Below are 71,173 nucleotides of genomic sequence, written 5' to 3' on the forward strand. Positions count from 1 at the left end.
TTTCCTCTCCTTTCTGTCTTTGTCTTTGTTTGAAAATAGCTAAAATACTGTATAATTACAAAATAAAATTCTCCTGCCATGAATGACAGTTAGTGTCCTTCAGAGGGTTTGAGTCTGATGTTTGTTCAGCTCCCCTGGGATATTCTGAGTTCTTTCAACTCAAGCATCTTCAGTGGGAGCTGGGGATGTGCAGTATGTCCTAGAGCTAAAGCTGATGTGACATTAATGAGATGCTGTCATTTAATAATTGTGCTTTGTTGTCATCGCTTGTTGATTGCTGCCTTTGTGGGAAAATGTATTTTTTTCTTCCTAGGTTTTAGGCTCATTCCTAACTGAAATGTTTCTCCCAGTTAATTTCACCAGGCTCTTGAGAAAATTCCCTGGCCATGAGTTGTAGTTCCATGGATGTAATAAAGGTCAAAAAGCTTCTGTATAATTTAAGCAACTCAAAATAGAGAGCACAGTTCATATTGCACTGTAAGTGGAAAGTCGAAGTTAGGTATATTCATTTACTTATGACGTCTGGATGGCAGTACCGTAAGACTTTCCAGTTGTTGTTGACTGTAGGATATAAAAGTGACTTAGAACTGAAAGCCTTAATTCTTCCTCCCAATTATTGCCTGTCTTGAGAAAACGACTACCAGTGCTAATGAGTACATTTCCAGTTTCATACTACTAAAATCCATTCATGCGTGTGATTTGAGAGCAGCGAACACCTAAGGGGGAAATTTTGCTGTTATCATTGACAACCACTGTTGTCTAGAAGACGAATTGATGAGATCTGAGGAACAGCCCATACCTAGAGGTGTCAAACGGAGAACGCCGTTCTTAGCTGAACAGTGTGTATGAACAGTGACATGAATAATAATGACAACCTTTAGTCAGTTCCTAAACTATAGAGATGTAAATGCATGATCCTTGAGGTCTCAGGCAAGGTTCGTGCTCCAGATGATGACTCTTACTAGGACATTGGGGGAATCAGATGATTTGGAAAGTGACTGAGTTTGCTCTAGTGGCTTAACACAGTACCAGCTGACAAAACACCCAGAGAATAAACAGCAAAACTGTGAATCATTCATTTTGGGGGAGGAGGGAAGAGCCAATGGCATGGCACAGAGGGGGAGGTGTGTCACCTATGCTGCCTGCTTGACAGGCCTGTTTGCAAAAGCCAGAGGACAGGTTGTCCTCTTCGAGATCACCCCAGAGTGGTGGTATATCTCAATTGCTTAGCATCTTGCTTGCCTGCACCCTTCGTTCCCTGTTCCTTGTAGCTCTCCAGTTTGCCTTGCCTTTCCTCCTCGTATTTCCTTGGCAGCTATGACCAGCCTGAAGGAAATCTGTCGTGGCCTTCCTCTATACCCTTTGCCTGAAAACAGAGGTCGGAGGAAAGGAATACCCCATGCACCCGTGAGAACTCCTAATCTCACTGCTGAGGAGAAAAAGGTAACCTGGAGTTTTGCAGGGCCTCACTTCTTTTCAGATAATTGCAGCTCAGGGCAGCAGACCCGATTGCCTCAGACGCTTTTCTGAGTGTGTGCCTGACTTTGTGGCAAATGTATTTCCTTGGTGTTATAATTTCAATGGGTAATAGGACAAAGTACTGGAAACTCTTCTGCTTACTTGCTTTCTTCCTCCCCCAGAGATAAGCAGATTGATATGAGGCAGATTTGCTGCACAACAGCTTCTGTGACTTTAACTGGCTAAACAAGAGGCATGGGACTTCAATACTGTCAATCCAGCAGTGTTCTTTGGAGATGAAGTTATGAATGCTGTTGCAAAAACACTGCATATGTACGGGAGTGAAAGCTAACCCTCAAATACAATAAACATCAAATATGGTGAATCAACATCATGATACAAGCTACACGTCTGTATATTTGCATAAAAGATCCAAGGATGATTTATTTTAACCTGTAGTCTGAGCGTCCTGGAATTTAGGCGAGTTTGTAGGGAGTTGAGTTAATTATTTGTCTTTAGTTGTGTAATTCTTTTCCTGTCTCTTTTTGTTTGAATAGTACACGCTAAAGTAATCATTGCATTATTTCACGTTAGAGATTAAAAAAAAAAAATCAGCAGCAGCAAACAATGGTCGGTGGGTGGAGATCCTTAGGAATTTGTACAGGAGAGGATAAGGTGAGTTCCTTAGTTTGAAAGTCTGTGCTTCATCACATGTAACATCACTTATAATGTGACATTCTGGTCAGAGGACAGAAGTTCTTTCCCCTCTAACAAATTGCACGCAACATCCTTGCCTTCGTGGGAGTTCCTCACTGGCATCGGCAGCCAAATTCCTTCAATGTCCACTTCCACAAGCAGAGGAGAGCTTAGTTGAAGGGTAGAAGGAGGAACAGCTGTGAGATATCCAAAGAGGATATACTTAAATGTCAGGAGCATTCATGACTGAGACATCCTGTCTGTGCCTGGGACAGTTCAGACACATGGAAGTGTGGCTACTAAGCGTGCAGAAGCAGGATGTGGTGATGGCTGTGAAGATAAAGAAGTGGGAAGTGAGCTTCACTGCATGGCAGAACACTGTCAGTCATCTCCATTTTATTCCTTGCCTTCGCTAAATCACTTTTTCCCAGGAGAAGACTGCTGTAGCGTGAAGCAGTCCATGTTGCAGGAGAGGAGATGGGTTCTCTCAAAAGGATGCCAAACCTTACTCTCTAGCTGGGAGAGAATGGTAATGTCGAAGTCCTTACTCCCTATATAGAGACTGGGATAGTTTCCTGCCTCCTTTAAGTGTTGCAGGGAGATGGCAGTAGATTGATTTTCTGGTCCCAGTCTGCTGTCTAATATTCTACCCTCATATCTCCTTCTTATCTATGACATGTGGTAAGAAGTCATGCTCATTGGGTTTTTATTAGACTGTTGAAATTTTAAAAGCTTCCTTTCTGATTTATTTTACTCTTAATCTCCACCTTAGAGTCTTTATAGTCTCAGCTGGTATTTATTTCATATCTGAACGGTCAAATCTCTTTTTTTTTTAGAGGTGTTCCATGCGTAGAAAAGCATGTAGACAGATAACTATCGGAAAGTCTTCAAGGTGGTTTTTAAGTCTTGAGACAGGATTCCAGATTTCGTTGCTGGTGTGTAACGCTGAACATATTGCGAGGCTTGCCTTTATGTATGACACTGTTAATTATCTAATTGAAGTGCTCAGGGGAAGCTTTGGCAGAAGTGAAGTTAATAATGCTCTGCTAATTTCCTCAGGATTTGTCCGTGTCTTCATGTGCTTTCATGCCAGTTTTAGCCTTTTCTACAATAATGAACTTTAGCACTATCAACGTTTTATTTTCTTGGGCTTCCTTTTGTGGTTACAACAGAAATCCTGTAAGTGAGATCTATAAAGTTCTATGTGCTTTGAGGCTTGCTGAAGAGGTATATATTTCTTCCTATCATACTAACTTTAATCTTCTTGGATAAATCAAGCCATTTCTCAGAACTGATTCTGTTTATATGTTTCCTGAATTCTCTTCCTTTGGTGTTCTTTCCCTGAGGCCTGAAACAGCTACATCCTCTCTCCTTCCACAGCTCAGGAAATTCTAGCTTTCTGTTTCTCAGCATCTGTATCCTTATGTAACTATGCTACAAAGAAATTACCCCTAAAATCTTTTGCATGGTGTGTCCTTTGTAGAAATAGAATGTTGCATGCTCAGTACTCATTGACATTCCAGAAAAGCTGATGCAACTTGGGAAGAATGTGCACTTCCCACATGTTGCTCAGAATCAGGAAAAAAAATGGTATGTCTTCATCCATGCGGCAGTTCCCTTATTTATCTTAGAGCAAAGTCATGTTACAGTCTTCCTGCTACCCCAGCATGACCACCTGTTACCTGGTTACGGTATGGTTTGTGTTTCTGTAATAGGGCCCTGAGGGCACTAATGGGTCTTAATGACCCTGATGAGCCTCACCTGAGATCTCCACCCACACCTTTTGCCCATAGCCTTTTGGGCTTCATTTAAGCTCAGGACCGAGCTTTCAATCTTATTTATGTTGGAGATGCCTCTGTCTCCAGTTCTGTCATAGCACATCCCTGTGCTGAGCTATGGACCTCATTGATCTGGTCTCCAATCTGTGAGTGGATTTGCCACTATGAGCCTTTCTGGTGATTTCTGGGTCCAGTCTCTCTGTGGTAACCATCACCCGACCTGATCCTGACTTGCACTCCTGTCTTGGCTCCAGACTTGCACTTTGCTATGATCTTGCCTGATGATATGGACTCCTGATGGAACCTGGCTGCCATCCATGGCTGCCCTGCTCACCTTCCTCAGGTACTGTGAGGCTGGACCCTGGCTGGTGAGGTGCTTGTCCTGCTGGCTGTGTTACTCTGATTGACTCCTGATCCCTCAGAGAGCAGCTGGGCCTTGCTGCTTCATGATCATACTAGTACAAAGAGCTGAAAACCAGAGCCTGTGAAGTTGTGTAGCACCTGAAGCTCTTGTTGAACTTTCTGAAGAAGCAGCAGGACATTTGATCTTAATGGTTGTTTTACACATCCAGAAATGAGGCCCCTTTTAAAAGCTTATACGTGGACTGGAAAGGCCAACCTGTTGGCTGCTGTTTTGGACTATCTAGATGATAGAAGTTGATTAAACTTTCACAGCCCATGGAGCATTTATAGAAATGGCCATTCAGAAATGCCATATTTACTTCCCAGTTGAGCTGTTCTAAACTAGGACCGATCAGGAAGAATAATGCATGAAACAACAATCTTGCTTTTACAGTTGCTGTTTACAGAATAGCGCCACTAAAGATTCTGGGCCCGGATATCATCAGGCAGAAGATGACAGGTGAGCAACATCTGCCCTTTCCCATTTCCACTGGGAAAGGGCAGAACTAAGAATTACATTGTTTTAGAGTTAAGCTAGTCGCTTCCCCAGGGAGACTGCAAATTTTGGTGTTTGAGTGTCTCAAGATTCTTAAATTGGTAGTCCTGATGACCTTGTTAGAAGAGGGAAATGAATGCCATTCCTTCTGAAGAGGCACTGGCTCTTCAACAAACACTAATTAACAAAGAGGCTGGTATACTTGATTTCTCAAGAGAATCCCACAACAAAGGTATTTACGTTGGAGCAGGATTTCATGGCTTCTTTTGACTATGTTTTGTAGATATTGAGAGGTCTGAATCTTGATTAAAAAGCAGCAGGATCTTGTTTTGCTGTACAAATGCCACTGAATACAAAAAGACACCTTACTAGTGACTAGAGCTTAAACACAAGAATCAAATGTTACCTCCACCTGGCAGATCTAAGAGGAAGACTTTGCATCTGATGCTTGCATTGCACAGAGCTGAACTGAATCAGTAACTCAGCAAATTCATAGTGGGTTTTCCAAAACAATGTATCGGGTTCAGGAGTATAAGTGCAATTGATTTTGTTATTTTAAGACACCAGTGAACTCTGGACCTGATTTTTCAGACATGGTGAGCACATGCAGCTTAAGCTTCTGTCAGTGGAAGTTGTAAACAGAAAGAACATCTAAATATCAAATGCACAATGTTTAATATTTAGAATGTGAAATGTCTGTTATAGGTAGAAATCAATCCTACTTAAAGGTCAGAATAATGTTTTATATGGTGCTTTAATGAAACATAAGGAATAATGTCCTTGTATCGCCTTTCCACAAAAGCATGATGATCTGCCTATTTGAATTTGCTCCTTGAGTGCCTTTCTCAGGTTATTCAGTTTATAGCTCGTTTATAGCTCAATAATGAATATGCAAAATTCTCCCTGATGCACATGGCAATTGCCCTTTCATAAAGCAGTCAGGCTCCATCTAAGCAATTTTAAGAGCCCTAGCTCTCTTATTGAGAGACTGCTTCAGAATCTCTTATATTTAAATTTTTCTAATTTCAAGACTACTTTTTAAGGCTAATTCACAGCTATTTATTCCTCTTCTAGCATTTCTCTGAAATTCCTTCTGCTTTGACGTTTATCCTGCAGTGAGACAGCAATCAAACGTCACCTTTGTTCAGTGAAGCTAAACAAGCCACAGTCTTAGTCCTCTCTTATAAGATCATTTCTCTATTGTCTATGCAACTGAGGCATCCTTTCCACCCTTCATGTAACATCCAAGTTCATGTTTCATTAATGTTTGCATCATCAACATTCAGGCTGCTGCTAATGTGTAACATGAATAGGATAGAGGCTCAGACTAAGGGAATTGAATTGAAAATCCCAACAGATTGTGCTTGCTTGTATTTTTAGGGCAAAGAAAAATATTTTCCCATCAGTTGCATTATAATACAAATAATATATTGATTAAAGACTGGGTGGTTCTTGCCAGACTGGAAGCAAAATGTTCATCCTGATAGTTCTCTGTAATTCTCATAGGCAGCCAAAATGCCAAATGTGGCAATGTTTTCCTCTTTATTTTGTTGTTGCAAGCAGTGCAGTTGATTTTATTCTTACTTGGGAAATTTCTTAGATCTAGAACACACTGTGATGGCTGCTTGCCTCTCAAATTGACTTTGAAAATCCCCTTATATTGTCATAGTGTGGATATAGCTGGGATTTTTGTGTTTATTAATAACATGCGCTTGAAAAATGACTGCTTATCTCTCTGGAGAAGAATAAGGTGGTACTTGAAGATAGAATTTGCATTTGCTCATCTGTTAAATAGGTTTTCCCCCTCATCATTCTCTGTGTGGAATGGCAAATCTAATTTGTAAGGGTTTACTGGTCTGATCCTCAGCTGGTGTAAATCAGTACAGCTTCACTGATCTGAAAAGGTCTGACCTGTCTGCCTGTTCAGTATCAACCATGCCAACAAGAACCTCTCAGTATGAGGCACTTTTAGATTTAGAGATATTCTTTCAGTCTGCTTCAAGGTACGTGAAACCAGCATGCTGGGATGCAGGGGCTGGAGAGCTCTAGCTGTCAGAGCCAGACCATAGTCATGCCCAATCAGTAACCCTTATTACTGAGCTAAGGGCTGTGTAGAGCTTTTCAGGACTTCTTACCAGGATGAATGGTGATGATACCTAGATCGGATGGTTCTAGGTTCTAGATATGTATTTCCTGTATTATAGCTTGCTCCTTCACTTCCTCCAGAAAATACTTGCTTCCATAACTCTTTGAACTGTCAATAGCAGGAGTCACAAACACGTGGTATCCTTGCTGTGCTCAGCCCTCTCTGAAACTGGGCTTTCCTGGTTGTTTTGTAGACTGTTACCAGATTTCAAAGCAAACTTGATCCCTTTCTATCCTTTCCACAGCCATTAAAAATCAGCCTAAAGATGTGAAATTCTGTATGATTTGTGAATCTCTTCAACTAAAAGTAATTTGGATTGCGTCGCCATTTGTCAGGGAACTTACAGGATCTTTTAGCATCTTTGCATGATATTGGGTTTTTAAATATTACAAAATCATTATTCTCATTATGGTTTTAATCAAATGGAACGTGCAATGCAGAGACACGACATGTTACTAAAGATAGTGATTTATTTGTGGTGTCTTCCATCCAAAAGGACATGCTGTGCTTTGCAAACCATAAGTAATGTCTTTGAAGGCAATAGGGAGTATAAGCCACGTAGTATCATCTTCACAATTTAATTCAGTGCCTAGTAATCACTTCAGCTACTTTGGAAGTGATACATGTAGCATCAATAAAAATAATGTCAACCACCACCCTCTGCAATACATTAGGACGCTAAATGTGGTGAATCTTTAAAACTTAGCCCAAGAACATCTTCATCTGGGAGTATGTCACATAACCCAGGGCTAAGATCCCTTTCTTGAATGGAACATACAGTATGGTCCTCAATGTCTCTAGGAGTTCAGGGTCTCAGTCTAAGGTTTTCGGAACAATTTTTTCCTTGGTATTTCAGTGCCCCCTAGCATTGTGAGAGGGAATTTGTCCATGTCTGATATCAATAGGATTGAGCACTACTTAATAAATCTCCAAGGTCTCTCCATGCAAATTTTGGGGGATAGGAAGGGGAGGGTTACATGTGCACAGCAGTTGAATTTACAAGGAAAGATGGGAATGGAAACACTTCAATAGGAAAGCAGGAATGGAGCTCCCCTGGTGTGAGCTTGGCCTTTTAAATTATGTCATCCTTGTGATAGCTTAGGCAGGCTTCCAGCTGAGTCTGATTAAAGTTCAGGGCCACCCGCTTACCTCCTTTTCTCTTTTGCCTCAATTTTTGTGTCTCTCGTTGTTTTTGTTTTTGTTTTCTTTTGGCAGCTGGCTTTGCGCAATGCCTTGCGTTATTTCCCACCTGAAATACAAAAGAAGCTGGTGCTGGAATTTGCCGAAGAACTCAGGCTGTATGGCCATATCTATATGTACAGATTCTTTCCAGATATTGAGATGAGGTAAGGACTGGATGGTTCACATTGCATAGGGCTGCCATTTGCTTGCCAGCCTTCACCTGTGAAACTGATCTTTAAATAATGGCATTGCTGTGACCTGATTTACCTCTCATAGAAGTCATGTCAAAACATATTAGTGAACTGCATTATCTCAACAAATTGCATGTTCAGTGTATCATTAGATAGCAATGGTTTCATTTCCAATAAGAGATACTGCATGTTTTGAGATGCTGTCCTGTAAAGCTACGTAACAGTGATCCTTCATCCTCCAGCGTTCACCCTGTTCTCTGTCCTCATGAGAGTCCTGTGGGACTAGTAGGGAGGCAGTGTGCACCTTCTGAATAGGCTGTGGCATGGCCAGGACAATCTCGCTGCTGGAAAGCTCAGCACCGCTCAACATGGAAAGGATTATGTAAGGTTATGTTCTTGGTAATGCCAGCTTTACCATACACATAGATCCCAAATGCTCTGCCCCATGGCAAGTCTTAGTTTGTAGAGACCAGTCATTATTCAGAGACCTCAGATTGCAACCTGGACAGAAAACTTGCAATAGCCCTGAGCAGTTGCAAGTCTCAACTGAATCAAGAGCTAAGATCAGATGAGTGAATTGCTTGGGAGCTGCTGTGAGTGGCTGATTGTTTCCCAGACTCAGAGAAGGTTTTCCGGGCTTAAAAGAAAGACAGTACATTTTCCCCATCATTGGAACCGGTATCTGACCTTGTTTTTTAATATGCTGTACCTGTTGCCTGCTAATCTTGAAGCATCACTTCATTTTATGGCTGATGGGACTAATGTTTGTGAAGCAGAACAGTTTTAGAGAGGGCTGCCAGGGGCTAGCTGCCTTTTATTTTAAGACCGATTGATTCTATTTTGTATCCAGCAGGGGTCTGGTTAATGTCTATACAGAAATCTGAATAAAGCAAGCAATTAGAAAGCACTCTGCTTTCCACAGACATCCATGTTTCTGTGCTGTCCCTATTAGTCTGAGGTCAGCTCTTGCAGAATTCAGCAAAGGGGAGGACAACTGAAAGACTGTTTGAAAGATCTTGCAGAGCTGGACTTCAGAGGACCCTAGTCCTGAACTACAGATGAGGACACCTTCCACTCAAGCTTGGATGAAACAGTCCACCAGCTTGTTTCCGTCACTGGCATCAGTGACTCTTTGATAGCTTCAATTTTTTTTTTCTTTGTGACCATTTCACTGATCACTCTTTCTAATAGATTCTTACAGTCTCACATTAAGACAATGCCTTTTGCTCCCTGTAGTCTGGTAGTATTTGATTTTTGTCCTGTTATGTTCTGGGGAGCACAGTCCAACTTGGTTCTGTTCCATTTAACACCCATGTTCCCATGCTCAGCTGTTATTTGAACTTTGGGTTTCTTATGTTCTGAGTAATATTATGTGGAAATATCTCCTCTTGATGAATTGATATAATTCCACAGAAATACTGTTATTTTATCACATCAAGCTTAGAAAAGGAGAAAACACTAATCAAGTATTGTGGAAAAACTCACATGCTTTCCCTTCTGGTTTGGCAATGACTACAAGGCATTTGTTTTAGAATCCTGATGTAAAAAGCTAGGATAAAGTGCATATGATCATGGGAGGAGCCCATTTGCTAAATCTGTAGAATATACATTCCAGATCTTGGCTCATGAGCTGGTCAGCAGATATCCAATTTATTTTGTAACTGGCACTCTTTAGCCTAACATTTTCAGTATAACTGTTTTCCTTCTACAAAGCAAGTATCCAGCCGCTGAAGATCTATGGTCTGATAAAAGGAAGATCATTTAGAAACCGTAACAAATGATGCTATCTACCTTCAGGACTGCCAAGCATACGTAATGATGTTGTTGCTTACAGAAAGAGAAAGAGCAAAACTCTTGATCAATGGTTATACTTCCTTTTGGTATCACACCTTAGAGGCCTCCGCACAATTGTACCAAGATCATGCAAACACAGCAAAGGAACTGTCCCTGCTCTGAAGAGCTGCAGCATACATCTAGGACTAGAAGTTTTAGAGCAGTTTGGTATGACAGACAGTGGAGGAGAAGATAGTGAGATGACTGTAGCAGTTGACCTCGAAGCACATTAGTGCTAGGAAAGCTGACTTACTTTTGTGAGGTTTTCCAATACCTCACCTCTCAACTTTCTGGATGAAATACATCTTATTTAGTAAAAAGGCCCATATTTCTCCTAACTAGTTCAGTTTTTGAGAGCTTCTTTGGGACTGAAAGTCAAGCTGCGTGTTTTTTCTTAGATTGGATCTTAAATAACAAGGGCCGATGAGCCTGAAGGTGACTTCTACTGATGCTGTTTTCCTTGGCATTGCAGGACTTCGCTGCTTGGCCTGGCAACTGGGTTACAGGGGCCAGTTTCAGCATCCCAAAAATAATCTAGTTAAAAAGCAATGAGAACTCTTGGCCACTGTATTTATAACCAACCCTGATTAATTGATTCAGCAAATGATAAACTGAATACAAATTCTTTCTTTGTTTAGTTCTGATAACAGCTAAAACCTGATTTACCAGTTAAGGTACATACGTCATTTCAGATCTGTACTTTCTCCTTTTGTTTTTTCCTTCCCTTCTGAAAAAAGCCTGGAACTCAAACAAATGTGTTGGCATGTGGGGATATTTCTGTGGGGTGTGTTGTTGTGGTTGCCCTTGTAAGTCAGAGTATCTCTCCTAAATTTTTGTGACTACCATTTCAGAGCGTACCCCATAGGAGAATACCCTTGCAAGACCAAATCAGCTGCTGCCATTATGTTGATGATCATGAATAATCTGGATCCCTCAGTGGCTCAGGTAAGGTACAGTGAAAATAAGGAAGCTGGATTCATGGGGTGGCAGCAAATCTGCAAGTTACTTCCCATATGTGCTCTCACGTAAAATCTGAAGAATTTAGGCATATAGGTGGACTTAACCCCTGTGAGCTCTGCTTTTAGTACATTGCTTCTACAATGTATGTTGAAAAATTAGTGCTGATGCTTCCTGTATCTTTGAAAGCTCATTCCTCAAGGACAGATTTACAGAGGATTATAGGACCAAAGTCCCTCCTTACAAGCACTACCCAGTGTAATGCATCTTTTTGCAAATGGCAGGGGAGAGGCCATGCAACTATGTCCTGCTGGTTGTACACTCTTCCAGCTGTAAATGCCAGTGGCAACCAAACTGTAAGCTCACTTGGTCCCTCTTTAAGGGAGTTTACTGGGATGTCTGCCTAATGCAGAAACTGCAATCAGGGAATCACTTTGTAGCATTGTGCATCCAAAATACCGTTGTAACAATAACAAACACCTCATTTTGAAAAATATTTTATTTTTTTTCTTAAATTGTTGCTTTTATGATGGTATTGTCTGATTTGAAGAATCTAGAAAGTGTTGATGCAATAAGCTCTAGAAAAGAGTTATTACTGACATTAAAAAAAAATAACTCGGAGATACAGTGAAACATTTCAGAAAAGTGCTTGCTTTATTATTGTTAAATTGCCTTTTTCAGTTTCCCCAGGAGCTTGTCACTTATGGAGGAAATGGGCAGGTCTTCAGCAACTGGGCACAGGTAGGACATTGCTGCTTTTGCAACTTGTTTCACAAAACCAGTTTCACCCTCCCCCACACACATTCTGCTTAGGCAGTTTGTGATAATTCTTGGCAGTCGTTGTCTTGAAATACTCCAAAACATCCTGTCTGGATAGAGGAATGCTCAGTTATGAGCTACATAGACAGGGAGAGCTTTATTTAGGAAGGAGAGCACAGACAGGCCAATAGAAATACTAAACATAATGTATGGTGATGTAAAGACTGGTTCTTTGTCTTTCTCCGAAGCCTTTGTATGTGCTTGTGTATTTTGCATTTTAGAGTTCAAAATTAATTCTAGGAAACAAAAAAAGTATATTTTGCTTGCTTGTTTCTGGTACTTTTGCAACACTTTTCACAACAAGTAGTGGAATTAAAAAGGAAAACGCTTTGATTAAAGAAAGTACAATCCTGAGTCTTTTTCCAAGCAATTCAGATTAGCTGTAAATATTTACATGCTAGCTGGCCAGATTATAATGCACTTTACTGTCAGGCCTAGCAACATTATACCTAATCTTCTGAGAATAATGCCACGTGGGTAAAAGCCTGTCTAAATTGGAGCTGAGATGTTTAAGGTGTGGTTGTATAATCTCTGTTCTCCTTTTCTATCAAAAAATGACAATAAATATACTTGCTTTAATCCAAGTACTGCAAAATGCATGTGGGAAACATTTTCAGGAGATCTTTGATATCAGCAACATATTTAGACTTGAGTTTTTTATGAGCTAAACTTATTCTCTCAAGAAAAACATATGCCCTGAATCTGAATGCTCTACAGATGTGTGGTGGCAGGAGAAAGGCTTAATGAATAACCCTCCTGAGTGTCTGTGGATAGGCACAAATGTGGTTCTTGTGAATGCCAAAACCACATCATCCCTGCAGCCTCTGGTGTGCCCCAAGGCCAGAGACTGAGGGCAGGTGAAGATGGGGCATTGAGTTTTGCAGTGCAGAACAGATAAGGCACAGGTGAAAAGCTACATCACCCTGAAGAGCAGCATCACTCCTGGAGGCTGGGAAGATCTTGATTTCTGATTCTGTAGTTTACATAAGCAAAAGCTGACTTAAGGAGACAACTTTTGTCATAAAGAATCATGTATGCACCTTGTTTTGGCTTTACCTGAATCTGGCCTCTTGCTTATTAAAACATCCAGGCAAAACTAACATGTAGATGAAGTTCTTATTTAGGGGAGAGGAATGGGTTCTTTGCTGTAGTGTGGAACCAAGAGACATGGGGTTTTTTTTGCAGTTTGTGATTTTTTTGTTTGTGACTGAGAGAAAACTCATGCTTCAGTTTCCTAATCTGGTAAATGGGAATTAAACAGAAGTTTTAGGCAGCTTTTGAGGCAAAACTGTTTTGACTTTAAAAAGAAAGATACCATGACAGTGCACACCATTTCTTTATTCTGTGTATTAATTAGTAAATGCCAGTTAACTACCTGAATTTTGCAGCATTTCTGATACAAGCAGTGTCAGCAGTTTATATAGTAGCCTTTGTTGGACTGACATCCCTTAAGCAGATGCTGGGCTGCAAGGTGAAGCAGAAGCACTGCCAAAGTCAGAAATATTCTGTTTTCTCTTATTCTCATCCAAGCCAGAGCTCTGACCTGTAGTTGTTTCACAGAAGAACAAACAAAACCTTTTTGGTTTTGCTTACTTAGAGTAGGAATCACATGAATGATTCAGTTATGACAGAACATTTTGTTCTGTTTGTGGCTTGAAAACAACATGCTTTTTGGAAATCTGTCATTGCAAAGTTCCTAGTGAAAGTTTCAGTTCAGTTTATATCATCCATGCAGGCCTGTGCTTTCTTCTGAATAATTTTAACAGAAAGAACCATGTCCAGAGCTAACTTTACAAACCTCCAGACAACAGAACTGTTCTTTAATCTAGGAAAGGCTTTTGCCTCTGTCTTACTAGCTGTGCCTTTCAATGCAAAAAAAATCTAACTATCTTACAGCTTCTAGTTTTATTAAAGTTTTTCCCAGCCTGCTAAAGAGTTGAGAGTTCAGCTAGCTACCTTTTCTGTCCCAGGACCAGAATTTGGCTATTCAGCATTGTTCATGAAACAAAAATAAAACATAAGAAGCAAGACAGTCACTCTAGTAACACTTTCCTGCTTGACTTAACTCACAACTTGGAAATTAGCTGGGTTAGAAGAGACTGGCTTCAAATCTGTACTGTTTTTTATTCAGATCGAAGACATGGGTTAAGTGCCCATGACAACTGATGTTGCTGTCTCTGATCAGCAGTTCCATTTTTGCCAAAACTTTGTCTCCCTACTTTTTGAATTCCAATATTGAATGGGAAAGCTCCTCTCGGGCCTAGTTGTCACGTGCTAAAAGTCCCGTGGAATATAATGGGCTTTGTGATAGACAATGATGGATGTGAGTCAAATCTATAGGTAGCTTAGATGGTCAAACCCTGCTTTTCGGCATCCATCAAGAGTAACTATTGAATTATGCAGATGAAGTTGAGATGCATTTATTTGTGTATTCCTGAGTACCTCATGCATTTTCTTCACTGTCCATAAGGAAGACTGAATTTTTCTGAGAAGAACAATTATTTCATTTTTAAGTCATATCCATTGTCACATCCATTTGTTGAAAAGATGACATGCACCAGGAGATGCTGAATTACCAGTTTCAGATTAGGATCAACAATATGTATGGATATTTTAATCACTTTTATAGGGAAAATTTTGCAGTTTGGCTTTGGAAAGATTGCCAGAAAAGTGCCAGATCCAAACGGTTAACCTCAAGATAAAATTAGAAAAACTTTAAAAATGAAGGATTTCTGGGGTTTGTACTGGAGAAATTATCCTGGAACTTATTCAGACTTTTGCTAGTTGGTGATTTATGTTTCCTGCTGAGTGATGTCTCTTAATGGACTTTATTAAAAGCAAGAATGTGTTGAGAGCTCTGGCTGTTATTCCAGATGCGAATACACCTCACTATCTCTATAGCTGCCTTCATACTTAAAGCTTAGCAGCTTTGCAAAGGAACATAAATATAAGATGGAATCAGGTTCCTTCTTCCCTCACTTTCCTTGCTTTTCCTTTCAGTTCTGGTTGGTAATGCGCTATTTGTCAGAGATGACTGAAGAGCAAACACTAGTAATGTACAGTGGACATCCTCTGGGACTTTTTCCCAGCCATCGATATGCTCCTCGATTGATCATTACTAATGGCATGGTAGGTACTAGCATCTTGTTTTCTCTTTTTTTCTGCTCTTCTGTTTAGTTTCCAAGTAATTGCTGGATTAAAATATTATTTATACTGCCTGAACTTACAACAGCACACAGGAGAATCTGGGGTCCAAATTCTGCAGTATTTATTTCAGTACAGTCACTCTCACATCAAGTGTGCTGATGTGCCGTGATGGAGGGAATGAGCTTCTCCTCATTAGATAACTTCCATTCTGACAGCCTGCACTGTACGTGTTCTTGACGTAAACAGTTCAGCTCAGCTCAGTTTGGAAGATTTAAAAGCCCTCAATAGGGAAACAAATAACTTTTAATCAGATGCTCAGATATATGGACTGTGCTTTGCTTGGAAGGCAAGCTGAACAAGTGAACATACTGGTTCATTGCCATTCTTTTGAGATGTTTCAATTTCTGTCTCTCTGCAGGGTAGTTTTGTGGCTAGAGAACTGCTTTCCTTAAAACTTGCATGACAGTCACACTGCCAGAAAGACCAGGCATTTTTATCTAGTATTAGAATGCATGGAATAAAATACCTGAATTACTCCTCCTGTTTTTCACTGTTTTTCTGTGTGTATGACCAGAGTTAGAGAAATGTAGGCTGTTAAAAAGATCTGCTTAAATGTCTGATTTGCTTATCTGGGTTTTCTTTTGATTGTTTTCTTAGGTTATTCCCAACTATTCCACCAGAGATGAATATGAGAAAATGTTTGCTTTGGGAGTAACAATGTAAGAAGATACTTCACTATTAAAATATATAAAATACTAACTAAAATGCGATTTAGACATCGAGCAGTGGCTGGTTAAAATTTCTAATGCAGATGATTTTCAACTACGCTGCAAAGTATTAGTGCATGCTTAAGTGGAATTACTTAGGAGTTTGAGTTATGTTCAGTCACATATATAAGGATGTAATTGAGGTCTGCTAGGAATTAGTATTAGGTTTATGTGTGAGACTTGGCTGAATTGCAGCCTGAAGCCTTAATCATAACCTACTTATAGCACTGGCTAGTTCAACTTTGCAGTGGTTGTTTTGCAATCTACAGAAAACACAATCCTTTGCACTAAGAGAAAGCTTTGAAGTAGAAAATGATTATTTTTTATATTTTTTTAATTATTATTTACCTGTGTTTTTTTACTGCTCATCTAGTTGATGAGCACAGGATTTTCTGTGTACCATGGAAAGAATAAATTAAAAATGTCTGGAGAGTTGGATGTGTTCAGATAAGGAAACTGGAAGAAATGAAAGGGCCTGAATAGAGAATGTCCATTGGGAATTTCCTGGAGATTTCATAGGAATGTGGACAACTGATTTGGGCTAACAACTTAAAAAGTGACTATGTGACTTAGAAATGTGAGTGCCACTGAAAACCAATGGCATAAACATGCCAACAATGTGAAAAGGGGTGTCCTAGTTACTATGCTAAATGCCAAAGCAAGTTTACACTCTGTTTTTTGATCCATGCATTTTTTTAACTCAATTTAATGATGTACATGATCCTTCAAAAACATGTTGCTGCGTTGCTAATGAAGAAACTCAATTGAGTTGTGAATTTGATAATAGCAGATTTTTAACAACAAATCAAAGCACTGAGTTATACTGGAAGCATGTAAACAGGTATAGAATTAATTCCAGCCTGTTTAACATGGTATCATTGTGTTCCTTGCTGTTCCTAGGTATGGTCAGATGACTGCAGGGAGCTACTGCTACATTGGGCCTCAGGGAATAGTCCATGGAACTGTGGTAAGAAACTGGGGAAAGCTCTACTTGTCAGTACCTATTGGAGGAGGGTATCTATCTCTTGCAGTGGCTGGTGACTGAAGTGGAATGGATTGCTATGAGAGAATGTTCTGGCTACCAAAGCAATTCTGACTGTCCACTCCTTAAATTAATGTCCTTCCACTCAGATAGTCCATAGCATCTTATTTAGAACACAGACGTGAAAGAATCTGCAATCAGGGTGTCAATCTGAGCTCATGTCCAGCTACCATAAGTGAAGCGTGAATCAATCAAATGTGTTAGATAAAAATAGTTTATTTGCTTGTTTTCTGAGCTGTTTTCCTTAGCTGTCTTTTGCAGCTATCTTGAATAAGTCTCTATATCCCAAAAGCAGCATGTTGGGAACCACTGGTTATTGTATTTCATGGTGAGAGAAATAAACATTAAGAGGATAAATGATTTCATAACATCACTTTAACATGTTTCCTTTTTATAAGAATGGTTTCATGGTCTCAATGATGTCCAAGTTTCAAACTCTGTTGCAAAAGGGACCGAAGATCTTTAAATTTCAGGGACTCTAGGAAAAATAGCTCCTGATAATTGCTATATTGTGTTGTGTGCAGCTTACAGTGCTCAATGCAGGCCGTCGCTACTTGAAGGCAGAAGACTTGTCAGGAAAGGTGTTTGTTACTTCTGGTCTTGGAGGGATGAGTGGGGCTCAAGCAAAGGCTGCAGTTATTGCTGGGTGTGTGGGGATCATTGCAGAGGTGAGAGCAATGCTTCTTTTATTTTGTCATCTGTCCTTCATGTGCGGAATCTCCAGATCTCCCTCATTTTCCTGATCTGACATGTTCCTCAAGTTACCGACAAGCCAAACACAGAGAGAGATACTCTTTTCTAAGATCTGTCTATCCCTTTCATTGCTGAGCATTTTTCACTTTTATTCACTCTCTATTCATTCACTGGATCAGACTGTAGGGATGTGGACTGTAACTTCTTAGGATTGCTTCACAAATAATGCAGAATGATGCTGTCAGATGAGCCATTCTCAGTGATTGAGCTACCCTCATTTCATGTGTGAAAGAGTAACTTCCACAGGCAACTCCCATGGGAACTACACCCTCTTATGCCAAAAAAGTCTGTGTTAAAAAGGTGTTAGTTACATTAATCTTTAATGGCTCTGGCACCCTTATCAGGTGCAATGGAAAGTACCTGTTAAAAACGTTGGTACGATTCACTCATCAAGGTTGGGACTAGCTAAGTTGCTTGGTGTTGTGATTCTTTGAAGTCAATGGGGTTTGTAAAACTGGGAATTTTAAAGTTGACTTCAGTATGAAGATGGTGAGGCTAATTACAAGCACTTAGTGAAATCCCGGTTTCTAGACAATGAAGGTCAGTTCTGCTTAAGGGAGAACGCTGATGAGGTAGAAGTTCTGTAGTACCATTTTCCCTGTTCTCTGAAGCTCACATATTCTTTGTAGAGTCTTTCATCCTGATGTAATGTTTGTCTGTTCCAAATATGTTAAAATAGCCCAGCTATTTCCTCCCATAAACAGAGGATCTAATAATGATCTGTGATTCAAAGACTGCTAAGGTCCAAGCAATTGGAATAGTGTATGATAGGATCCACTGGATCCACAGATATCCTTAAGTATCATATATAATGCAGAAAAGCAACATCATGATCTTGGTAAGTATATATGCCTGTAAGCTTTGAGTGAAATACATTTTCACACAAAAAGTAATATTGGGTTCTCCTAATTAGGGTTCTCCTAATACCAGCTATTATGCTTATCATAGGGTTCTGTTCTAACAAATCAGATGGAAGGATGGACTACAAAAACACTGCAACAATTTTTCAACAGAAAATGTTGTTCTGCAATTCTGTGAAAATGGTAGTGAATATCTTTTAATTATATTGACTACTGAGAAGCAATAAACACTTCCATGCATTTCTTTTCTCATGACTACCTTGAATTAAATACACTGGGGAAGCATTCTTGATGGAGCAGATATAGGACTCGCCAAAATGCATTGAGCTCTCTTGACTCTCTGTAGGTGATGAGCTCTTATTACTGCTCCAGAGGAAGAAAGATTTTGAGAACCAAACTCCAGTGGGAGTTTAGCTTTCTCAGCCAAAGTAATTTATAGAGAGAATTAGCTGACAGACCTCTGCTGTAGGCATGTCATTTGCGGTAATGAAAAGGGTCAGAATATTGCGATCTGACCCATGGTAATTATAATTAAACTTCAAAACATAATAGGTCAGACTGCCTATGTGGCATGCAGTAAATCTGATCTGCTCTGGGTAGCTTGGGTCTTATTCATGGAAGGTCAGGTTTTCATCTGTTTTGCAATGATGGTCCAAAAATTCTTTTGTTAGCACATGAGTTTTGCATGTATTTGACATCTTACCAGGTACTCCCTGCAGAGGAAATAAATTTATTCAATTTATTATTGAGTAAATGATTATTGAATAAATTATCTTTATTCAGACTTCCACTCTGTCATCATGATCTTTCAAATGCCAGAATACAAAGGAAAGATTCCAGTGAAAGCTATTCACAGCAGTCCTTTGTCCTTTTCATCTCTACAGCTGCAGATGATTTTGTTCAGGAGACTGAATATCGCCTGGTTTTTATCTCCTGTGAGATGATCCTTGTCGGAAATGAGTCTCAGGAGCACATGTGGATAGCTATATATATGTACATATTATTTATTTAAGGAACTATTTATGCAAATGACATTGAATTGTGCAAGAGATGTCATGTTGTCAGCCAGGGCTTCCGAAGCTCAGACAGAAGGGATTAATGGTGCAAGTCTTTTACCTCTTCTGTTTGACACGAAGCAGATTGTAATTTTATGAAATAATTGTGTGGAGGGCCAGACTATCTCCTCTGAGCTGCACTAAGCTCTCTAGGGTTACACTGGAGGTGACATTAGTTCATCATGTTTGTACAATTTTATAAACTATTGAGATGCTGATCAAAAAATAAGCGTAGTTTTGAAAGTGTGGTTCAAAGGATGCTAGTTTTCTTGAGTAAGCTAGCAAGTCTGTGAGACACTAAGACTGTCAGAGAGGTCTGAAATAAAACGTGCAGGATGTGGTAACAGATATAGATAGATCTGATCTGTGTTATGCTGAGCTTTAAATGAACCCAATTCCTGTAATTCATACGGACCATTTAATATCTTTCCTCCTGTGCTGATTTAAATAACTCCTAAAGAAGCTGTCCCCCATGGCACCTGACTTTATTGAATAATTTCATTGGCAGTGACACTGATATTATCATAATCTGAGGGTTTGGAAGGATAGTCTTTATTACTGATGTAGGAAATGATGGAAGGTTTCTCATTCTAAGAATAATGAGGAAAGAAAAGGTTTCCTGGTGTTCAAGCAACTCCTGAATGTGGATCTTATTTAATTCACAATAAATACTTTGTTAATGAGAAATAATAGAATGAAAATGATGAAAGCAGGTTATAGAAAATGACATCATGAAATACTAGAAGATACTCAGGTTGTGTTTTTATGCATATGCACCACTGTGGGTGTTTAAATCTGTTGCTACCACAGGAAATTGGCTTGATTTCATTTTGCCACTTGCTTTATGCCACTGATAGCTCGTTAAAAAAAGTCTTAATGATGTGCAAGTTTGTGCATTGAACCATTAATATGGAATCTGTGCCAAAGCCTCCACAGTTTATCTATCCATTTATATTTTTATCCATCTGTCTCTTGTGCATATACACACTGACACACACAGAAGCTGAGCCCAGAAGAGAGTACAGATTTGGGACTGAGTTTGTTTGGAGCTTCAAAGTTCAGACAAGAGGGAAGTAAAGACATAGTTTTGTTTTGATCCATTCCATTTTTCAGAGGCATTAGCCAGCTGCGACAAGAAAATGCTTTCCTCTTTTCTTTTCCATATTTGGTTGAGATTTTCAACCAGCAGTTGAAGAACAAAAGTGAGAGTCAATTTTATTCAGCAAACCATTGCTTCATCCTAGGCAGTCTGGCAAAAATGTCTATCTCTGAGCTGATCAAAGAAAATATTTCCTTAATTAAATAGAAATTCTATTTTCATAGAAAATAGCTGGATTTGAATAATAAATTGGAAAAATTTTGTTTCATTTTATTCAATATAATCAAGAAAAGAAACAATAAGAATAGTTAAAATTGGTGGGAAACTATTACCTCTTGTACAATTTTAATGATTTTTGATTTGTAAAGTATTTTGTGAACTGTGTATCAAAAAGCTTTTTTTCTTGCTTTGAGCCTGGAGTAAAGAAATCAGATGTAAAATAAGTACTTTAACAATCCCTCCATATTCCTAAGGCAAAGGCCAGGCTATTTCTTTTTGTTTGCTACTCTCTATTGCAGGCTAACTGAAAAACTAAAGATAAAAGTGACTGAATAGGGGAAACAGGAGTTTTAAGATCTCTGCTATTCCTCTTAGGTTGACGAAGCAGCACTTCTGAAACGTCACAATCAGGGATGGCTGATGGAAATTTGTAACAACCTGGACCATTGCATTGCTCGCCTTAGGTATGACTTGTAACGTAATAAAACGTGTTTCTCTGCTTCCTAGTCCTCGCTTTACCTCTTTCTGCATTGTGCCATTTTAATGTAAATATAGAAGGGGTTGAGGGTCACCTCTTCTTACTCCAGGTGTGCTTTTGAATGTGAATCCATCCTTCCAAACAGCAGCAGTTGTCATTAGTGACTACAAATGCTTGCTGCAAGGCACTACCAGTGCTTCATATAGTTTATGTATGTTAAATGTGTCTTCATTCAGTTTCTCATGAATATGCATAGAGCAATTTCAAATAATGTTGCACTTGAAGCATCACTCAAGCTTTCTGAAATCAGTGATTAACAATTACATAAAGGTTGAAAGATCTGTTGCCTAGATGAGTGTTGGAAACCACATATAGACTTTTTTGCTGGGTTTGATTCTCTGTGGTTTGTATATTGCAAAATGGAATTACATGAGGTGCATTTTCTTCAACTAATCTATTTAATCTATTCTAGAGATGCAAGAAAGAATAAAATTGCCCTTAGTTTGGGTTACCATGGGAATGTGGTAGACCTATGGTAAGTAGTATATATGGATAATGGATATATTCATGCTCTTGCTTGTTAGTCAACATGGAATCAGCTCCCAAACTTGGAAGAGAAGAGGTATTAAACCTAGTGCTGAGTTTATTACTCTAGATGCTCATGAAAAGCTCTATTATCAAAAGAAGGGTCTTCATCCTTGTGTTCCAGTTCCCAGTTGTTTTCATGCATATTCTCCTTTCCTTATGGAACAATGAATTTCTAAGGGAAAGAAATCCCTAGGATTCTTCGTTGGATGAAGAAAGAATCTATCCCTTTCTTTATAACCTTTTGCTAATTGGATAGCAAGAAAATGTCTTTGACTTCAGTGAAGAGTAAAAGTACTGATTGAATAAAAATAATCAGATGATGGATAGAAATTCTGGCACTCTTGAGGCTTTATCCAATGGTAAATCTTGCTGTTACACCATATACCAAGAGTTGAGACTGAGCAGTAAGACTGCTATGTCATGCTCGCATTTGACTCATCTATCATTCCTGCACAGGTAAACGTGAAGTATAAAAGTTGCACCTAAATCTTCATCACCATAATTTCCTACCTCCTGACTGCTAAAAAAACCCTTACCTCTTGGGATGGAAGAAGTTCACCCGAAAGAGGACTTAGAATATGAAACGACAGCTTCTGTTCAAACACTTCATTTATTGTCTTCCCCAGGGAGAGGCTAGCATATGAGCTGGACACAACAGGGGAGCTGCTAGTTGATCTAGGGTCTGACCAAACTTCATGTCATAACCCATTCAGTGGGGGATACTATCCGGTCCAGCTTGGCTTTGAGGAAGCAAAGCAGCTCCTTTCCACCAATCCGGGGAAGTTCCGGACCCTGGTACAAGAGAGGTAAATGTTTTGGCGATACATGTTTTTAACCTTTAGGTTTAGTTGCTCTGCAAGTGATCAGATCTTTGTCTTTCTCACAAGAAGTTTCTGTTCTTTGGTATTTCGGTAGAAATCTGAGATAGTGCCACAGTACTCATAACTCCCAGCTTTCTGCTTATACAGCTATCAAGCTATCACTCAGAATCTGGCAGATATCACTTACCTACTGTTCTAGGAGTAGTCTCTAGTGTATAAGATCAGAGGTATGAACACTAATGCTTTATTTCATTTCCATAAATTTGTAAATTGCATTAGGTTTTAAAAATCTCAGACAATAAGTACAATTCTACGTAGTATATCAATTGGTTTTGATTCCCTGAATATAGCACAAAAACCTGATGGGTAAGCCAGAAGGTCCATCTCGCCTGCCATGCTTCCAGCTGTGGCTAGAAATGTTTTTTTAGGAAAGGATATAAGAAGGAGACAAACTTCCCCAATCACGCCTCCAGCTTCCTGCAACTGTAACTAAGTTCTGTTTAGTATTTTGATTTTGAGGAGCTACTCCTGATTTCCAAGTTTGCACATGAAATTGGAATTGGACATTATAAAAGGAGCAATTTGGCATAATTTATATATAAATAGAGAACTGTGGAACAGAGGCAGCAAGCTGTACTGTTGATCTCAACTGGTGCTTTCGAGACTTTATGGCTCCTACTCTGGTTTTGTTCAACTTGAACATTCCTGCTGGAACTTTTTTCCAGTAGAAGGTAGAATATGTGCGTGTAATCTATTTGACTTTGGATGAGGGACCTACAAAGACCTTTCCAGTTTCCTAATTTTGTATCATGCTGCTCTAAGACAAAGGTAACAGGTAAATTTCTGAGAGGGACTCATTTCTAACAAGCTAGGTATGACCTAAACAAATCCAATTCCATTTGTTAGGCATTGATTTAATTCACTAGAGTTCCAAGAGGTTATACCTATGAATGTACAACTCCATATGGAACTATGCATTGTGATTGGAACTGGATAATATTAAGTGGAAATGGTATCACAAAGAGCAGTCCTGGAGTATGGCCCACTATTGGAAACAGGGAAAGTTGGGCTGTTTTGGCCAAGGGAGGGATCAAAACAGTGATGTTTAGCCATTTTCAGTTTTAGTGTCTCTACTCACTTTCTCCGTGAACTTCTTAAGCTCTTTTGCAGTTTTGTGTAGACTGTTTTTTGTGATTACTTTCCATCTAATTAATGAAGTTCCCCTAATGACTGTAAATCACTTTGAGATTTGGGAATAATAGATGCTACAAAGATTGAAAGCATCTCAGCTGATATCTTATGGATTTATGTCTGAATTTCTCTGACGTCTTTCAGTTCCATCTGTCACCCCAAATCCCATGACTTTAGTGAGTTCATTATATTCTTCTTTTTGATATTTTATTAATCTCAAAAATAATAATTTCCTTCTTTATTTCAGTCTGAAAAGACATGTGGCTGCTATTAACAGACTAGCTGATAAGGGCATGTTTTTTTGGGATTATGGCAATGCTTTTCTCTTGGAAGCTCAAAGAGCTGGTGAGTAGATCTTGGAGTTCTTAAGTGGAAGCAAAGACAATCCTGCATGCATCTTCCCAGCTTTGTATTTTGGTAGGATAGGGCTGACCACTGTGTTATGCCACTCTTTAGTGTCTCTCTCTCTCTTTCTCTCATTCTCTGAGACCCCTCACCTTCTCCGTGGCTGAGGTTAAGCCTCTGTGGGAAGCCAGGTGTAATTTGGTTTTACATTTTATAGTTTTTCTTCAATTCACTGACTGTTAAAATCCTTTTATAGGTGCTGATGTTGAGAAGAGAGGAGCCAATAAAACCGAATTTCGATATCCTTCCTACGTTCAGCACATCATGGGGTGCGTTGGGGAGAGCTTGGAATAAAGCACTCAAGTACTTTGTGACTCTGTTAGGGAAAGAGTGCTACAGAGATTCCACTTAGTACACTGCAAGATTTGCACTATAAATGATGAAAAGGAGTCAACCGTAGCAGTAGGAAAACTGATTTCATAGGTATTACGCCAGAGTTAGTACAATTTTTCTCCCCTCTGGAGTAATGCCCAGTGTGGCTTAGGAAGATCTCCTGTTGGCTGTAAGCATCATGTTCCTGTTTTCTGTTGGCTACCCTAGAGTTACTCCTTGCATTTTCCTTGTATAGGGGAAAAGAACAGCCAGACCTGGAGGGATATGTTGTATGTGATCAACATAAGTAGACTCTGAGAGCAGACGTTTTGCTAATATTTTGCCCTGAAAGGCATGGCAAGTCTTGATAGTTTGGTGTAAAGCTTTAACCTTTTTAGAATTAAAAGGTCTTATGAAAGCAGACACCAGATATGTGAATAATAAGCTAAAACATTGCCAAATCAAACCTCTTTCCTCCTTTACATGAATAGCTGCGTTCTCTTCTGTTGCACCAATTTTCCTAAAGCAGTTCTACTCAAGAATAGCCAAGCCACAGCCTCAAACTGTAACTATATGCAACTTCACTTCTAGGTGCTAAAAGTGAAGAGCTTGTCTCTTTGGAGCAGTAGAGCTCAATTCCAAATCATCAAAGCTGATGCCTACACTGAAGTTAAAAGCAAATCTAAAATAGGGCACTCTTCTGCCCGTGTTGCCAATTGTACCTCTTACCCAAGCTGTGCATACTACTTGTAGAAAAAGCTGAGCTCAGGAGATCTGTTCAGGGACTGGGTTTATAACTCCTTTTGCCTCTGACTTATGCTTAATTTGCCTATATCATGTGAATAAGAGCTTGAACATCGAGTAAGGTACCAACCAGATTCGATCTCCTCTTCTGAAGCATGTCTTGCTATTTGTACTATGTGTAAACAATGTGGACAGCAAATGAGTCTGGACTCAGGCACTTGTTCATAACCTACATTTGTCTGATAGTGTAGATGTACTCAGAGCTAGCCTAGGTAGGCTAGCACGAAAGGACCAGGCAGCAGGGAGAATATATTTGATGAAACAAAAGAAAAATGGCAATTTGTCTGATGACGCACTTGTTTGATTGAACTGCCCAACATTCCTATCAAAATTCTGGCCTGATTGCATTTTTGTACACCAGTTGATGGCTGCATGAAACAGCACTGTTTAATTTCTCAATTAATGGTCACTGATGCTTCTGTTTAGATTAGTTCATTAAAAATGTTTCAAATTCTTCTGTCTCCAGCTAATGAAAGAAAAGCACTGCTAGCAGCCAGGATAAATAAGGAAAGAATTTCAACCATCTCTTAATGAAACATGTTCTCTTTTCAGGGACATTTTTTCCCTGGGATTTGGGCCATTCCGCTGGGTGTGTACCTCAGGTGACCCACAGGATCTTGCTACCACTGACTCAATTGCCATGGCTGTGCTGGAAGACACTATACGTCAGGGAGGTAATCCCATGCTCCAATCACTTGGTGCTTTTGGGGAGAGAAGGAGAGCTATCTGTGATAACTTTTGGCTGAAACTGTAGAAAGCACTCTTTTGCCTGTTGTACAGGGGCAGGAAATCTCACTGTTCTCCAAACTCCAAAAGGAGCGTAACCACTAGGTAGAATATAAAAACACAATCTAGAGAGGTTACTGATCCCAAAGTTATTGTTGCAATTTTGGCTAGGAGCATTTTCATTTGTTGTAGATTTTCATGCACTTTGTTACCTTGAACCTTTAAGGCAAACAGTATCTTTCCTCATTAGGTCTCCAAGAATTTTTTAAAAGAGTTAATAAATTAAGAGTATAAATTGCTTTGGCCCTGTCTCACAGGTAGATGAGGCATGGGAATCTAAGGGGGGGGGCGGTTTAAGAGGCCAGCAAGCAGATCAGTGGCAGGAAACCCAGGTTTCATGGGTGTGGTGCTCCATCCAGTGTCATTTATTTGTGATTACAATTCTGAAGTCTTTCTTTTTTTGTAATTTGCTAGTAAATTTGCAGCTGTTTCTACCCACTGGTGGAACGAATCTGGAATATTTGCAAGGTTCTATTTGCTACTCTACCCTGAAAGTCGGCTATTAACTGTCATCCCCTGCTTAAGAATGGGAACTGAGGCAAAGCTAATCTTTTGTTAGCAAACATGAATCTTAATCTCCCGGACTGCAGTGGAAGGCCCTACTACTTTCCCTTTGTTTGTTGCTTTTACAGTAGCTGGACAGCAGACTCAAAGACTTAAGTGTCATTGTTCCCTAGCACTGAAGTCCCTCAGCTCTTCTGTTTCCACAGAGTGGAGCTTTGTGCTTCCCAGAATCAAGGAAGGCATCAGAAGGAAATCAACCACAAATCCAAATAATTTTTTAAGGGAAGGAGAGCATAATACTTTAATCTGGTAATACTGAAGTATTTGTTTCTTCTTTCATGAAAGACATCATTGAAATACGAATAGGAGCGTGAAAATTTTGAATGCTCTCCTGTTTGTTCTGGAACAGTTAGCATTGCAAGGATCTAGAGTGGTATTTCTGAAAAGGACGTACCACATTCAGATATGTCTGTCATTTAAAACAAAACTACTGTTTTCTTCCTATAATGTAAGGCTGGTGTCCAGTCTCCTCTTCCTCTCAAGAGGTGAACTGTTGATGGAGTGGGTCTGACCCTGCAAGGTCCTTAGTTCTGTCTATTCTCCCCTAAACTTTCCTTATGAGTCATCTTAAAGAAATAGCACTGCAGCATGAGGTGTTTTTTTGTGCAATGACCCAGAAGTGCCTGCCCTCTTCTATGGGTATTGAAACTTTCACGTTTTTAAACCTGGTCCCTCAGCTTAATTGAAGGAGGGTGAAACCCAATACTGTAGCACTGGATCTATCTTAATTTGCAGCGTTTTTTTCTGCCATGTACTGCAATCTCCAGTCATCTCGCAGGATTGAACTAAGGCAGGGCCTTTGGATGGTTGGCATTGCAAGACTAGGAAATGAATCAGTTACTGTGTGTACAATAGTATGTGGGTGTTTATATAGATGGTAGTGTAAATCTGGGAAAGAAGTCTCTTCCACAGACAAAAAGCATTGAACTCTTGCATGTATATTCTTAATTTAAATGAAAAATTACATTTAAAAAATCCCAACAGGTGAAAACAGACTTAAGGGAAAGGCTATTATTGGATTTGCTGTTGAATTTGGCAGGACAATGGGAATAGGATTTCAAAGAGAAATGAAAGCAGAATTTGCACTGAAAATAAACAGCCATTTGTGGATTCATGTTCCTGAGTATTCCACTTGCAGTCCACCTCCTATGGGACCTGGACTTGGACCAAATTCTAGGCTCTGGATATCTTCACACACATATATATCTAAAATCTGAACATACCTTTGAATTTTATAAAAGAATCTGTTATGAAGGCTGAGTGAAAACTCTGCGGAGCTGAATCCCATTGCATTCCAAGTCTAAACTTTTGACCTGACCTTGAGTCGAGTGCTAACCATTCTTTTGTGGAGATGAATTTTTGTGCTTAAACTTCACAGACTGTGAAAAAGTCCTATGTAGTTTTATTATCTACTTTCACTCCTAAGGTGTGTGAGCTTTTAATTTAGCCTTTGCACAAGAGTTGCAGCACTGATGATTGGAGTGTAACGTGGATTTATGACCTCTGTGGTAGTTTGAAGGCTGAGCTGATGCATAACAACAACACAAATCTCCCAAGAGCAAAGGCAGCCAATCTCTGTCACGATGAGGACTATCCTCTGAGTACACAATGCTTTCTACTATCTTCTAAACTCTAAATAAGTACAAAGGCCCATGAAATACCAGAAGCAGCACAGTACCTTGCCTGACTTCAAAACGTATTCCTGTTGGAATGGGGAGGTGGAGGCAGCAGTTTAGCAGACGAGATGCATGGAGCTGCTCTAAAGTTAAGGTCTTTCGAGAAAGAGCTGTCAGATTTATTTTTTTTTTAAATTGCAAAAAGTAAGACTAAGCAAAGGGAGAATTCTTCACTTCCCCAGGGATAACTGATGAAATCCAGCTTTGGACGCACCACAGTTTAGGACAGAGAATATGATTGTTTGTTGGAGCTGGCTGGGAGGGACAGATGTGCTGTGTTGAGATATGTCCTTGTAGCCAATATTCTCATCTGGCTTGTCTTTTGAATATGGTCTATATAATTAACAGACAGTAAGATCTTTTCTGTAAGGCTGTGCACTGTGGAATATAAAATATGGTAAGTACTCTCTGGGATAGCTTATAAAAGTGGTAGAAAGAAACACGTTCTCTAATTGGTTATCTAGAGTAACTCCTGTAAACTCTCATTAAATGTCTATAATAACCTAATGAATACTGCCCATTACTTTTTGGAAGATGCTTCCTTAAAGCTTATGAATGGCACTACAATCTTACTAGGACAGCACTAGCAGATGTTTCATCTTTCACTCCCTGTGAAGCTAAGAGGTGGCACATTAATCCTTGTTGCAGTGTTTAGAAGCGATTACTTGGACCCAGCTCCTAAAGCACTGACAAGTCTTCTTAGGATCATTAAAACTCTCTGTATGGAAGGCCTGCCTCTGCAGGAATAAGCATATTTTACATTTCCCTTTAACAATGTGTTTAACCCAGATTAAATATGAGTATCTTGCCTTTTCCTCTTTCCTTTTTCTCATTTTACGATGTATATTGCTGACATATTGCCTAGTAGAAAGACAGTCTAAACATTCTTCTCAGTTACCAGGGACAATTTCAAGTTAGCAGTGTGCAGTTTCTCCAGTTTGACTGACTTTCAAACATAAGTTGTATGTACATAATAATTTGACTTGAGAATGGGTGAGAGCTGCAAAGCAATGGGGAACATGCTATCTTGGCATCTGCAGAAATGATTGTAACTTGAAGCTCCAATGCATGAGCAAGTCATGTGGCTTAGCATGTTGCCACATGGCAGCTGAGCCCTGGTAGCTGACCCCGTCTCTCGGCACAAGGTAGGGTGGCATAGCTTAGCCGGTAGAGGAAGAGCCCCCAGGCAGCAACTTCAGCTGCTGTAACCTCATCTGAGCTCACACTCAGCCTGTGTGGAAAGGCGTAACCGTAAAAGCCCCCAAATTTAAGGCAGCAGGACAACATTTCCGTCCCATTCCATATCCCCTCTCTGCCTCTCCCATTTGTTAATCACTTGCTATAGATGATGCCATGCCTTTGGAGGCAGCTGATTGCACTGAGCTCAACATGTATCTGACTTGATACATTCCATGTTTCACTGTCCTTCACTTCAGATGTTTTTATTCTTCCTCCTCCTCTTTGGTTTGGCTGATTGAGATGGAATGGCACAGATAGAAATGAGAGGAGAAGCTGGAGAATATAAAACCATTATATATCATTCTTTTCCTATATAACAATGTATCTATTGAAATGAGGCGTAGGGTGGATTTACACATGAAGTAGCTACTCCTTAAGAACTGTTTCTATGCAGTTTGTGCTCCATAGTAACGCCAGGCAACATACATCAGTTTGTAGGATGAGACCTCAGTTTTATCCTGGGATAAAAACATTCATGTGGACCATTTAGTACAGAGCAACTTCTGCACTGTAAATCTATACCCCAGCACTGGCGTAATTTATCCTCATGTATTGCCAGCTGCTTCTGAGAATTTCTGCTGCCTGATTCAAAGGAGTTATTTACTACCTGGTGCAAGAATGGGCTGTAGTACACAATGTCATGGAGTTTGCTAAAGCTACTAATTTAGCAAAGGCTCGGGAAGAGATTGGGCATTTAGTAGGCAGCAAGCCAGGTGACCAAAAATGAATAGTACATGTAACACATATTTCAAGGTTTAGTTTAGTTTACTGAAGATCTGAATGAGAATTACCCTTCCAGCTGTCTCCTGGATGATATCTCATACCTCCCTCTAAATATATGATACTGGTTCCTGCATCAGCTGGAGGATTCTGTATAGCATTTCCTATATGCGTGCTTGTATCTGAGAGCAGAATCTGACTTCCTAGTGCTGTCAGATGAATTAAATTAAATTTGAGCATATCACATTCGTTTTCAAGACCTCTTTTCTTTCTTGCTTTCTCTTGCAAGTGAGCACATCTGTGAAGCAGCAGTACCATGACAACATCCGTTGGATTCAGGAAGCTGGCAGGCACAGCTTGGTAAGTGCACAATCTCCTTCAGCATGTGTGACTGCTCCTGGTCCACAACGTGGTTTTTGAATGCTGGAGTGACAAGCAGGAATGGGTGTGAATGAAAACACTGGCTGTAACGCCGGGGGCTGAGAACTTAAATATCTCTCAACAGCAGGATTTCGGGGTGAGCTGAAGCAGTTCTTTCCCTTCACTTCCTCATCTGGAAATGTTCAAATAATCCAGCAATATGTAGGCTTATATCTGGAGTGAAACAAGTCAGTGATTCACCCTCCACCTTATTTGTAACTACTGTTCTTTCAGAGTGCTATTCAAAACATCCTTCTTGGCATTGCTTTGGCCCAGCTTCTTCATGCCTGCAGTTCCCAGGACCCTTTTCAAAACAGGTGATGAAACCAAAGATCTGCCATCCTTTTGCACTGTGTGAAGTAGGATGCCAGTGAAGCATCCTTTGTTTTTCTTTTAGGGCAGGCTTTCACTGTGAAGCTAACTGGTAACACTGTAGGGCTACATGTGCTCTCCTCATTTGGAAGCCAGATTGATCTATGGGGTAAAAGCTGGAGAGAAGCATAGCTCTGCAGGACAGATGTTCTTTGCCATTCTTTGTCTCCATATTTCTCTTCCCTTCCAGCCCACCATCGCAAGTTCCAAATCTCTGTTTCTCGACTGTTGATAAGGGATTTGTTGATAGGAGGATTATAGCCTAGCAATCAGGTTGATTTTAAAAGTGGGATTTATTGGACAGTAGCAGCTGAATACAGAAATACATCTCACTGATTGTGTGAGTGGAGATAAAACTCGATTCAAATAGGCACTTTAATTTCTTTTTTTCTGGAAGCTGGATGTTGATGAAGAAATAATCTGCACTTTTTCCTACAGAAGGGGTCAATCCTGTGACTTCATTTGTCTGGGGCCTGAAGATAAGCCAGTTGCACAGAGAACCTTATCGCTCTGGCATTTTATTTTCCAGGTTGTTGGCTCTCAAGCTAGAATCTTATATTCTGATCAGAGGGGTCGTGTGTCTATAGCCGTGGCTATTAATCGAGCGATTTCTGAAGGAAGGATTAAGGTTTGTCTTTTTTGTCTTTATACAGTCCGGTAATTGTGTTTAGTATCTGAGACTGGGGTGGCAGGTGGGAAAGGAGAAAGCTTCAACCAGTGAGAGCAGAGGTGCCTGCTGTTTACATCAGACTAGTATTCTGTTAGCATGTTATTAGAGCTCAGTCCTCCTCTCTGCCTGTCACCAGTATTGCACTCTGTAATAAAAGAGAGACAAATTCAGAAACTCTATGAAATATGCTACCTTTTATTTCCTGTTGGGAATCTGCCTTATTTTCTACTTGGGCATCTACAAGCATAACATATCCTGCTGTGATTTGCCAAAAACACAAGGCAGAGACTGTAACTCCTTAGTAGTGCCCCAAACATTAAATGTGACGAGACTGTGTCACTGCCCAGTGCTTCTTACCCTCTGTCCCTCACTTTCGGCCATGTTATGGCTACAGCCAGCTCTGCAGTCAATTTTCATTTGCATTGCATACGTGAATGAAGGAAATTGTTAGGGTCGGTGATGCCACTCTGGAGCATAATGACTAGTATCTTACTCATCTGAGTAAAATCCCACTGACCGTATGTGGTGATGGTAAAAGTACATACCATGGGCAAGATCGTATAGGGATTTCCTAAGTTCTTCATGAGTACTGTAGGTAGGTGGGCAACGTGACATCCTGAGGGATCAAAATGCTGAAGGCACCGCTCAGTAATTATACCCATTACTTGCCGCAGGTACTGCAGCTTCAGACCAAGGCATGTTCACTCATTCATCTCCATCTCTTTTATAGCTGAATTACAATTAGCCTTTTACAGGAGCAAACTCAAGTAAAAGTTAGAATGGATTCTAGCTAGGAAAGGTATGGGTTTTGTTACTTGGAAGATATTTGTTAAATTATTTCAAATGCTGTTACCCTTCTCAGGATTCAAAATGCACATCACTGCAAGTTAGTCTTAAAAAAATAAACCTGACTAGACAGAGCACTCTCTTGGAGCTATGACTGACAAGGTCACACTCCCAAGCCCTTCAGATTTTGTTGCACCCTTTTTTGTTTTCGTAAATCTCCATTCCCCTCTCGCAAGCTGGGAGCTCATAGAATCATAAAATGGTTTGGGTTGGAAGGGACCTCAAAGATCATCTAGTTCCAACCCCCCTGCCATGGGCAGGAACACCTTCCACTAGATCAGGTTGCTCAAAGCCTCATCCAGCCTGTCCTTGAACACTTCCAGGGACGGGGCATCCACAACAACTCCGGTCAACCTGTTCCAGTGTTTTACCACCCTCATTGTAAAAAATTTCTTCCTTCTATCTAATCTAAATCTCCCCTCTTTCAGTTTAAAGCGATTGCCCCTTGTCCTATCACTACACGTTCTTGTAAAAAGTCCCTCTGCAGCTTTCTTGTAGGCCTCCTTCCATTTTCAATTATTTTCTAATTCACTGCCAGCATAAAACAGACAACTAATTCCAGACCACACCATGCCAAGAGTGAATGACACTTTTATGAACCCTGTGCATGGCAAATGATAATGAAGACCTGCAAGCTAATCTACGTTTATACTGTCGGTTAAATTCCAGATCAAGAATGGACTTGTTTGAGCTGTAAGAAATCACTGATTTTCATTGCTAACTTATTTTTAGTCTTGAAGTCTCCCAAAAGAATGAAAAAGTGTAAAATTTCTTACTGTTAGTTTTCATTTTCAACAGGAAACAAGAACTATTTTTAATTAATATTTTTGCATACTGAAATCTCTTTGAAATTTCAGCAGAGAAATGCTCAGATGAAATAACCATACTGCTTCCTCTATTCTCCCTGCCTTCCCTTGAGGATGCCATTGGCATAAAAACAAGCTTTTGTACTTAGTTATGAAAGGGTGATGGCTTTCGTGAACAAATGTCTTATAATAAATAATAGCAGGCAGATAATGTGTTTCAGGGGTTTAGGAGAGGGGACAAAGCTGGGGTTTGAAATGATTGATGTGAATTGAGCAAATTATGTTCCTCAGCATTGACAGTCCATGAAGGATTCCATTTTCTTGTCCTTGGCTTTTTGCAGGCTCCAGTAGTCCTCAGCAGAGATCACCATGATGTGAGTGGGACCGACAGTCCTTACAGAGAAACATCAAACATTTACGATGGATCAGCCTTTTGTGCAGGTCAGCAGAGCAGCTGAAGCTTGTCTATCTGGGCAAACAAGGAAATTGCTTTAAAGGACAAATTGCTTTTTTTAGGCAACATTTTAAAAATGTTTTTGTTTAAGCCTTAAATCCCAATTAATCAGACTTCCTGAAAAGCTTTGAGGGTTTTAATAGTGATACAGACATGAATGTGGAGCTAGTTAAATAGAAGACGTCCAGGACAACAATGAAAATTCAGTGAAGATGTACCAGATTTACCTGAATGTAAGCAGAGAGCAGTCTGTCTCAAGACTGTATCTTCTGTTTGATTTTAATTTTGCACCTCACTGTTTCAAAGAGGTGATCTGAGCAGAATTATAGCTGTATTTCCTTGGGATCCACAAAATCAAAATCAGGTCTATCTATAACAGTATTTTGCTTAAAGCAAAAAGATTCACAGCTGCATTCATTTCATTGCCTGAGGACTCAAGGAAGCAGTCTAGAGTTTCTGAAAGAAACTTTTCTGGTCATAAGGGAACATACTTCGATAGTAAAAGCATAAGAATGGAAGTCAGGCGTTCTGGATTAGACTCCAAGCCTTGTTGCTCACTTACAGTGTGACTGTGGGCAAATCATGTAGGCTTGCTATACAAAAGGAGCCTTTAATTCTGCACACCTGACCTGAGCTAACAAAACTCTGCTTTTAAGTTTGTGAAATGGTGCTTTAGAGGAATAAACCCAAGAAATATCAGATTGGAGACCTAAAAAAACACATGAAGCACTAAGCAATTTTTAACCTAATCCATCCTCAATTTTCCATCCATAAAGTGGAAATTAAGATAATAGCTTTAGCCCAGTAGTGTTTCCACATGTCATGAACTGACAATCACAAAGTGGCTTGAGATTGGAGGATACAAGCTGCTGTAGAAGGAGAAATTATGATAGAGGTAGCTAAGCATATTGAATTACTTCCATTATGGGAATTCATAATAGAACCAAATTAAGGCTCAATTTTAAGGAGAAGAGTTCCCTGCTATCTTAACTGGATTTCCTAATGAAATGAGGCTTTTTAGCTGTGTCTATCAGTCCCACTTCAACACTTTTTGAGTATGTTGGCCAGTTCTAATAGGCCAGATGCATAGATGCTTCAAATAATGTTTGGTTCTGACAGCTGTGAGAAAATGGTGCAGCTGCACAGAGAAGAGCAATCCAAAGTAATGTCTCCACCAAAGGGCTTAGCAATGTAAGTAAACCTCAGGCAATGCCCCTAGAAGAGAGCATAAGGCTTGCTAAAACCCCATTGCTCATCATGCTTTGTGGGTTTTTCTGCATTTTGTGACTTTCATGAACCATTTGCCTTCTCTAAGGGCTTATGTAAAGCCTATTGACTGCTGATTTCACATCGTAGGTCTTCCTCTCCCTTCTTTCCTGTTGTTTCAACACCACATTTGAGCTGGTTCAGGTGAAATTAGTTCCTCTTTAGCACACAGGATTCCAGAGAGTTTGCCTTTCTCATTTTGTTTTACAGTAAATATCTCAGTCTGATCCTTGGGAAACATGTGTCATCACTGCTTTGCAAAGTGTATTTCAGCACAGATGTTTGCACAGTTAATGACCTTTACTGAAGCCAAGGAGCAGCACGTTATTACATCGTTAGTCCACTTGCCATGCTCCTTGCCCAACCTCCACTCTTATGCTAGTGGCTGAGGAAAGAAATCTGTACATTTTTAGAATATGGGATTTTGATCTCTCCCTTTCTCTCTTGACAGCACTGTAATTATGATAATTGGGTTATTAAAGTGACATAATGCCAGATAAAAGATGCCACAATGGGGCTTTTGACAGGGTTTAACATAGATTAGTGCTCAAGTAAACTCATTTTTCCATCAAACACATAACGACTGTGGGACTTAAAATGTAGCTAGTGGGGATATTGCTGTTTGTCTCTTATTTTTGGCTAGTAAAAATACAGCAAATGATCTATTAAATCTGTCCTGAATTAAATCTGGACAAATGTTTTCAGTAAGTTTTACCCTGTTATCTTCTGCATGCACCTACTTCCGCCTCTCTGGTGTGCTTTAGCACAAATTGTAGTGAACATATAAAATTCTAGTGAACATTTCAGTGGAAATCATGCATTTTACATTAATCAAATTACATTTGTGTACTACGTTATTTTTTCTTCCCTTTTTTTAAAACAAAAGAAACCTCCTGTGTGATTCCAGCAGTTCGTGTTCAGGGTAAAATTCCCCCATGTCCAGAGAAATGGGGCCAATATAACTTTCGTCCCACCTTTGTTCCCAAAATGCCACTCCTTAGCTTTAGACTGACTTTCTGCACAGGGCTAAATTAACTCTGCAGTCTGATCAGAAAATACTTCAGGCTTCTGAGAACTTGTAAGGTATGTAGTTTTCCAGGTGTCCCCCATATTTTGAAACCCTCCACATGGATATGTCTAGCCTGTTTTTCCATGACTGAGGCATCCTGAAGGGAGAGGATTGCATTTCTCTCAATGCTGAGGTATCTCCCAGTTGAGGATGGGTAGGTTCTTCAACTGCTTGAATTGGATCACAAACGCAGAACGTGTCAGGGTCCTCACAAACTACGGTGTGAAATTGGCATTTGCTTTCTCCAGTGTAGGGGCAAAGAGAGGGAGGAAAATCTCTTGCCTGTTCCTCCCAAGGATGAGATGCTCAGTGTATATCTGAGAGAGAAGCTGTGAGTAAACGTTGCCTGCAACACTGCCTTCACAAAGCCAAAATCAAGGTATAAGTGGAAGGAGTGAACAGCACAACAAAAAAACGAATGCAGCATGTCAGAGTTATAACACCTTTCCTCTCCTCCTAGACATGGCGGTACAAAATTTTGTAGGAGATGCGTTCAGAGGAGCAACCTGGGTCGCATTGCACAACGGTGGTGGAGTTGGTTGGTAAGAACTTACTTATGTTTCTAAAGCTGGACTCTGAATCCTGTTACCACTGCTGTGTGTGCACGTGGGGAGGAGAGACAGGAGGGGAACTGCAGAAAAGATGTGTCTTACTGGAGTAGCACAGTGTCATGATCATGGGAAGGATGGGCTTGAAGGCAAGGATGTGTTATAAGGTAAAGTGTGGTGTTGTATGAGGCTTTTTAAAATAATGCCCGTATGTCTAGAAAAAGTGTTTTGGACATTGGCCACAGCACAGTTTGGAGAACTTAATTTGCCAAACAAGGACAGTCTGCCGTGGTCTTTTTGAACAGATCCCACTTCCAAAGTTGTCTTCACACATGCACAGCCAGAGTGTTAGTGGATGGATTATGTTTAGGTTTCCCCTTAAGCTGTATTTAAATCTGTGACCTTAGGACCCCAATATAAATGCCCATGTGCTAAAGTGCAAGGAGGGGTTATTGATACAAAACAGCTCAGGTGCCAGCAAACCCCCCCCCCCCCAAGTCGTCTTTCTCCCCATGCTCGTGTCTGGTAGCAGAAAAGACCACAGCCAAGGACTTGATTAAACACCTCCTTCTTCACAATAAGTTGCAGAACTAAGAGAAATACCTAAACTGAGATGCAGAATGAGGTAAATATTACATATAGAGAGGGAAATTAACCTCCTTCATGTGACACTGAAAGGTTACTCTGTGTTGGCAGAGATATAGGGAAAAGGAGAGCCTGGCCACACTCCAAGGTCTTTAGTTCTGGTTTGTTCTTTCCAGCATAGTCCAGCAAAGCCTCTCCCATTTACAGTCATGTCTTAATTTTGTTGTGTTGCCAGTCAAAAGGGAGGCAACCCACTATTAAATGCTGTAGTGAACCCTCCCACTTCCCTATTCTATCCAGGTCTGGGATATGCCAACAACAGCAAGCTGAAGAACTTGTAGCAGATGTTATCCTCAGAGACATTTGATGATAATTATTACTCATCCGGGTGATCTGGATCTAGAAAATATCCCTTCAAGTCAGATGGAGAATTCCCTCTCCTGTACTTTAACTCTTTTGATTTCAGTGAAGTAACTACTGAATAGAAGGTACATGAGAGCAAAACTGAGCAGTGGGATAAGAAGGCTTTCTGAGGGCTTAGACACATGGAGTGAAAATCTGTCTTTACTGATTTCAGCAGCAACACCCACTGTGGCCAGAATCTTATTCACAACTTCCATAATTCTGAGTGGAAAATATGTACCAAAATATCTGCTTACTCTGGTCATCTCAGTCTCAGCCTCCAGAGAAAGCAGCAGGCTAAATTTGTCTGGATGGCCTTGGCTGAGTTTAACCTTTTGAAATATCTGCTTATGAAACACAAGCAAAGAAAATAACTTTTCACTACATGTTGTGAAAATATTTTGAATATTTTTATGATAATTGATAATTAGAATAGCTAAAATAATCACTTATGCAACAAATGTTCTGTGCATCGATGATGCTTAATTCAAAGGATACAAATCCTGCCTGACTAATTTGTGGCCTTCTATGATGAGGTTACAGCACTGATGGATAGGGGAAGAGCAACTGACATCATCTACCTGGACTTATCCAAAGCATTTGATACTGTCCCACACAACATCCTTGTCTCTAAACTGGAGAGACATGGATTTGACGGATGGACCACTTGGTGGATAAGGAATTGGCTGGATGGTCGAACTCAGAGTTGTGGTCAACGGTTCAATGTCCAGGTGGAGGCCAGTGACGAGTGGTGTTCCTCAGGGGTCAGTACTGGGGCCAGTGCTATTTAACATCTTTGGCGACATGGACAGTGGGATCGAGTGCACCCTCAGCAAGTTTGCAGATGACAGCAAGTTGTGTGGTGTTGTGGACACGCTGGAGGGAAGGGATGCCATCCAGAGGGACCTTGACAGGCTGGAGAGGTGGGTCTGTGAGAACCTAATGAAGTTCAACAAGGCCAAGTGCGAGGTCCTGCACGTGGGTCAGGGCAATCCCAAGCACAAATACAGGCTGGGTGAAGAATGGATTGAGAGCAGCCCTAAGGAAGAGGACTTGGGATTGCTGATTGATGGGAAGCTCAACATGAGCCAGCAATGTGTGCAGGCAGCCCAGAAAGCCAACCGTATCCGGGGCTGCATCAAAAGGAGCGTGGCCAGCAGGTCGAGGGAGGTGATACTGTGTTCAGCTCTGGAGTTTCCAACACAAAAAGGACATGGAGCTGCTAAAGCGAGTCCAGAGGAGGGCCACGAAGATGATCCGAGGGCTGGAGCACCTCTGCTATGAAGACAGTCTGAGAGAGTTGGGGCTGTTCAGTCTGGAGAAGAGAAGGCTCCAGGGTGATCTTATTGCAGCCTTCCAGTACTTAAAGGGGGTGACAGGAAAGCTGGAGAGGGGCTTTTTACAAGGGCATATAGTGATAGGACAAGGGGCAATGGCTTTAAACTGAAAGAGGGGAGATTTAGGTTAGATATAAGGAAGAAATTTTTCACTCTGAGGGAGGCGAGGCACTGGAACAGGTTTCCCAGAGGAGTTGTAGATGCCCCATCCCTGGAAGTGTTCAAGGCCAGGCTGGATGAGGCTTTGGGCAGCCTGGTGTAGTGGAGGGTTTCCCTGCCCATGGCAGGGGGGTTGGAACTAGGCGATCTTTGAAGTCCCTTCCCACCCAAACCATTCTATGACTCTATGAAATGATCATATTCCCTATCTCTTTCTGGCCTCTGTAAGGCCAATCCCTCCTGCATGTTTCTAGCCCTCTGAGCAATTCAAAAAGAGATTGGCTGAATGGTGAGACTGCCCTTACTTCTGGAAAACTGGCACTGGCCACACTGCAATTTCAGTTATATTGTTTTAGCTGTTAAGTGGAGTTACATCTTTAGCAGCTCTTCCCCAAGGCAGAGCAGAGGTGCTGTCATTTGTGTAAAGCATCAGAAAATTAGCATGTGGCTATTCACTGCAATCAAAATATCAATGGAAAAACAGAGTTTGGTTAGCCTTTCTGGCATTTCCTACGGCTATTTGGTGGCTCGTCATTGTGGAACAGTATCTGCTCACCTTGTTCTTGGAGCAGTCATAGCCCTCTGTGATTAAATTACTGTGCTTCAGTGAAGAATGCAGAGCCTGAAAATCAGGCCTGTCTCTGCAGGAGGCTTAAGTCACCATGCTGAGACTCAGATGTGGTAACAATGTCATGTCATTAGATGCCATGGTCTGGAGAGCCCCCAAAAGCCACGGCAGACAGGTGGTTCTGCTCGGCTTAACTAATCACAGCACCACCCTGGCTAGTTAAAGTGCTGCACGCCTTTACCTTCTAAGGAGAAAGAGAAGAATAATTTAAAGGTGGCAAAAGAAGCAAAACCAACCCCTAACCATAACAAATTACTTTCTTCACCTGGAAGAGACAGATGCCTTTAGGTTTTAGGACGCTGTGTTTTCTCTGGAGTGCTAAAAAATCAGCTGACTTTGCCATAAAGAAATCTCCATGCGCCTGGTAAAATTTTCGTCATGAGCTGATCTGGAATTGGGAAAGTGCATGTGGAAGCTTATATAAATATATTCTTTTATATATATATATTTATAAACAAACATACACATGATTAGAGAGAAATCAAGTTGTTGTTGGCAACTATGACGTTTCTGTTTAGGGAGTTCCGAAACAGGCGATTGCACTGTGTTCAGGTACTGGTCCTCCCACAGAGGCTGGGCTTGCCTGGAACTGCTGACAGATCTGCCGTGTCTTCCCTATGAGACCGGAGAAGTGCCTTTTACCTGCTTTGGTTTTTCTGTGCTTTAGCCTTGTGGGACAAAGAAAAAGCAGGATTAATATTTATTTAGCTGGAATCTGCATCACATGTGCTATTTGAGAGACTTAAGATTAACATAGTCTTGACTATAATTACAGCAAGTGAATGTTATTCATTTCTTGCTGCCTGTTTATTAGCACGGAGCCTGAGTAACGTGTAGCAACAAAAAGGCAGAAACAATTTAAGAATCGAACTGCACTGTTGACAGTGTGACATCTTGATTGTGAGAGAGGCCTTGTTTTCTTTGATCACCCTAGGAGGAGACATCTGGAAATTATAGGAGGTAGTTTAGGTCAAAATGCCACATGTTTCTTTAATTACCTGAAAATGTGACCCAATGCTAATGAAGGCAGAGAGCTCCCCTTTAGAAGTGAGCGGTTTTGCTAGAAAATCCATCCTAACAAACATTGGCGTTTAATTTATGAGTGATTTTTAGACAGTAGGACAGATTCTCATGAGTGATTCTGATTTACACTGGAGTAACTCCATGGACATCGATGGAGAGACTCTAAATTTATGGAGTGCAAGTGAGATCAGACACTCACTGTTCATACCTAAGCTTCAAAGGATGCTCTTTGGGATGCTGTGCACAGAGGGAATCTTTGCCACTGAAGGAACATCATCTTCCTGTATGGAATATCTTTATAAAGAACAGGTCCAGAGGTCTGATTTTCTTATTGTCTGATATTGCCAATAGGCTGTCTTGAGGTGAGCTCATTCTGTGATCCTGATCACATTGCAATGGCATCACTGAAGTTCATAAGTGTACTCTAGCTTGGTACTTTGACAGTAAAGAATAGTGCTAATTTGATTTGTGAAAGCAGAAGCAGCAGAGTATGGTGACGTAACTCTCCCCGGACTTGACATAATTACATTTGTAATGTTGTCATCCAGTCTGGTCCCTGCTTTTGGAGAAGACAGTAACAACACGAGCTATTAAAAAAAGTAGAATTTGGAAGAAATGCAGATGTTTGTTTTCACCCCAAAATGAGACTAAGAGCACAACTAAAAGATTTCACACTGTAAAGAGATCCTAGGAATTAAATTCCATGCTGAAGTGTTGACAGTGACAATGAAAAAGAAATGTTTTATTTTGAAGAGTCAGAGCTTACAATATTCAAACATCTCAATTGAAAATGTGACTTTGTTTCAAATTTTCCTCTTATCTTTAAGAAATTGATTCATTCACTGACATTCTTCTGTAAGAACTGTCAGTTTCAAGAAAGCTGTGCCTCTCAACAGGAAAAGTATTTGTAATAATGATATATCTAATAATGGTAAAGTTGAGGGAATTCACAGAATGGTACCATGATGGTGAGATCTGGAGCTCTGAGTTCTGTGCTCAGCTATGTGATAGGGTCCTGCTTAGCACATGGGTAGTGTACATAACTAGTGAGGGGGAATTAACATCGGATAAGTTGCACTGAAAATGAGAAAATGTGAGTTCTAGTTTCAGGAAGTAGATCTCAGGTCTGTGAGGCTCCAATGTAGCCTCACTTCACCATTGCCTGAGAAGCTCAAGTTACTGCTAGAAAATATACAGTAAGAAACAATTCCTTTCTGGACTGGCAGACACCTAACTCCTCTCTGATTCATGGATATGTCTGATGTTATTCTAGGTACATTTTGTGAACTTATTCATTATATAATTATAAAATCAGGACAAAATCCTGCCTCCATGGAACTCCGTTAGTAATCTCTCATATCATGTGTTGTTGTATGATATGCCCAGTCCCTCAGGTATTGCTGATGCTGAGTTATAATGCCAGAACTCTCATAGATTTTTACAGCAATAGATAATTATCCAACTGCATTCACCGTTACTCACCATATGCAATGAAACAGGAACTTGAGCAGGCCAGACTCTGAAGTCAGACAAGATGTTTTGTTCTACGTGTTTTCCCTGTCCTTATAAAACCAGACTGGTATTTCTCCCAAGCATAATCTGTAAGTTTTAACATATTTCTGTTGTTCTTCTGCCAATAAGTCTGCTTCCTGAAAAGTTGGCACTGATGTCTTTAAATATCTATGCATCTCATACAAAATGAATGAATGTTTTTGAAATGATTGAGGCAGATGTGCATTAAGTGGTGGTTAACACTTTTTTAATAAAATACTTATGCTCTCTTATTTGTCCCAAGAGTATAAATAGATCCATCTGTCTGCTTCAATAAGTACACGGTCCTCCTTATGAACCTATCTATATGGCAGGCTCTAGTGTAGCAAACACGAACAGCTTAACCTTTAAAAATACCCTGAGATAGGTAACTCTCCAGCCCATCAGAAGTGCTAACTGTTCTTTACTTATTTCTGGAGTCAGTACAGCGTGCAATCTCAGGAGATGCAGCACAAGCTTAATTTTGGGCACTCCTGCTTGGAGCAGGTACTGACTGATAGCTGGGCATTACAAGAAAGGTGGAATAGGTTTGCTGCAGGTCAGTAAACTAGGCCTTTGCCCTGCTGAATTCCTTTTTTTTTTTTTTTTGTAAGTATTAAAGGTCACTGATAGTGTCTCTTATTCAGCACCATTTCTGTGTTATCATTCTTCTTGTTGCAGTGCAACTGAACAAATTAACTCCTGTGAATTTTGTGGGATTGGTTTGAATTATTTTGATTTAATTCTCTTACGTTTACATTTTTTTTAGGGGTGAAGTGATCAATGGGGGATTTGGCCTGGTATTGGATGGGTCCACAGAGGCTGAAGAACGGGCTAAGATGATGCTCAGCTGGGATGTTTCCAATGGAGTAAGCAAAGCTCATTATTTATGTTCATTTTAATATCTTCCTGCCACTGGGACTATGTTTATTTAGGTGTTCAGGTTCCTATATATTTATAGTGCTTCTAGTCTTTTTAACTGATTGGGAGTATGAGTGCTCAGGCAGGAGTTTTTGGGATCTGTCTTTGTGTGTTCCAGGAATAGTCCTAATGGCCCAAGTGTCTCATTCTATTCACTGCTTCTAATACAGGTGGTTATGAACCTGATTCCACTAGAGCCAATGAGTTGTTTTGTTTGGTTGTTTTTTTCTCCGACCGACTTCAAAGGACTTTTAAGTCAGTAAAAGAGGCCAAATAATTATTGGGTAAGAAACTTACTGTAAAGTGTTGGGACCACCCCCTCTGACTTTACAACATATTAGAGCCCAATAGTTTACACACACACAAAGAGCCTATTAAAAACCCAGTACATCTTTTGCTGCTTTGATTTATTCCAAGCAAATACCCCATTCCTCCACACACATGTTGAAAAAGGACAATCTGAGAATGCTACTTGTATTATATACAAGACTGGAAAGAAACTGGACTGTACCTTTGAAAATATACTGCCAGGAATAATCATAGGTGAGTAGCAGGGAAACTGAGTTGTTAATTTGAAAGGTCATTTCTAGCTGTTACTGCTAGCTGTTCCCTCCTGGGAACTTACTAGGCTTACATTAATCATATGCTTAAATATTTTGCTAACTTAAAACATAAGTATTTTCTTTCTGGAACACTTTTGAGCTTGACTATTTCAGACACTGATTTGCAATTCATAATAGAGATTTGTTAGGGCATTGAATAGAAGGAAGGGCTTATTTCCTTTGTGCCACATCTTGATCTTTTTTCATCTGGGGAATCTTGCTTGGGCAGATCAAAATGCAGAGCTTTGATGTTGGAAGAGGTATTTACCGGTTCCCTGGCTGTCCAAAAAGTTTCATTCTTGTGTGCTGGCTGAGAATTTGACTCCTGGATTTCATAGTTTGAAAATGCGTTGAGTGACATTCTCGTTTTTAAATATTTATCCCACTACAAAAGCATTGATTGCTTAAATGATACCGTTATCTAAAGCAAGTGCTAGTTTTACAGAGTCAGGATGGAGTGCACAATTATTTTCAGTGAGAGAATTTTGTAAAGTTTATAAGGTAGCTGGCTCTACCAATGTTATCTGTCCAATGTTATGTTTCTGCATGGAAATGTACCCAGTGTATCCAAATACTACTCATGAAAAAAATGAAGTATGTATTACAAAATTTACTTCCAAATCAGTAAGGAAACTAGAAACTGGCAGGAGGTTGAAAGATTTATTGTCGCGAAATTGGGGTGCCAGTGTTTGCACAAATCTTGTGCAAGATGGATGCGGGAAGAGAAATGTACGATTTTTACACCCACTGATTTTCTGGTCTGACAGGTCGCCAGACGCTGCTGGTCGGGTAATGGCTACGCTTACGAAACGATCTGCCAAGCAATGAAAGAGAATGCCACACTGAAGGTGACTCTCCCTCACAAGGTGGTGGATGAGAACATCTTGGAGCAAGCCCTGAAACATTAATGGTATTCCTAGTGCAATGTTGTCCTTGCGGATACATTTGAAGTTGCTTGCCTGATATCCTGCTTTACTCTGACCAAACGATAAAAGCATTGCAAATGTCTCTTCCATGTAAGTTCTTTTTTTCCCATTTAACTTGTTAATGGGGCAAACCTGTGTCTGTGACGGGTCCACTGATGTCAGGAACAATCTTTTCACTAACATATTTGGAACAATGTTTGCAATAAGAAACTATTAATTGTAAGGAAAGGAACTGGAATTTTGTCCCTGAAAATTAAATAATAATAAAAAAATTCCACTTATTCCTGATAATTCATAAATTATGGAGACTTTTAGGTCTGGTAGATCAAATGTGGAATGGAAATTAGAACTCCTCATTCTAATTCGGAGTCTGCTGCTTTGCGTAAGCAAAGAGCCATGAAATCCAGTAGCCAAACATGTGGGTGTGTAAACAAACTTATTCTTCAGCTGGTGGAAGCTGTACTGGTATCACATGTGCTAGATCAAGCTTTTCTATATTGCCGTAAAAGCGTTTGGTGACTGCAGTAGAAAGTGACAGATAAACTGTAACTGGTTAAGCGCAGCTAGTGTGCATGTGTTTTTCCCTGAAATTTTCACTCAAGATTTTCACAAGTGAGAACAGAATGTAGTGCCAGGTAAGTGGGTGGAAAAGCCTGAGGGCACTAAGTACTAGATCATTTCCAAACATCTTACAGCAAGGCCAGGAAAACACGGAACAACTTGTGATACATTAGTGTGAGCCAAATTCTGCATCAGTCTGAGATGGTGCCATTCTGCTGAATCTGATGTTGTGTGCGCTTTGCTGCCTCGCAACGTTGAGTTTGTTCTTTGTGGAAGCCCATTGCACTTGAGCAGCTTCTAAATGGATGGAAACCTGCAGAAAATCTAGATCCTTAGTGCCGACTCCTGTTTTTTAGTGAAAAGACGTGGGTTACTTGCCCATTTGGATGTCAGTGGTGCAATTAGTAAAGCATTCTAACAAAATGATTGTGTAGACTTTCCTTCTGAAATTAAACACAACTGATGTGAAACAAAGTAAAGCACCAAAACCACGACAGTGTGGCCTTCCTTCATATAAAAGTTGATTATAAAGTAAAATAGAGATAGAAAGGTGTTTTTAGTCTCCCTTCTTATTCCCAAGAAGAGTTAGAACCCACTGTGCCTAATGCAACCGAAAGAATGCACGTTTTGCACCTGAACTGGCTGTTATATTTGTGTTAACAGTAACTCACTGAAGTATTTTGTTCTAATCAGCTGTGCTGCTGAACAAAAAATTGAGACTTACTTTGAAGCCCCTATACACATACATATTGTCAGATACATCCATATATGTATTTACAGAAACATATTTTACATACACATCTATATATAAGTGTGTGTGTAGAAAAATAATTCTTGGCTATCATGGCACATGCTAGGCATGACTCCTGCATATGGGCCTCATTCAGACATGAACACGGAGCGTCAGCGATCCCTGCCCCAGTGTGCAAAGGGTACTGGGCTTGCTCTGGCCTGTCACTCAGTCTCCTTGGCACTATATCCGTTACCCCTTGGAAGGGAACGGGCTTGCACACATAAATGTCTGTTGGCTGCTGCAGATGAGGTGTGATGAGCTGCAGTTCTCAGGACTGTGGGGACTCAAGGAACCATACAACTGTTAGACCCTGTGGTACTTGTCTGGTGAGCACACCCTGCAACTCTGTATTGCCTCTGGTGTCAAGTAAAGGAAACCATTTATTTTGAATCACAAATGAGTTCTTTACTCTGTTCACGTACTGTATGTGTCTCCAGATGAATAGTGAGAGTCTAGCATCTGCTTGTAACTGAACCTTCTGTGAAGTGCAATCTGCAGTTGATTGGAATTGCTTTATATTATGGAAAAAACTGCCCATGTTGCCAAGTTATACGATTGAGATGTGAGTAGTTGTCAGCCAGATTTGACAGCCTTTGCTTTGACATATGTTATGCATTACCTATTATTAATAACCACACAGGACTGGGTCCAAAGTCAGTGTCTTGGTATTGTACAAAACCACTCTAATCTTCACAGCCCAAAAGCGCTGGGGTACTGTTTTGTCATGAGGAACTGCCAGAAAATACACTGGCTTTTCTGGACTAAGGAATGTAGAATTATAGATTCATTAAAAATCCACCAAAGACAAAATGTTCAAGAAATATTTATTTTGAATTCTTTACCTTCGTATTGTTTATTACCAGAGTATCTGCCAGCATGCTCACCTTCCCATCCCAGACAAAAAAAAAAAAAGGAACCTTCTTACCCTCCTTGTAGCTTTATTGACCAGAGGACATAACCTTGCAAGTATACCTGTGCTCAATGCCACTTAAGTCCCTGGGAGCTTATAACTCTGGACTACCTGTAGGGAGACATAGAACCTGAATGTATGAGCGCTATACAAGAGCTACTAGTTGAAGTTCAGACTATAAAGTCTGTATTAATGAGGTAGCACAAGTAAGGCAAAATAGGTTACAGAAAGGCAGTGAACTGATGAGCAGTTGGTCATATTTATGACTATTCACTGTTGTTTATTTTAACTATGTAGTATATATAGTTACCTGTATATATTTAAATCTGCATCTCTCAAGCATGTAACAAATGCAGACGCTTGTCCTGAAAAGCTTGTGCCTGGTTGCAGATAGAGGCAAGAGCTTGGTGACAAAGGATAATACATGCAGGACACCCATATGTCCGTAACTACAGTAATTTTTAAAGGTATAAAGCTTGTGACATGAGAGAGCTGTTAGCTCTCCTAGTTAGGGTCTTGTTGAATCTCTCCAGGATCTGGCAAACATAAGGGATTTGTGGCTTGATGGGTTTTTTTTTCTTTTATCCTTCAGGTTTGACATCCTTCAACCAGGGATGCACCTATGTATTAAGGAATAAACTCCTGAGTAGACCTTTCTTTACCTAGGAACATGAAGGAAGGTACTGCAAAGACCTCCATAGGGAGATCAGGATGGCTAGGGGCAGCCAAGAACATGAAGGACCTACACCTGGTGGAGCACTGGGGTAAACGGGCTTTCAGAGGAGGCTGAGCTGAAGCACCCAGGGACTTCAGACTCTGCACAGGTGGCTGTGAAGGTGCACAGTGGGGGTCTGGGCATACCTACAGCTCTACGACAAGAAGCACTACCTCCCCTGGAGGTGAGAGTGCCTGGCCAGCCATCTCACATCCTTGCTGTAGGAGATGTCATGCAAAATTGCTTAGTGGAAAGGAGAAATAATTTGCCCAATGGAAGGATCACAGCACCATCTGCTGGGACTGCTCGTCGGTCCCACTGCAGGAGGGAGCTCGTGTCATTTCTATGGCAAACACAAGATAATTTTCCCTTTTCATTAAGTATTGGAGCACTAGAACGCAGCTGAAAAAATCCAATGTTTTATGCATTAGCTGAATTTGTAGGTGCTTTTTGCCTAGGTTCAACTGACCTCGGAATCAGCATGTCATTTGCGACACTTTTTCCTACCCTCAATTTTTCTTCTCCGTTTGTCCTTTTTCCCCTCCCTCCTTTGCAGTGTGTTCCCTCTGCACAGCACCGCAGCACTCCTCATTGCCGTCCTTCACCCAGGTCCACTTCTTCTGGGAGTCTGACTGTCCCGGGTGACGGAGGGGCACGGCCATGCCTCGAACAGGAAATCTGTGTTGCTCCAGGCTGGCTCATAACGCTATTTTCATATTTCTGCTGAAGGTGCACAGGGTATTTTGCTAAAGTATTTACCTATTGCAACTCTCCGAATGTGGCTGCAGGCTTGGGATTGCTCTGCTCCGGCATAGCTTCTTCCTTGCTATTAACAGGGATAGATTCCGGAATAATCCCTCAACACTTAAATTCCTACTACGCCACTCTGGCTATCGTGTGGAATTAAAGGTACAAGCTGCTGTGCAGCAGCTCGCTGGTGTACGATACCCACCAGGGCAGCCTTCCCCGAAGGAAGCGGAGCCCCGGGGCCAGCCCCCGCCCGCCAGTGCACCCCACGCTGCCCGAGCCCCGCTCCGCCCCGTCCCGAACTCCGCGCTCCGGGTTTTCCCGGCGCCTCCCGCGCCGCGCCCGCTCCGCAGCGCCGCGCTCCGGGTTTCCTCGCTGGCCCGCGCCGGCCCCGCCCCGCGGCTCCGGTTTCAGCCGCTGCTACAGGGACCCCCAAGATGGAAACGCAGGGGCTGCCCGCCGCGGAGGCGGCCCGGGCCCGGCCCGGCGCCCAACATGGCGGCCCGGCCGCGCCGCCCGCCGCCCCGCGTTGCCCGCCGCCGCCGCCCGACTGGGAGCCAGCGGCCGCCGCCGCCTCCTCCTCCTCCGCCGCTAGCACCGCCGCGTCGGGCCTCTACGTGAGCTTCCGGTGCTGCTGGTGGAGGAGAAGCCGGAGCCCGGCGCCAGCCCGGCACCCAGCCCGTGCGCGCCGCCGGCGGGGCCCGCGCCCGACAACGACGGGCTCCTGCTCGTCTTCAACGTGGTGCGCGGCGCGGCCGAGGCCGGCGGTGAAGCGGGGCGCGCCCAGCCCGGCCCGCCGTCCGCCGAGCCGCCGGAGGAGGCCTCCGCCTCGGCCCCGCCGCCGCCGCCTCCCCCGCCGCCGCCGCCGCCCCCCGCCGGCGGCGATGATGGCGGCGGGGCGGAGGACGGCTCCTTCTCGGGGACCATCACTATCAACAACCAGAGCCTGGTGGTGCGCATCGAGAATGGCGTCCTGACGCTGGGGCCCGGCGCCGAGCAGGCCGCGGGCGCCGCTCCGCCGCCGCCCGCCCCGCCGCCGCCGCCCGCCGCCGCCAGCCCCGCCGAGCCGCCGGGCGGGCCGCGGCCGCGCTCGCCGCCGGCCTTCCCCTGCCCGGAGCCGCGCTGCGGCGAGGCCTTCCCCCGCAAGCAGCAGCTGCGGCTGCACCGCCTCTCGGCGCACGGCGGCGGCGGGGAGGACGGCCGGGGGGCGGCGGGGGGGGCGGCGGCGCGGCCCTTCGGCTGCCCGGTGCCGGGCTGCGCCTGGTCCTTCGCCACGGCCTACAAGCTGCGGCGGCACCTGCACTCGCACGACAAGCTGCGGCCGTTCGCCTGCGCGGCGCCGGGCTGCACCAAGCGCTTCACCACCGTCTACAACCTGCGGGCCCACAGCCGCGCCCACGAGCAGGAGGCGGCGCACAAGTGCGAGGCGTGCGGGCAGCGCTTCCCCAGCGCCGCCCGCCTCGCCGCCCACCGCCGCCGCAGCCACCTGGAGCCCGAGCGGCCCTACCGCTGCGAGTTCCCCGGTAAGCCGCTGCCGGGTCTCTGGGGCTTGCTTCCCTTCCCTCCCCTTCCCAAAACCAGGTCGCCCCGGTGAGGATGGGGTCCCTTCCCGGAGTCCGTGCCGCGGCTCAGCTCGCTTTTCCGCCCCTCTGCCCTTCCTTCTCCTTCGGTTCTTCCCCCCGAGTCCCGAGGCGGGCCCTCGCTCCAGGCCCCTTCAGTTATCAAGAGGGAAAATTCGGGAGCTGGAGGGTGCTGCTCCTTCGCTGGTCAGTTTACGCGTGGCTTTGTGCTGGTGTAGTGGAACGCACTGAGTCACAGCACGAATCTTCAGTGGTGTGCCTTAAACTGGGCTGTACGTGTTTTGGCTGCCCACCTTGGCTAAATAATTGTAATTCCTGGGGGTAACGTCGTTTAGGATTGCACTGTGTGTTTTTTTTACCATGTGCCAGGATCCTGTAAACTAAATTTTCTCCCTCACTGAAAGCTGGGAGGGAGAAAAGAACGCAGTTTTCCTGATTCCATTTTGTATCGAACTGATGTGCTGTTTCCCTCCTCTCCCCAGGCTGTGAAAGAACGTTTATCACAGTGAGTGCGTTATTCTCCCATAATCGAGCCCACTTCAGAGAGCAAGAGCAGTTTTCCTGTTCTTTCCCTGGCTGCAACAAGCAGTATGACAAAGCCTGCCGACTGAAAATCCACATGAGGAGTCACACAGGTATTCATGAGGGTGACTGGTACCTGGGGAAGTACATGGAAGGTGATATGTGGAGAGCGGACTTCAGTTTGCTGGAAAAACTGAAGTCATGAAGGGAGAAAGGGTGACATGAGTTATTTGGAGTCAGTGAAAACGTTTTGTTTCTTGGCTTTCTAGGGGGTAAGAGTCTGCTGAATGAACTTGCCAGATATAAAGTAGCTATGGACATGCAAAGCTGTGGCTTTTGGCATGTGAACTCTGTTCAGAAAAATTATCCCAGCTCTATTCCCAAGTTCATAGACAGTCAAAACATTGTATAAATTCTAATCTTGGTCAAAACAAACAGCTAAAAAACTCTTAAGAACATGTGAAACATGTACCAAGGTTTGGAACAGCAAGAAGAAAAGTTCCCACTCAAGCAGGCACTCCTGACTTGCAAGGACCACTGCTAAACTGAAATGCAGCCTTTTAATGTTTTAAAGACAATTATGTGTACTCTGTACTGTCCTCTGTTTTCCGGGTTTCGTGACTTTATAGTGTGGGGTTGGGTTTTTTTTGTGGGTTTTTTTTTTAAGTGTCTCTCTTGTTAAGTGACAGGTCATAGACGCGATGAAAACTAACTCACATACCTCACTATATTGCGATCAACATATAATCGCAGGTCATGAAAACAGCAAAAAACTTTTCAGCTGTGTTTCTGTTTTGAGTAATGCTGTTATTAGTTATTGAAACACCTTCAAGATAGCTCAAATTAGTGTAGAATAGATTGATAATTGCCTGTGTTCCCTGATGCGTAGGGAAATACACGATGGCCTTGAGTTAAAGAAGACATTGTATGAGCAGGAAGGGGCATCACAGTACTCCACAGTGAACTGCAGGAGAGGCTGTTGAGTCTTCTTATCTTAAATTAATTCAATTTAAGCAGCTCTTGAGATTTTCTTGTAGCAGTGTGTATTTCTGTATTGGATTATTAATGCAGCCTTTCTTTGCTTAAGGTGAAAGGCCTTTTATCTGCGACTTTGAAGGATGTGGCTGGTCTTTCACCAGTATGTCCAAGCTGCTGAGACATAAAAGGTAGCCTTTTCTGGTCCAGTCACTTGCTGTTTATGTGTTTGTTTTAATTCCAGTATTTAAGCAGCAGTGGATTTAATCATTCCAATGGCGATTTCCTTCCCTTGTAGGAAACACGAAGATGACAGGAGATTTATGTGCCCAGTAGAAGGCTGTGGGAAGTCCTTCACAAGAGCAGAACACTTGAAAGGCCACAGTATAACTCACCTTGGTACAAAACCATTTGAGTGTCCAGTAGAAGGTATTGTTCCACTCTTGTATGTGTTAACTGGTAATTAGTGTGTGTATTGCCTAAAGATTGTGTGCCTTTTCCCCAATGTGAGCTTGTTAAGGACTGGAGCAATTTAGAGTGGATCTTCCAACTGTGTTTGAAAAGGTAGAACTAAACAGAACACACTAACTGAATGAGTGATCATTCTCAGATTTACAGATTGTGGAGAAAACATTGGTTCACGCTCTAGCTTGACTTTTTTTTTTTCTTTTTATGGTGAATGGGGCTACTTTATTCTGGAAAACCCTACTTCTGATATTCAGTTTCTGTAGCTGAGCTTTTTCACGTGATTCATCAGAAGTAATGAAAAGTGGTCCTGTCCAATGTGTTGAAGGCCACATTTTGCTGTTGTGACATGTCATCTCGAGTGTTCAGTGGCTGCACTGCAGTAGTCTCTGCTGTTGGCATGGTGGATGGCTGTGTGAGTAGTATTTCTTGTGGTCTTGCGGGAGCCTCGCTGATGCTCTGTGGATTTCTTAGCACTACCTCCATCACTTCAGTAGGACTCCAAGAATGAAGGTTTGAGTCTGATCTGGAATATTCTGCTTCATAAAGTAAAGCAGCTCTATTTGGTGGTTGTTTCTCCTTTTAATGGTTTGCTAGCAGTTGTCATGAAGAGTTTACATTTAAGATGCCATAACAGGGAAAGACTGTGCGTTACACTGAATGATTCAAGAGCTTCTTGTTGTCAGAAACAGGTTGTTGCACAACCCTACACTCTGAGATGTCCTTGATGTAAAGCGAGGAAATGTTGTTTCTGGCTTGCTTCTGATTCCTCTGATTGCGTGCACAGGTGCTGCAAAATAGCAAATAGAATTTTGCAGAGCTACTCTGATCTGTTAAGATACTAAACATGAACATCAGATTGAAATTAGATGAAACTTTAAAGCCTTGTATATCTTCTTGCAGGCTGTTGTGCAAAATTTTCAGCGCGAAGTAGTCTGTACATTCACTCAAAAAAACATCTTCAGGACGTGGACTCGTTAAAGACTCGTTGCCCTGTTTCGAGCTGTAATAAATTGTTCACTTCCAAACACAGTATGAAGACGCACATGGTCAAACAGCATAACTTCAGCCCAGGTAAAGTATTTGTTTCAGACTGTGCAATGGGAAAATTAAATCTTTATTAAGGAAAATGTGTTTACTGATGTTGGAATCTGAGCCCCATCGATATGAACAGTAGAATCTTCAGCGACACTGGAGCTGGTTTTCCTCCCTTACAATTTTCAATGAGACCTGTAACGGAGTGTCAGAAAGTGAGATTTGAGCTTGACCTGTATGAAGCTGTGAGAAATTGCAGATTTTTTGAATGAAGTAGAGCTTGTCCCTCTTCATGCCATCTGTGAAATATGAGCAAGGACTAAAAGCACTTCTTTTTGCACTCCTTTTTCCACTCCTCCACAACTTAACTTAGTCTGGACTGCCCTGGTGTTGTCTTTTGGCAAGTCTTGGGAAGTGTTCTGGTAGGCTGAGAATGTAGTTTTAAGCTTCTTCCTTTGATCACACATATTTTTCTTCCCCGTTGTCTGTCTTATAACTAAACCCTTCTCTTCCAGATCTCCTAACTCAGCTCGAAGCAACCAGCTCCCTCACACCCAGCAGTGAACTCACTAGTCCGGGACAGAGCGATCTCAGCAATATAGACCTCGTATCCCTCTTCTCCAACGTGTCTAGTAACAATTCTGGAATTGCAACAGACATGGCGCTAGTGAACTCGGGAATTGTCACGATCGACGTTGCTTCAGTGGGCTCAACGCTCGGAGGAAACCTGCCTGTCAGTAACAATTCTTTAAGCCAGGCAGTTGATCCCTTGATACTGGTGGCTAGCAGCGATATGCCGCAGAGCCTGGACAGTTCTCTCTTGCTGGGGACTGGTGCGACAGTTCTACAGCAAAGCACTTTAAATTTGGATGATGTACAGACTGTCAATGCGGAAGCCTTGGGTTCTCTGGCATCTCTGTCGGTGAGGAACTCCAGCCAAGATGTGCACGGTTTGACATCCAGCAGTAATTTAACAATCGACACGGCCACTTTGACTCCTTCTAGTAGCCTCGGTGGTGCCAACGTGCCTGAGTTACTAACACCATCTAAAGTTGAACGGAATTTGCTTCCTAGCTCGGACGTTGTTGGTCAACAAGAGGGTAGCAGAGTGGTCACGCAGTTTGTCTTCTCCAACCCTCCAGGGAGCTACAGCGCACAGAAAGAAATGGATCTTGGCACCGTGACTGGCAGCTCGTTTTTGGTATGCAGTAGCTACATTCATTTTACCCCTAGATGACAGACATCCTGACTTTGGGGATGTCCATTGCTACCTGTGCCTTGTAGGGGGACCTTTCTCTCAGATTTTGCAGATCATGTGTTTTGGCTTTTTTTGATGAAGGATGTGGAACGTTGTGTTGAATAGTGTGTTGTCGGAAGTAGATTCAGTGGGGTGATAAGTTCTCTTGAAAAATACTAGAATTCTGGTGGGCAGAGTTAAGGGAGAACCTTCCAAAGTAAAGCATTAAAAAAATAAGTGGCTGTCTGTCTGAGGATGAAATGGAATTTACAAGAATACCCAAGAACATGTGGTATGTCTTGTACATTTCATTCCAGGGAGAGATTTGGGCTGGGAGAGCAACAAACATTTTCCTCTGGATCTTCATTCCTGTTTTAAGTACTCTTCCCTTTCTGCTCTACTATGTTACTGCAGACTTAACTGTTTATTTACATTACAAAGTAAATGTTTACACTGTTAAAATCTGAACACTTATAAATGCGGAGCCACCTTCCTTTTGTGTTGAACTTCATATATTAAGTACGTACAGGGAATTTATTGAAACTCTAATCAGATGAGCATGGGAAACTCGAATTCAGTGTTTGCAGTGTAAAAGATAAGTGCAACTGAGAGCTCATTGGTCTGTGTTCATTGTCTTGGTTTGTTCTTGCATCCAAAAAACTTTACATTTCTTGGCTTTATTTTTTTTTTTAATAGGAGAGCAGTGGGTCTGCAAGAACAGACTACAGGGCCATTCAGCTAGCCAAGAAAAGAAAACAAAAAGGGAATGGGAGCAGCACAGGTGAGAAGCCATTAATTTTGTCAAGTTTACCAAATAGAATTATTTAGGCGTTTTGGTGGTTAAATGAGAGCAGGTATCTGCGTGCATACTTAAATATTTAGTTTATTGCTAGTTAAAATAATTGTGCATGTGGTGTACCATCTGTTAGTCAGGATAATCACATTCTGGGGAAAATCAAATTCACAGTAAGTTTACGAAGAAATCCGCACCATATGTTTCATGATTGTTAACCAGACACTATCTCTCCATCTCTTCATCTGCTTTTTATTTTCTTACTAAACCAAAGAAAATTCAAGGTCACTTTGCTTTCTGTTGTTTATGCTTTTAGTCTTACCTAGTGGGTTCTCTTTTACTCAGTACAGATAATGAAAACATCAGCTGGATTTGTTTTGCTTTTATGTTTCATTTAGTGTGTATTCTTTAACTGCAGTTAAGGAATTTATTTCTTAGTTATCTAGAAATACTTGAACCTCCCTCTTAGATTTTAGCCATCTAGAGAGTTCTTGTGCAGGGTGAGGTTTAGGTCATGATTTCAAATGTATCGCCTTTCTCTTAAACTGTGGTTTGACTCGGAGCTCTCTGGTGTGAATTACACACTGTTTCTTTGTCAGAGCAAAAATGGACCATGGCTACCAGACTTGTTTGAGCTCAAGCATTTGCATGTGTCTACCCTTGGGGCTGGGGTGAAACATGGTAGATACACAGATACATAGTTTAGTTCTTCTTTGCTGTCTTAATACCTTCCACCTCTGAAAATGAAGGTGATAATATTTAAGGTGAGTTGAGAGACTAGTTGTGAATTGAGCACTGTCATGTTTCTGTATTTGTAAGAGGCATACGTGCATAAGTTCTGGCTGGTTCAGTGAATCATCACACGGAAGGATAACTGCATGAAGCTAGTTCTAAGTGTGCTTGTGTCATCAAACATGTCTTTTGGACTTTAGTTTAAAAAGGTGATTGCACTTAATCTGCATGTTTTCTAAAATGACCTCAGAAAATTCCTTTTTCTGTTCTGCTCAAGACTCCCAGTAGTCCGTTTTCCACCAGCTGTTGCCTTAATGCTACTACCTGCTTCTCAAAGTGGTCTGAAGAGTCTTGTATTTCTAATTGGTTTAACTAGGTTGAATGAACACTGTAAAGGGAAGTTCAATGTTTAAAAAGAAGTTATCCAAGCCTTTTATTTACTTGAGATTTAAAAAACAAAACACCACAAAAAACCTGAATGCTGAAACAGCTGACAGGATTGTATCTTTACATTTATTTTTATTAGCTTTTTGGTTTTCAGCTTGTGATACAAGCAGCTGTTTCGTCTTGTTTTAAAGTGAAAAATGCTTAAGGTTGTAATTGTTGTACTTCTGTAGCCTGTTGTACCTAAAAATCCTTGGAATCATTCTGGAAATAGATGAGTGTCACTATGCTCTTTTTACAGCTTGGAAAAAGGATTTACATGGCTTCTCAGGAAATGAGTTGCAAAATTAAAAATAGAAAATGCAATTCTACTTCCTATTTCTTTTCTATAACTCCACAAATATGCTGATATTTCTGTGCTACCGCAGGGGTGAGCCCTAAGCTTATCAGTTAGTGATGTGGTTTTAGTGGTATTCATGTAAGAAGATCCTCAGTCAGCAGTTGGAGTTCATCAGCTGATTGCAGTCTGGCCTTTTAGTAGTTATCAGATGCTTAATTATATTGCACTGTTCCAGGCATTTGCTGTGTAGTATAAATAACTACATAAAATTGAAAGAATACTAGCAGGAAACTTTGACAAATTGCTTCTGACCATCTAAATATGACAATTTCCCTCTTTCAGGAGCATCTGGCTCTGGTCAGAGAAAAAGCAAAGGTGGTAAAGTAAGCCCTACCAACTTCTCATCATCCACTCCTGGCAGTCGACTGGGTGGCAACATAGTTCTGCCAAACGGAGGGCTGACAATAAGGGACCCTACCACTGGAGCCCAGTATGTGCAAATTCAACTTCTTCAGGTAAGAGCTGAGGAGGAAAAATGTGCTCATCTTCTCGTTTGTGGAAAAATGTGATTATCTGTGAACTCAGGTACTACTGCTCCTAGATGGGATCTTGAGATCTGCAGTATGTACCATGTCCATTAGGGCTTTTGCCCACAAGAAGCACTTTCCTGGGAAGTTCATATGAAACTGGCTTTACAGAGGTGTAGAAATGCCTGAAAACAGAGCTGATTCAGTCATACAACTGCTGGGGGCCCAAACAGATGCATTGTGGAAATGGGTAAGATGTCGTTATTTGGTTTAGTACTAATACTCAGTCCACCCTGGAACATATGGGCACTGTAACTGTAGAGAACATCTTCTCAGCTTCTTAGGCTTTAGGCTGGATACACTTGATGTGGGAAACGCTGTGATGGAAGTAAGACTTTTAGTAAACTTCTGTTTTGCATGTGAGAGTTGTGATCCTTCAAAGGCTTAGGATTTTCCCAGTTTGGACAGGCAGTTATGAGAGCAGCGCAACAGATGCTACACAACTGTCCCAAAGCATGGAGTAATTGTTCTTCCAAAAGGAAGGGATTATTAGCCTGCATTACCTTAGGGAATGCACGGCAGTATGACTTTTTACTCCAGTTTTTTAGTTTGTTGACACCCATGCAAATTCTTGCATTACTCCACCTCTCTCTCATTTACAAGGTAAATGAGACTGACGTGAAAATATTCCTGCAAAAGGAAGTTTCAGCCTAAACTTTTATTTCTCTAAAGTGTTGAAATAAAGCTTAAGACTTTTTTTCTAAAAATGCTTAGTAATCCATGTGGGCTGATTAGTTGAGTAATACAGTTCTGTATTGTATTTTGTACAGTAATTAGTGGATAATACATTTTTGGCCAGGTGCATATCTGTATAGTTATCCAGAGAGAGGATAAGTTCATTCCACTTTATTCCTAACAACATATAATATGGAGGAAGCTATGGGCAGAGTTCTCCCTCTGTCTAGTTTTCTGATGGGTGTAAACATTTGTTACTTTTGTTAAGTGTCAACACAACATGATGAAACTTGTCGCATGTTTGAGTGTTATGTTTGTTGGAAGATGGACCGTTCCTTCTTTCCTTTTTAGATCTTGCTGGTTTTCCGCATTGATTATGATAGGATAACAGGTTGTACGCTGAGCTAGGTTCAGATTTAGATGGCAGTTAACTTTCCACATATCTTTGTGGATCTAGGCTTTACTAGTACAATGCGGTAGCTTTATCAGAATTTTCAAGATTACGAGGCTGTGATATTTGCTATATTGTGCTGAGATGTTTGGGGGTCTTGTAATTGCGTCGTGTTTCTGCATTTACAGGATGATTCCCCGGGAGAGGGAGATTTGCCCTTTCAACTGAGCTCTCAGTCCTCCTCGTCGCATTCTCAGCTTACAGTGGATTTACCTGTTCACATACTTCAGGTACAGCATGTCAGAGCAGCTGGATTTTATTGCCGAGCTTGAAAGCGAAGACAGTTTACTGTCAACACTGGTGTTCTACCTAATGAAAATACCTTGTTTTCCATTGGGGGTTTAATTTCACTTACAAGAAGTAGTAAATGGAGAGCTGCACTGCAAGATTTATCCTGTGTATGTTACCAGCCTTTGATACGTCATAGGTGGCTGTTTTTCTTCCTTGGTTACTGAGTAATGAATAACTAAACATTACTCATTTATTACTGAAGTGCCCCATCCTTGTTTTCTTGATCCCGTCCCGCAGATACTAAGCGGACCAAGAAAGAGGATCAGCATTGATACGTAACAGGCTACAGGAAGGATGGGAAGTGGGAAATAAAATCTTTAGCCTCGATTTCAGAGCAATGTCTATATTGGAATGGCAGATTAAAAAGTCTGCTCGCTTCTACAGTCTTTGGTTTCACTACTTGCCTTTGTTGACTACTGAATGTCCACATTGTTTGAATGCAGAAAGCTTCATATAGCTTCTTGCATAAATGTTTAGTTATCTGCTATTCTGGTAAACTGCATGTTAGTGTGTAGGAGCAGCTGAGAACCAAGCAGCAATGGATTATTAGCATGTACATAAATCGCGTTTTCTACTTGACCATGTGGGGCTTTGATTTTGATCAACTCTGCAATGCCATTATTCTTACCAAGTGTGCTTCCCCTGGGTAGAAAATACATCTTTTGTATTTGAGAGGAGCACCTTACTACGATAAACCTAGAAGTATTAGGATCATTGGCCATGGTAGAAAATTAGTAGAGGAAAACCAAATAGTCAATGATTTTAAATTTATCCCCATTAGTAATGCTCATCTGGAGCATTCCAAAGAAAAACTGGAGTGGCACTGATTGAGCGGGTCCCCAAAGTAGGAAAGCTTTGGGTTTCCTCTAATCCATCCAAAGCGTTTCTCTGGTCTTGGATGAATGTCAAGGTAATCTTCCTCATAAGCTAAAGGCTCCTAGAGGTGGAAGCACTGAACTCTTCATGCTGTCTGTTTGCTTTAACAGGAACCACACAATTCCACTGAAGATGATGCAGGTTCTGACAACTCTCAGTTCACTGGAAGCACAATAAACCTACAGGATCTGGAATGACCGGTGTTAAGAACAGCTACTTGAAAACAAATTGGGCAATCATGTCTTGACAGAGTGAGATAACTGTGTGGGTCTTTTTTCAAGGAAAATATGGAAATCAGGAGTACGGGATTATGGTTGCACTCTTTGCTAAGGACAATTGCAGCTGAAAGATTTTCTTTAAAAGTGTAAATCTCACTTGATGTGCCTGTGTAAGATACCCTGTCTGCCTTGTGCTTGGAGGGACTGAGGCAGACTGCTGTACAGTGTTGTTTCAGGGAGAAGTACTGTATTAAACTTCAAACTGAGGTAATATTTACTGTTTTCACAGGAAAGCAAGTATTCTACAGCTAACAAGTACAAATTTATAATCCTGCCTAAGACAGTTAAAACTTTCCTTCTGTTGGTCTCCTGCTGGAGCCAGTGGCATCGAGGAATTAAGAGCTAAAATTTGCAAGTGTTTTTCACACACACAAAAATAATTGTTTCGGCCCCTGTGTTCTGACAGAAGACGGGAAAAAAGGAGTCACATGTAACAAAATTAATGTCCTATGCCATGACAATGAGATGCTCTAAAATCTTTGTTTTAGAAAGCTAGATTCTAAATGTTAACTTAGCTGTGAATCAGTTTGTAGCTCATGTTGAGTTTCTCCCTTTCCTTGCTCCTGTGTCCCAAATACTTTGCTGAATTCTTCCAGCAAAACTTGAAAACTGCAATAGAACTGTACTCACTGTAAGTGATTAGCTAAGAGTCCAACAGCATCTGAGAGAGGTTCATTTTGTCTTCACGTTCCCTTTTTTGGGAGGAATGTTGACCGTCACGTAAGTTTAAGCACCTTGATTTTCTCTCATCTATAAACTGCTGCCAAGTTACCTGTAAACAGGCCACTATATTTTTTATTTTTTTTTTCAATTGAACACTGTTAACACTTGTTCTTTATTGATATCCCAGTGTGTCACATGCACGTGGAGCTTCCGGGTGGTTTACAGAACATGCAATTGTCAGAGTATTTTATGAGGGGGAAAAAACTGTTACCGAGGAAGATTTGCCCCACTGAAAAACGGCAGTTTCTCTTGGGGGCAGGGGGGGAGGGGAGAGGTTGTATGTGCTGTACTTATCTGGATTGCAGACACCTAAATAAGTATAGAGTTGTATAGGAAAAAAACCACGCCTTTGGTTACATATTAAGGTAGTAATTTAAATGTTTTTTATGGTGATGTACTGAATGCCTATAAAATTATGTACAGGAGTTTGATAAAGGGTGTATGTACTGGTTTTTATTCTCAACAGGTGTGTGTGTATATGCACGTATGTGTATTTTTTTTTTTTACAAAACAAGATATGTCATGCAGAAGAACGTTGTGATCTTTCTAATCTTGCACATATTTATTTATTTTACAGTTATACTGATGTTGAATTCACACGAGGTCATTCAGAAATGCTTTTACTTCCTGTGCCTTTTGAACTATGTATGTGTCCAGATAAATGTGTTTTTTTTTGGTTGAAGACTTGGCGAGGAAAAAAAGTATACAGATTACATTCAGCTTCAGATCCTGATTGTAGGCAGTGTTTTATCTTCTGGTTGAACCAGTTTTATTTTTCTATCTTTACTTAACTGAGAGTTGAATTCTCTCTGTTCTTCTCATCCTGAGTTTACAGCTTATGACTAGGGAATTTCTTAAGCCTCTCAGGTTGGGTTTCCAAACCAAACTGATTGGTGGATGAGATCTTCTGCCTGATAGCTGTGACTGCAGCATGGAGTCCACTCCTGAGAGGTAGAAGTGTTGAGGAGGAACCATGCTGAAGGGGGACTACGGGGTCTTGTGCTAGTGGTTGCCATGCTCTCCCTGGAAGCTGAGACACCTTGAGCTCCCAATGCCTGCATTATTCTGTTCTCAAGGACCATACCAGTTCGTAATCTATTAAAATGGCCAAGGAATGCTCCATCTTTTTATGGGACTTGCAACCGAATCTTTCTACTTCTGAAAATGTACCTCACTGAGCTTTGTAAGTGAATGTAAAGTGCTAACCTCTTGGGGCCGAAAATTGGATCACTTGGCTTGAACTCCGTTGCTGGCAATGGATACCTGAAGAACTGCTGATGCAAAAGGGTTAATAAAGCTTTTTTTTATGGTCAGTTTGTGACTGGGTGGTGTTCTTTGTATGGATGCATCTGACAAAACTAATTGTTAGCGTCTTGATTTCTGCAGAGCTTGTGTTTTCCTTCACTTGAGTCTTCTCCACAGTAGTGGAGTGGAGTCTAATGAAACCCATCCTTTGGATGAAAGCATAGCCTTTGCTTTTTATAGTCCTGTAACAGATTTGTCATTATAATAAATGTCTGGCAGGTGCCTGGCTTAGTCATGCCATAACAGATATTCTTACCCAGGACTGTGATAAATCTCACTGGTCAGATTTGTAGGGGTAGCACTGTTTGTGTCAAAAACTGAATGAGAAAAGCGTTACTGCTAGCAGGAGCCTGAGAACCAAAATGAGAGAATTTTAGTTTATTTTCTTAGGCAGCAGATCAGTGGGAGGGAAGAGTGGTTGGCTGACAAAACAGCTTTCCCTAGGATCTTGGGGTAGGAAAAGATAGGGAATTTCATGAGACCATGAAGTTCATCAACTGAGCAAAGACTAACAAACTGTAGATCTATGAACGGTTTTTGAGAGCAGCATCAGCCCACCATGCTGTGGTTAAGGCTGTGTTGTCAAGTGAAATAATAGAGTTGTTCTTCCTTCTCCTTATCCGTTTGTTCTTGGCTGTGCTTGGCTGTGTTCTTCTTCCTGGCAGGTGGGTTGGAACGAATCTCGTGCTGCTCTGCAGAGGAAGAAGAGGCATGTGTGTCTGTGCTGTGCTGGAATGGTGTGTCTGAATTGTGCAGCTCCTCTTAAAGCTGCTTGATGCTACTGGGCTCTCCTGCTGCGAGGGGCTGTGGCCCCTTGCTGTGTTTTCTAGGCAGGTTTCAGTGTGTCTGTTAAGTGTGGTTTTTCTATTAAAAAACGAGCATCAAGCATCTGAAGGCTCTGCATGTGCTGGTGCCTCAGCTTCTACAAAGAACTATTGAACCTGCAACTGTTTTCTGACTACAGCCTTATTTGTATGATCTCAAGAGGATGGGAAGTTGGAAGTCTGGAGAAATATCTGCAGGAGCCTGCAGAACCATTTTTTTAACCTTGGGTAAAGGGGCAGGGGCTCATGGCACCTGTTCTCCATCACTCGTGCTGTCACCGGCTTGGTGTGTGACTGGGAGCTGGGCTGCCCTCCCCGTTGGTTTGCCCTGTGCAGCAGGAGCCTTGGCCTGGAGCTCCGCGCTGTGCCTCCTGAGCAACCACAGCTCCGCTCGGCGTAATGTGGAACATTCCAAGAAAGGGATGGGTTTGATGGTATGGCTGAGCTGATCTAGGGGCTTGCTGCTGCTGGTGGGAGCGTCCTGCTGCCACCTGGTTCCTCTTTTGCTGATTTTCATGCTTTTCTTAACGCTGCCAGGTTAACAAGTTGAAATGAGCTTCATGAGAAAACTGGCAAGTAATGGAGGGGACCATGTGGTCAAGAGACAAGGAGAGGAGAAGGACAATAGAAGGATATTGAGCTGGAATAACAGTGTAACTGACTTCTCAGCAGTTGCTTAAATTGCATCAGTCCCATAAACTGGGCCACACGTGAGTGTGGGTGCCCCGAGTAGCACTCTTCCCTTAAACCCTTGATGATCAAGTACCTGTCGCTTCTGGGGATTACTGCACTTACCTTTTTTTTTATAGTTGCCTGCGGTCTTTCCAGGGCCCATTGCAATCTTTCCTCCCACTGCTGCTTCTGTCTGAGCTTTTCCTCTCAGCCTTTCGAAGGGAGCAAATAAAGGATGGGTCAGATGCAATACGCAGCTGCACCGAGTGTGCTTTTGACGTGCAGCTCGTCTAGTAACGTTCTGCCAGAGCACAGGGGTTCAGGTGTAGCCAATGCTGGTTCGTTGCTGTGAAGGTGGTGAGAGAGAGAACTTGGTGCAGTTGATCCTACTCTTTCTGGAGTGAGGGGAGGAAAAAGCACGTTAAGCTTTGCAAATGGAGATGTCAGATGGTTCTGTTACAGACATGGTCTGTGCCACCTTCAGCAGGCGGTTTATGCCTCTACAGTGGACCAGGACTCTCACCAGCTTTATGGGTGAACGATGCTTGTTGTGTCTTAAGTTCTCACCAGTGCAACCAAGTCGTTAACGTACAGGTGGGAGTAGGAGGGTTTTACATCCACGGAGCTACACTTTGCCTAAACAGGCACAGTGGAGGCTGATGCTGGTAACTGGCTCAGACTCCCTACGGAAACACAGTTCTGGGACAGAAATGGGCTCAAGTTATTGAACGCTATGGCAGAGAGGAAATGAATTCTTAACCTTATGATCTTGAGAATATTTTTAAAGGCTTTTCGAAGGTGTTGATTGGTTTTGCTTTTTATTTGGAGGAGGGGGAGAGGGTGTGTCAAATTCCTTCCTGAATTCTCCTCCTCCATCCTCAGAGCAAAACAAGTGCGTGTCTGCCTTCTTTTGTGAGTTAAGAGTGCGAAACCAGTCACGGAACATCAGGAAGAAGCATCACACCCTTTCTACTACAAAGGTGAAGGAAGATACAGAGAAAGAGAGTAAGTAGGAGGGAAATGGCACTGTTTTGGCTTTAAATCATCACACTATTTTTTCTTCTCTGCTGGATCTGCTTCACTTGGGAATGGCCAGGTACAATCAGCTGTCCAGTTGCATCTGTGGTGTTTATGAGGGGAAATTTCATATGTGTAACTGAGCCAAAAGGAATGTGTCTTATCTTGGAACCTAAATTTATTGTATTAATTTGCTGCTATTTAATTTAATAATACAAGTTAAGTTAAAGAGTTTTGTAGAAGAAACTTTTGAAAGCTGGCATTGCTGAAAAGTGCCCTTATGCACCTATTGAAGTCTGACAAAATATCAGGGGGTGTCAGACTTTGAGTGTGTTAAATAATAATAGAAGAGTAATTTTCAATTTAATCAGTTTAAATATTGTTACTGCAAATTGCCTTCTTAAAATGATGATTCTTATCATGGAATCTGCTCGTGAGATTTGTTCTGTTTTTTCTTCTTCCAGATTTTGCACTTTTCTAATGTGACCTCCAGGGCTTTTCTAATGTACCTGTGGGCTGCTGCTCACTGATCAGGAGATGCAAGTTCTATGAATGTGAAGCCATTACAGAAGTAAAATGGGATGTATTGGTCACGTGGGCTTTCAGATTGATGTTACAGTGTCTTGGGTTGATCTGACAAATTTGGCTCTTTCAGTGGCTTTGCTTTTGACTGTCAACATTTGAAAACAAAGGCTTCATTTCCAGAAGAGGGTCTTGTCCTACCTTAGCCTCCGTTCCTTTCTTTTGGCTTTCTCAGCCTGTTCTATCTTTGCTGGTGGGATTCTCTCCAAGTTGTCCAGTAAATCATAGAGCTGTTTTTCTATCACCGTTAGCATCTGCACTGTCTGCAGGTTTGCACTGTTTTCTCCGGTGCAGTGGCAATAGACTTCCAGCACCTTTTCGTTCAGGCTTGTGAGCATTTTGTCCTAGCAGTGAGGGGAGAAATGGTGAGAGGCACGGCTGGGTTCCGCCCAGTAGAACCACAACATCCCTCCAGAAGCAAAGGACATTAATACACTAATTTCCTCAACAAGACTCAATGGCTTGTTTCCCAGTTTGCTTAGCACCAGTGTCTGGGACAGATGGCTGTATCGAGCCATCCTTCTGTTGGTCTCATCTCCCCAGCTTTTCTGTGGCCTGGGACAGGTTGCAGCTGCCCGGTTGCCTCTGAGAGTCCTGCTCTCACCTTGTAGCAGCTGAATGGAGTAGACACGTTTGCCCCAGTTTGCTGCCAGACCTGCCCTTGCTATAGCTCCACTGCTGAGATCAGTGCTGATCCCGTCCCAGTGCAGCCCCGGTCTGCTTTATTCCCAGGATATGGCTGGTGGAGAGGAGCCGTTTAGGCACGTGTAACCCCCCCTTGCCTTGATCTCTGCGTGTACCTGGTCATCAGCTTTGTATTCTCCAGAGGAAGAGAGGTGAACTTTGAGCTTCAGATCTGCTACTTTCTCTTCTTCCTTGGCGATGGAGGATTTGAGGGTGACTACCTGCTGTTTCAGCTCTGCTAACTTCTTCTCCCTAGGCCAAAAGACAAAAGAGGCGTTTTGAAAGAGCATCTCTGAAACACATTCCTCCTCTGCTGCTTTCCAGCCTGGGGCCTTTCCTCCTGCTGCCGGCAGATGGAAGTAACGCTTCGTGCCAGTGCTGGGGAGCTTGCACCCACAGCTCTGAGAGCAGAGGGAACTTGTGATTTTTCTGGGATAACGGTTACTGTGCTGGTGTGGGGGAGGGAGAAGTAACATAAGTCAATGGGGGAAGTAGATTACCTTTAAAAACTTTCACGAGGGGATAAGCTACACTTTAAACGGGAATATGTGTGTCTACCTGCCATGGAAACTGTTGCAATACTGCAACAACGCTTGGGTTCCCTGCTGATTTCCTCTAGGAAGGGTTTGCATTGAGTCGGAATAGGTGCTGGTCTGGGTCACGCCAGGATATGCCTTCTCTCTTCCTTTGATCTTTCTTTATGGGAATTACACAATACTTCTGGCTTATGTCTGCTCCAGTATGCTAAAAAGTTGCTTGTGCCTTGAGGACTAAGGAACTAGTCCCAGGCTCAAGTCCCATCTCCTAAATTACATAGATGGGACACTTTCCTAGGAGCTCACAAGATGGTGAGTTGGATGGGCTGCAGCTGGGCTCTAAGGTATGAGAAAGAAACTTTGTCGTGTGCTGCGTGAACAGCAGTACATGTGGTCTGCAGCATGCAGCCTGATGGCAAGGTGCTAGTGGGCAGAAAAGGAAGTCACTTATGTTTGAATGCTGGAGCACAGGGACCCCTTCCCACCACTTGCAGGATCACACTTACATGCTTTCATGCGTGGTGATGAAAGTGTGTTGGACGTTGTCCAAGCTTTCCTCAATCTCCTGGGAATTCTGGATGAAGGACAAGTTCTCTTCCTCCATCTCGGTGAAAATAGACAGCAGTTGTTGGGGATCAGTAAAATACAACTGAGGCTCCTGGAGTAGAAAACACACAGGATGAGTTTTTGTCCTCCTCTAGCTTCTTTTCCATTGGTATACATGGAGGTTGGTCTGCATCAGCCCTGTCTGTTCAAATGCTCTCCCATGTAGAGAGGTCCATGAGTGTCCACCTACAAACGTCTCCCACCTTCCTGCTGTGTGTAGCTTTACGCTGCCCCAGTAGCTCACCCCCAAAACAAGATGCAAACATCTGTGAGTGGAAAAACTTCAATTTCAGACATAAACCAATAACTTCATGAATTTAAAAATTTCCCATTGTATGATGCGATATCTTGTTGGGGGATGGGAAGCTTTAAGATGATGGAAGATTTTTGGAAAATGGAGGAGGAAAGTTAAACTAAGGCATTTATAATGTGTGTTTTTAAAACATGAACATTTATGAATGTATAAACATACATTTATAATTGGTGGCTACCGTAACTGCTCAATACCATAATGAATGATTGGAAGGTGAGAGAAATTAGTAACATCAAGAAATGACATGGGACAAACAGAAAGTGTAAATATTTCAACACAAGACTTCTGACCTCATCTTCGTCCGAGCAGGTTTCGCTTTCTGCGTCCTCCAGTGAACTTCTGAAAAAGCATGATGTGTATCAGGCCCTTAGAGAAATGACAGCTCAAAGGAGACCTTGTTAGTGAATCATGAACACTGTTGTTGTTTGCTGTTGCTGTTTGCTCCTGAACAGTCCTTTGCACATTCACATGTTTGGCCTCCCGTGACTCTGGGCTGTTTGGGGGTCAGTAGGAGCTCAGGTCACACAAACATGCAGTGTGGGACCTACGTCTGTCCACAAGCAAGCTGCCTTCTGAGCTGCTCTGGGCTCTGTGGCCAGCAGGGCTGGGACATGACGCATGAGCTTGAACTGAGGGTGTTGATCTAAATGCCTTTAAACTTGATGGGAGGATGTTGGAGTCAGTACATAAGTATCGACGTGCACACCTGATGGCATTCTACTGTATTTTGATTTGTTCCAATAAGACCCAGATCTCAATATGCTCACAGTGAGGTGAAGAGTAGGTTTCCTCTACACTGACTCCCAGTCAATTGAGTGCTCTCTACAGTACGTAAGTCTGTTGTTGGCGTTGTCTTGTACTTACGGTTCTCTTGTTGATAGAGGCTTCAGGAAGTTTTTGAGCTGTGGCCCGATCTCGTGTAATGACCTGAAATCCAAACTCTTTGAAGACAGCAGGGAACTCGGCACATCTGTATAACTGGTGCTATAGGGGCTGGCAGCATTTGTTCTGGCTGTCGGACCCTCACCTGGAGACAAGAAGAGATGTACACTTAGAGCATGGGGCTGTCCCAGTGAGGAGTGGGCAGCTCTTCCCCGGCACTCACCCTGCTCTGCGGTGCTGGGCAGCAAGGCACTTTCCTCATTAGCTTTGGATGCTGTTTTGAAATCCTTTTCCTTTGTGTGCTTTTTCCCATGTTCCTCCTGCCACTCTTTCGGAGATAGTTGATAGAGGAAGTCCCTGTACATCTTGTACTCCTGCAGAGTATTCTCGAATCTGGATATATCACTGGGGTGAGAGAAGTGGACAAAGTTTATTAGCAGGGAGGAAAGCCCCTGTTTGAACAGGTTTTTTCTAACTCTTGATATTCAGCTTCACCCAGAGAAGGGACGAGAGGGCACACGTCTTCATGCACATGTAAAGACAAATGGGAACCTGCCCTGTGGTTCCTCATGTCAAAGCTGCCTGGTCACATCTCTGTGGCCAGATCCTTGCTGTGGCACTGGGCTTGCTAATTTGGGAATTTTTACTTAAAAATGAATGAGAAATCTTGCCAGCTCAACTCATAACAGGAATTACAATTTTTTCTCTTCTTCTTCTTTCTCCAAGTCATTATTAAAATGCATTTTTAGTTTTGTTTGATTTTTAATCTGAGACTAGGCGTTTAACTTTGGTTTTGGAATGTTTATACTTTTTCAAGATATCATTAAAAAAGCTAGTCGAGTTGTTTTAGAAACAAAGCCAGCATCTGGAATCCAAAAGCTGAAACATTTTAACTCTTAAAATTGAACATTTTTAGAAATCTTTTCCCCGATTCCCTTTCTCCCTGAAAGCTGTGAGGGTACAATGCTGTAGGGGCTGTTAAAGGCTAGGCAGGAATAGTGTGCAACCATTACCTTTGGAGGTTCTCTATTTGGGAAGTGATTTCCCGGATCTCTGTTATTTTCTTTGTCTTTGCTGCCCTTTCTCTTTCAGCGCTAGGGAAGAATGCATAAACATAAGCCATAAAACAATTTAGCAGTAAGTGGACGGTGAATTGAGGTGCACAGAGAAAAAGATGTGAGGGGAGTGTTAGAAATCTCTCTTATAGATGTATCCCAGGTGATGCTTGGCTCCTGCCTGAAGGCCTTGCTTGTCTTGGCAAGGAGAGTATGGGGTCCCAGCAGCACCTCCAGGTTAAGGCCTCCCTAATTTGGCTGCTGCTGAACGTCAATTCCTGCTCTGCTCTTGTGATAACTGTAATGGGCCAAAGTGATAAATTTGTTTCACTTAGGGACTGTTCCTGCTGTGAGGGGTTGGGCAGAAGCATCTGCCTCTTGTAAGGGTGTTGTGAGAAGAATGGAAGTGGTGAGGTCAACAGCAGGTTCCTTACTGTAGTCAGATCAAGGGCTTTTTCAATGAGGGGATTCCTCAGCTATTGATCTCCTTCCTCTCTTTCATTGAATGTATGGAAAGGAAGTGTCACCAGGACTGTAACTCTGGGAAAACTCAGACATAGAGCATCCGAGGATGGATGCTGGCCAAAACCCTGCAGGGAGGACAAGCAAAAGACCTCCAGTGTCCAGAACAAAAGAGCACACAGGTGGTTCCCTCAAATTCCCTTACATTTTCAGGGCTTGAAAGTAGTTTTTATGGTTCTCCCTCAAGAACTCATCGAACACGACAGCATCCTTCTCCAGGTCATGTTCAGCCTTTTCCAGTTTTCTTTCCTCGTTCTTTATTAGGTTCTCCATCCTTTGAATCTCATCTCGCTTTACTGCCATGGCATACTGAAATGAACCCAAAAGGCAACATGGGCACATCGGTTAGCAACATGATCACACAAGTTGTTTGGGTTTAAAGGTATGTGGGTGTAGCTTTGTTCTTGGTTACCTTGTTACCTTATAGTTGTTGGCAGGGAGAGGGTAGGGATTTCAAACCAAGGTATGTGTCTTAGTGCAAACTAGGTGCATAGAGGCCAGGAGATGTTTCAGAAGCAGCATAGCAAATAAGCAGTGAAACTGAAGACAGAATCCAGAAGTCCCAGCACTGTGTTAACTCCTGGCTGACAAGAATTGATTCAGTTGTATTACAGCACAATAATACAGGTGAATAATGGGGATATTCTGTGATTATTGATCTGTGACTGTGATATTCTAGCACGGCTGCCTTATTTTAGTTTGGAATGGCTCCCAGATATAATTTATGTCTGGGACAGCAGGAGCCAAAAGGTCAGTGTATCTGCACATCTCACAAATGAAATAGTTGCATGACTGCTATTGAATGGCACTAATGACCTATGTTCCTTCCTTTCTTTCTTGGTTGGGGATTGCTGGGCTGTAGACTATGAGTGTCTTTACCACAGGACTTGGACAATCAGTTCTGAGGTCTGACATGTGCCTCCTCGGTGTGATTTCTAGGCAATGGATCTCAGGGGAAAAGAAAACAAAACAAAGCTACACATAGAAGAATAATTAAATGAACAGAAAGTAACATTCTTAAAACCAATTACCTCAAGTAAAAATATCTCTCTTCTGTCATTTATGTAGTCACGGAATGTCTCCTTTTCTACCGGGTAATCTGAAATGAGGATATAAATATAATCAGACTAGAGGGGGAAATGTGGTCAAAGTAAAACACAGTCAATATGGAGGCTGCCATGAGCATGGATGTGGTTGGCGCTGGAACCAGCAGTACTGATTCTCTTGTTATAGTTTTGACCTTGTTTAGCATCAGTTTCATACGGGCTTTTGTGGAGTAAAGCCAGGTAGAAGAGAGTGGAGAATTTGGTCCTTACGAAAGTCAATGTCCTCTATACATTAATGGCAAAGCTACTCCTCATGTCAGAGGCACAAGATCTGGGCCCACATCCACTAAAATCCAAGTTTAGGTCAGCTTAGTAGAAATGTCTCCATGACACAAGGTCCTGCACGCGCTC

The 71,173-nt window shown here is 41.9% G+C and overlaps 3 protein-coding genes across 3 annotated transcripts in view; 2 read left to right on the forward strand and 1 right to left on the reverse strand.

Moving 5' to 3' along the window:
• Positions 1 to 1,317: 1,317 nt before the first annotated feature.
• UROC1 (urocanate hydratase 1) lies at positions 1,318 to 45,030 on the forward strand. The gene is made up of 20 exons (XM_009981672.2): positions 1,318 to 1,443; positions 8,192 to 8,322; positions 11,034 to 11,127; positions 11,821 to 11,880; positions 14,959 to 15,087; positions 15,763 to 15,824; positions 16,773 to 16,839; positions 17,439 to 17,582; positions 21,276 to 21,364; positions 21,851 to 21,913; positions 22,593 to 22,772; positions 24,226 to 24,323; positions 24,580 to 24,652; positions 26,052 to 26,173; positions 30,774 to 30,844; positions 31,806 to 31,904; positions 33,940 to 34,039; positions 36,848 to 36,929; positions 43,369 to 43,468; positions 44,890 to 45,030. The coding sequence occupies exons 1-20, from the start codon at positions 1,318 to 1,320 to the stop codon at positions 45,028 to 45,030; spliced, it is 2,031 nt and encodes a 676-aa protein (XP_009979974.1).
• Positions 45,031 to 49,211: 4,181 nt separating this feature from the next.
• Positions 49,212 to 59,924, forward strand: ZXDC (ZXD family zinc finger C). The gene is given in 11 exon segments (XM_009990222.2): positions 49,212 to 49,395; positions 49,398 to 50,297; positions 50,837 to 50,989; positions 51,964 to 52,042; positions 52,150 to 52,280; positions 53,220 to 53,390; positions 53,867 to 54,552; positions 55,285 to 55,369; positions 57,180 to 57,352; positions 58,679 to 58,780; positions 59,828 to 59,924. Coding segments are annotated over 11 exon segments (2,751 nt in total). The 3' UTR covers positions 59,915 to 59,924.
• Positions 59,925 to 63,838: 3,914 nt separating this feature from the next.
• Positions 63,839 to 71,173, reverse strand: part of CFAP100 (cilia and flagella associated protein 100) — a 9,692-nt gene continuing 2,357 nt past the window's right edge. Inside the window, exons 4-13 of the mRNA XM_086619035.1 lie at positions 70,748 to 70,815; positions 69,862 to 70,025; positions 69,153 to 69,233; positions 68,363 to 68,544; positions 68,122 to 68,284; positions 67,548 to 67,596; positions 66,845 to 66,996; positions 65,919 to 66,054; positions 65,260 to 65,462; positions 63,839 to 63,914 (exon numbers count right to left, since the gene is read on the reverse strand). Of these exons, the coding sequence (XP_086475161.1) occupies positions 63,839 to 63,914; positions 65,260 to 65,462; positions 65,919 to 66,054; positions 66,845 to 66,996; positions 67,548 to 67,596; positions 68,122 to 68,284; positions 68,363 to 68,544; positions 69,153 to 69,233; positions 69,862 to 70,025; positions 70,748 to 70,815 (1,274 nt within the window). The remainder of the gene's footprint in view (positions 63,915 to 65,259; positions 65,463 to 65,918; positions 66,055 to 66,844; positions 66,997 to 67,547; positions 67,597 to 68,121; positions 68,285 to 68,362; positions 68,545 to 69,152; positions 69,234 to 69,861; positions 70,026 to 70,747; positions 70,816 to 71,173) is intronic.

This window comes from Tauraco erythrolophus, chromosome 12, assembly GCF_009769465.1.
Source record: "Tauraco erythrolophus isolate bTauEry1 chromosome 12, bTauEry1.pri, whole genome shotgun sequence".
NCBI classification, from domain to species: Eukaryota; Metazoa; Chordata; class Aves; order Musophagiformes; family Musophagidae; genus Tauraco; species Tauraco erythrolophus.

Coding starts and splice junctions, on each gene's coding strand:
- UROC1 (XM_009981672.2), top strand. CDS start 1,318: ATGACCAGCCTGAAGGAAATCTGTCGTGGCCTTCCTCTATACCCTTTG. Junction 15,088..15,762: donor TGATCATTACTAATGGCATG/GTAGGTACTAGC, acceptor TTGTTTTCTTAG/GTTATTCCCAACTATTCCAC. Junction 15,825..16,772: donor TTTGCTTTGGGAGTAACAAT/GTAAGAAGATAC, acceptor TGCTGTTCCTAG/GTATGGTCAGATGACTGCAG.